This window comes from Gasterosteus aculeatus, chromosome 15, assembly GCF_964276395.1.
Source record: "Gasterosteus aculeatus chromosome 15, fGasAcu3.hap1.1, whole genome shotgun sequence".
Classification (NCBI taxonomy): domain Eukaryota; kingdom Metazoa; phylum Chordata; class Actinopteri; order Perciformes; family Gasterosteidae; genus Gasterosteus; species Gasterosteus aculeatus.
Genome location: NC_135703.1, coordinates 18179649 through 18251737, shown reverse-complemented (window position 1 = coordinate 18251737; position 72089 = coordinate 18179649). Strand labels below are relative to the sequence as shown.

The 72089-nt window shown below is 42.0% G+C and overlaps 1 protein-coding gene across 1 annotated transcript; it reads right to left on the bottom strand.

The window, feature by feature from the left end:
- Window positions 1–31538: 31538 nt before the first annotated feature.
- On the bottom strand, window positions 31539–67233 carry gabrr2a (gamma-aminobutyric acid type A receptor subunit rho2a). The gene is made up of 9 exons (XM_040200342.2): window positions 66942–67233; window positions 61288–61394; window positions 49982–50049; window positions 47531–47754; window positions 44870–44952; window positions 41796–41936; window positions 41497–41649; window positions 38485–38693; window positions 31539–35028 (listed from the first exon to the last, which is right to left on the bottom strand). Exons 1-9 carry the CDS (start codon window positions 67109–67111, stop codon window positions 34693–34695), a joined length of 1491 nt encoding a protein of 496 aa, XP_040056276.1. The 5' UTR covers window positions 67112–67233; the 3' UTR covers window positions 31539–34692.
- Window positions 67234–72089: the final 4856 nt, after the last annotated feature.

Genomic DNA, 72089 nt, shown 5'->3' with positions numbered 1-72089 from the left:
ACACACTAACATGTAGATGTACAAACAGACACACTAACATGTAGATGTACAAACAGACACACTAACATGTAGATGTACACACGGACACACTAACATGTAGATGTACACAAAGAAACACTAACATGTAGATGTACACACGGACACACTATCATGAAGATGTACACAAAGACACACTCACAAGTAGATGTGCACACGGACACACTCACAAGTAGATGTGCACACGGACACACTAACAAGTAGATGTACACACGGACACACTAACATGTAGATGTGCACACAAAGACATTAACTTGCCGATGTACACAAAGACACACTAACTTGATGTACACACGGACACACTAACATGTAGATGTACACACGGACACACTAACTTGCCGATGTACACAAAGACACACTAACTTGCAGATGTACACAAAGACACACTAACTTGCAGATGTACACAAAGACACACTAACATGCAGATGTACACAAAGACACACTAACATGCAGATGTACACAAAGACACTAAAAAGTAGATGTACACAAAGACACATTAACTTGCCGATGTACACAAAGACACACTAACTTGCCGATGTACACAAAGACACACTAACTTGCCGATGTACACAAAGACACACTAACATGCAGATGTACACAAAGACACACTAACATGTAGATGTGCACAGGGACACACTAACATGTCGATGTACACACGGACACACCAACATGAAGATGTACACAAAGACACACTAACAAGTAGATGTACACAAAGACACACTAACATGAAGATGTACACAAAGACACACTAAAATGTAGATGTACACACGGACACACTAACATGTATATGTACACAAAGACACACTAACTTGTCGATGTACACACGGACACACTAACATGTAGATATACACACGGACACACTAACAAGTAGATGTACACAAAGACACACTAACATGCCGATGTACACAAAGACACACTAACTTGCCGATGTACACAAAGACACACTAACTTGCCGATGTACACAAAGACACACTAACTTACAGATGTACACAAAGACACACAAACATGCAGATGTACACAAAGACACACTCACATGTAGATGTGGACACAGACACACTAACAAGTCGATGTACACAAAGACACACTAACATGAAGATGTACACAAAGACACACTAACATGAAGATGTACACACGGACACACTAACATGAAGATGTACACACGGACACACTAACATGAAGATGTACACAAAGACACACTAACATGAAGATGTACAAAAAAACACACTAACATGAAGATGTACACAAAGACACACAAACAAGTACATGTACACAAAGACACACTAACATGTAGATGTGCACAGGGACACACTAACATTTAGATGTGCACACCGACACACTAACAAGTCGATGTACACAAAGACACACTAACATGAAGATGTACACACGGACACACTAACATGAAGATGTACACACGGACACACTATCATGAAGATGTACACAAAGACACACTAACATGAAGATATAACACGGACACACTAACATGCAGATGTACACAAAGAAACAATAACAAGTAGATGTACACACGGACACACTAACATGTAGATGTGCACACAAAGACACACTAACATGTATATGTACACAAAGACACATTAACTTGCCGATGTACACAAAGACACACTAACTTGCCGATGTACACAAAGACACATTAACTTGCCGATGTACACACAGACACACTAACTTGCCGATGTACACAAAGACACACTAACTTACAGATGTACACAAAGACACACTAACTTGCAGATGTACACAAAGACACACTAACTTGCCGATGTACACAAAGACACACTAACTTGCCGATGTACACAAAGACACACTAACTTGCCGATGTACACAAAGACACATTAACTTACAGATGTACACAAAGACACACAAACATGCAGATGTACACAAAGACACACTAACATGTAGATGTGCACACAAAGACACACTAACATGAAGATGTACAGAAAGACACACTAACATGTAGATGTACACAAAGACACACTAACTTGTCAATGTACACAAAGACACACTAACTTGTCAATGTACACAAAGACACACTAACATGTAGATGTACACACGGACACACTAACATGTAGATTTACACAAAGACACACTAACAAGTAGATGTACACACGGACACATTAACATGAAGATGTACACAAAGACACTCTAACTTGCCGATGTACACAAAGACACACTAACTTGCAGATGTACACAAAGACACACTAACTTGCAGATGTACACAAAGACACCTTAACGAGCAGATGTACACAAAGACACCTTAACGTGCAGATGTACACAAAGACACACTAAAATGTAGATGTACACAAAGACACACTAAAATGTAGATGTACACAAAGACACACTAACATGAAGATGTACACAAAGACACACTAACAAGTAGATGTACACACGGACACACTAACATGAAGATGTACACAAAGACACACTAACAAGTAGATGTACACAAAGACACACTAACATGTAGATGTGCACAGGGACACACTCACATGTAGATGTGGACACAGACACACTAACAAGTCGATGTACACAAAGACACACTAACATGAAGATGTACACACGGACACACTAACATGAAGATGTACACACGGACACACTAACATGAAGATGTACACAAAGACACACTAACATGAAGATGTACAAAAAGACACACTAACAAGTAGATGTACACACGGACACACTAAAATGTAGATGTACAAACAGACACACTAACATGTAGATGTACACAAAGACACACTAACAAGTAGATGTACACACGGACACACTAACATGTAGATGTACAAACAGACACACTAACATGAAGATGTACACAAAGACACACTAACAAGTAGATGTACACACGGACACACTAACATGTAGATGTACAAACAGACACACTAACATGTAGATGTACACACGGACACACTAACATGTAGATGTACACAAAGAAACACTAACATGTAGATGTACACAAAGACACACTAACTTGTCAATGTACACAAAGACACACTAACAAGTCGATGTACACAAAAACACACTAACAAGTAGATGTACACACGGACACATTAACATGAAGATGTACACAAAGACACACTAACTTGCCGATGTACACAAAGACACACTAACTTGTCGATGTACACAAAAACACACTAACAAGTAGATGTACACACGGACACACTAACATGTAGATGTACACAAAGACACACTAACAAGTAGATGTACACACGGACACACTAACATGTAGATGTACACAAAGACACACTAACAAGTAGATGTACACACGGACACATTAACATGAAGATGTACACAATGACACACTAACTTGCCGATGTACACAATGACACACTAACTTGCCGATGTACACAAAGACACACTAACTTGCCGATGTACACAAAGACACACTAACTTGCCGATGTACACAAAGACACACTAACTTGCAGATGTACACAAAGACACTAACATGCAGATGTACACAAAGACACACTAACATGCAGATGCGCACACAGACACACTAACATGTAGATGTGCACAAAGACACACTAACATGTAGATGTGCACAAAGACACACTAACATGAAGATGTACACACGGACACACTAACATGAAGATGTACACACGGACACACTATCATGAAGATGTACACAAAGACACACTAACATGAAGATATAACACGGACACACTAACATGCAGATGTACACAAAGAAACACTAACAAGTAGATGTACACACGGACACACTAACATGTAGATGTGCACACAAAGACACATTAACTTGCCGATGTACACAAAGACACACTAACTTGCCGATGTACACAAAGACACATTAACTTGCCGATGTACACACAGACACACTAACTTGCCGATGTACACAAAGACACACTAACTCACAGATGTACACAAAGACACACTAACTTGCCGATGTACACAAAGACACACTAACTTGCCGATGTACACAAAGACACACTAACTTGCCGATGTACACAAAGACACATTAACTTACAGATGTACACAAAGACACACAAACATGCAGATGTACACAAAGACACACTAACATGTAGATGTGCACACAAAGACACACTAACAAGTAGATGTACACACGGACACACTAACATGAAGATGTACAAACGGACACACTAACATGAAGATGTACAGAAAGACACACTAACATGTAGATGTACACAAAGACACACTAACTTGTCAATGTACACAAAGACACACTAACTTGTCAATGTACACAAAGACACACTAACATGTAGATGTACACACGGACACACTAACATGTAGATTTACACAAAGACACCTTAACGAGCAGATGTACACAAAGACACTCTAACTTGCAGATGTACACAAAGACACACTAACTTGCAGATGTACACAAAAACACACTAACAAGTAGATGTACACACGGACACATTAACATGAAGATGTACACAAAGACACACTAACTTGCCGATGTACACAAAGACACACTAACTTGTCGATGTACACAAAAACACACTAACAAGTAGATGTACACACGGACACACTAACATGTAGATGTACACAAAGACACACTAACAAGTAGATGTACACACGGACACACTAACATGTAGATGTACACAAAGACACACTAACAAGTAGATGTACACACGGACACATTAACATGAAGATGTACACAATGACACACTAACTTGCCGATGTACACAATGACACACTAACTTGCCGATGTACACAAAGACACACTAACTTGCCGATGTACACAAAGACACACTAACTTGCCGATGTACACAAAGACACACTAACTTGCAGATGTACACAAAGACACTAACATGCAGATGTACACAAAGACACACTAACATGCAGATGCGCACACAGACACACTAACATGTAGATGTGCACAAAGACACACTAACATGTAGATGTGCACAAAGACACACTAACATGAAGATGTACACACGGACATACTAACATGAAGATGTACACACGGACACACTAACATGAAGATGTACACACGGACACACTATCATGAAGATGTACACAAAGACACACTAACATGAAGATATAACACGGACACACTAACATGCAGATGTACACAAAGAAACACTAACAAGTAGATGTACACACGGACACACTAACATGTAGATGTGCACACAAAGACACATTAACTTGCCGATGTACACAAAGACACACTAACTTGCCGATGTACACAAAGACACATTAACTTGCCGATGTACACACAGACACACTAACTTGCCGATGTACACAAAGACACACTAACTCACAGATGTACACAAAGACACACTAACTTGCCGATGTACACAAAGACACACTAACTTGCCGATGTACACAAAGACACACTAACTTGCCGATGTACACAAAGACACATTAACTTACAGATGTACACAAAGACACACAAACATGCAGATGTACACAAAGACACACTAACATGTAGATGTGCACACAAAGACACACTAACAAGTAGATGTACACACGGACACACTAACATGAAGATGTACAAACGGACACACTAACATGAAGATGTACAGAAAGACACACTAACATGTAGATGTACACAAAGACACACTAACTTGTCAATGTACACAAAGACACACTAACTTGTCAATGTACACAAAGACACACTAACATGTAGATGTACACACGGACACACTAACATGTAGATTTACACAAAGACACCTTAACGAGCAGATGTACACAAAGACACTCTAACTTGCAGATGTACACAAAGACACACTAACTTGCAGATGTACACAAAGACACCTTAACGAGCAGATGTACACAAAGACACCTTAACGTGCAGATGTACACAAAGACACACTAAAATGTAGATGTACACAAAGACACACTAAAATGTAGATGTACACAAAGACACACTAACATGAAGATGTACACAAAGACACACTAACAAGTAGATGTACACACGGACACACTAACATGAAGATGTACACAAAGACACACTAACAAGTAGATGTACACAGGGACACACTCACATGTAGATGTGGACACAGACACACTAACAAGTCGATGTACACAAAGACACACTAACATGAAGATGTACACAAAGACACACTAACATGAAGATGTACACACGGACACATTAACATGAAGATGTACACAAAGACACACTAACAAGTAGATGTACACAAAGACACACTAACATGTAGATGTGCACAGGGACACACTCACATGTAGATGTGGACACAGACACACTAACAAGTCGATGTACACAAAGACACACTAACATGAAGATGTACACACGGACACACTAACATGAAGATGTACACAAAGACACACTAACATGAAGATGTACAAAAAGACACACTAACAAGTAGATGTACACACGGACACACTAACATGTAGATGTACAAACAGACACACTAACATGTAGATGTACACAAAGACACACTAACAAGTAGATGTACACACGGACACACTAACATGTAGATGTACAAACAGACACACTAACATGAAGATGTACACAAAGACACACTAACAAGTAGATGTACACACGGACACACTAACATGTAGATGTACAAACAGACACACTAACATGTAGATGTACACACGGACACACTAACATGTAGATGTACACAAAGAAACACTAACATGTAGATGTACACAAAGACACACTAACTTGTCAATGTACACAAAGACACACTAACTTGTCGATGTACACAAAAACACACTAACAAGTAGATGTACACACGGACACACTAACATGTAGATGTACACAAAGACACACTAACAAGTAGATGTACACACGGACACACTAACATGTAGATGTACACAAAGACACACTAACAAGTAGATGTACACACGGACACATTAACATGAAGATGTACACAAAGACACACTAACTTGCCGATGTACACAAAGACACGCTAACTTGCCGATGTACACAAAGACACACTAACTTGCCGATGTACACAATGACACACTAACTTGCCGATGTACACAATGACACACTAACTTGCCGATGTACACAAAGACACACTAACTTGCCGATGTACACAAAGACACACTAACATGCAGATGTACACAAAGACACACTAACATGTAGATGTACACAAAGACACACTAACTTGCAGATGTGCACAAAGACACACTAACATGAAGATGTACACACGGACATACTAACATGAAGATGTACACACGGACACACTATCATGAAGATGTACACAAAGACACACTAACATGAAGATATAACACGGACACACTAACATGCAGATGTACACAAAGAAACACTAACAAGTAGATGTACACACGGACACACTAACATGTAGATGTGCACACAAAGACACATTAACTTGCCGATGTACACAAAGACACACTAACTTGCCGATGTACACAAAGACACATTAACTTGCCGATGTACACACAGACACACTAACTTGCCGATGTACACAAAGACACACTAACTCACAGATGTACACAAAGACACACTAACTTGCCGATGTACACAAAGACACACTAACTTGCCGATGTACACAAAGACACACTAACTTGCCGATGTACACAAAGACACATTAACTTACAGATGTACACAAAGACACACAAACATGCAGATGTACACAAAGACACACTAACATGTAGATGTGCACACAAAGACACACTAACAAGTAGATGTACACACGGACACACTAACATGAAGATGTACAAACGGACACACTAACATGAAGATGTACAGAAAGACACACTAACATGTAGATGTACACAAAGACACACTAACTTGTCAATGTACACAAAGACACACTAACTTGTCAATGTACACAAAGACACACTAACATGTAGATGTACACACGGACACACTAACATGTAGATTTACACAAAGACACCTTAACGAGCAGATGTACACAAAGACACTCTAACTTGCAGATGTACACAAAGACACACTAACTTGCAGATGTACACAAAGACACCTTAACGAGCAGATGTACACAAAGACACCTTAACGTGCAGATGTACACAAAGACACACTAAAATGTAGATGTACACAAAGACACACTAAAATGTAGATGTACACAAAGACACACTAACATGAAGATGTACACAAAGACACACTAACAAGTAGATGTACACACGGACACACTAACATGAAGATGTACACAAAGACACACTAACAAGTAGATGTACACAGGGACACACTCACATGTAGATGTGGACACAGACACACTAACAAGTCGATGTACACAAAGACACACTAACATGAAGATGTACACAAAGACACACTAACATGAAGATGTACACACGGACACATTAACATGAAGATGTACACAAAGACACACTAACAAGTAGATGTACACAAAGACACACTAACATGTAGATGTGCACAGGGACACACTCACATGTAGATGTGGACACAGACACACTAACAAGTCGATGTACACAAAGACACACTAACATGAAGATGTACACACGGACACACTAACATGAAGATGTACACAAAGACACACTAACATGAAGATGTACAAAAAGACACACTAACAAGTAGATGTACACACGGACACACTAACATGTAGATGTACAAACAGACACACTAACATGTAGATGTACACAAAGACACACTAACAAGTAGATGTACACACGGACACACTAACATGTAGATGTACAAACAGACACACTAACATGAAGATGTACACAAAGACACACTAACAAGTAGATGTACACACGGACACACTAACATGTAGATGTACAAACAGACACACTAACATGTAGATGTACACACGGACACACTAACATGTAGATGTACACAAAGAAACACTAACATGTAGATGTACACAAAGACACACTAACTTGTCAATGTACACAAAGACACACTAACTTGTCGATGTACACAAAAACACACTAACAAGTAGATGTACACACGGACACACTAACATGTAGATGTACACAAAGACACACTAACAAGTAGATGTACACACGGACACACTAACATGTAGATGTACACAAAGACACACTAACAAGTAGATGTACACACGGACACATTAACATGAAGATGTACACAAAGACACACTAACTTGCCGATGTACACAAAGACACGCTAACTTGCCGATGTACACAAAGACACACTAACTTGCCGATGTACACAATGACACACTAACTTGCCGATGTACACAATGACACACTAACTTGCCGATGTACACAAAGACACACTAACTTGCCGATGTACACAAAGACACACTAACATGCAGATGTACACAAAGACACACTAACATGTAGATATACACAAAGACACACTAACTTGCAGATGTGCACACAGACACACTAACAAGTAGATGTACACACGGACACACTAACATGAAGATGTACACACGGACACACTAACATGAAGATGTACACAAAGACACACTAACAAGTAGATGTACACACGGACACACTAACATGAAGATGTACACAAAGACACACTAACATGAAGATGTACACAAAGACACACTAATTTGCAGATATGCACAGGGACACACTAACATGTAGATGTGCACACAGACACACTGACAAGTAGATGTACACACGGACACATTAACATGAAGATGTACACAAAGACACACTAACATGAAGATGTACACACGGACACATTAACATGAAGATGTACACAAAGACACACTAACAAGTAGATGTACACAAAGACACACTAACATGTAGATGTGCACAGGGACACACTCACATGTAGATGTGGACACAGACACACTAACAAGTCGATGTACACAAAGACACACTAACATGAAGATGTACACACGGACACACTAACATGAAGATGTACACACGGACACACTAACATGAAGATGTACACAAAGACACACTAACAAGTAGATGTACACACGGACACACTAACATGTAGATGTACACACGGACACACTAACATGTAGATGTGGACACAGACACACTAACAAGTCGATGTACACAAAGACACACTAACATGAAGATGTACACACGGACACACTAACATGAAGATGTACACACGGACACACTAACATGAAGATGTACACAAAGACACACTAACAAGTAGATGTACACACGGACACACTAACATGTAGATGTACACACGGACACACTAACATGTAGATGTACACAAAGAAACACTAACATGTAGATGTACACACGGACACACTATCATGAAGATGTACACAAAGACACACTCACAAGTAGATGTACACACGGACACACTCACAAGTAGATGTGCACACGGACACACTAACAAGTAGATGTACACACGGACACACTAACATGTAGATGTGCACACAAAGACATTAACTTGCCGATGTACACAAAGACACACTAACTTGATGTACACACGGACACACTAACATGTAGATGTACACACGGACACACTAACTTGCCGATGTACACAAAGACACACTAACTTGCAGATGTACACAAAGACACACTAACTTACAGATGTACACAAAGACACACTAACATGCAGATGTACACAAAGACACACTAACATGCAGATGTACACAAAGACACACTAACATGCAGATGTACACAAAGACACACTAACATGTAGATGTGCACAGGGACACACTAACATGTCGATGTACACACGGACACACCAACATGAAGATGTACACAAAGACACACTAACAAGTAGATGTACACAAAGACACACTAACATGAAGATGTACACAAAGACACACTAAAATGTAGATGTACACACGGACACACTAACATGTATATGTACACAAAGACACACTAACTTGTCGATGTACACACGGACACACTAACATGTAGATATACACACGGACACACTAACAAGTAGATGTACACAAAGACACACTAACATGCCGATGTACACAAAGACACACTAACTTGCCGATGTACACAAAGACACACTAACTTGCCGATGTACACAAAGACACACTAACTTACAGATGTACACAAAGACACACAAACATGCAGATGTACACAAAGACACACTCACATGTAGATGTGGACACAGACACACTAACAAGTCGATGTACACAAAGACACACTAACATGAAGATGTACACAAAGACACACTAACATGAAGATGTACACACGGACACACTAACATGAAGATGTACACACGGACACACTAACATGAAGATGTACAAAAAGACACACTAACATGAAGATGTACAAAAAGACACACTAACATGAAGATGTACACAAAGACACACAAACAAGTACATGTACACAAAGACACACTAACATGTAGATGTGCACAGGGACACACTAACATTTAGATGTACACAAAGACACACTAACAAGTCGATGTACACAAAGACACACTAACATGAAGATGTACACACGGACACACTAACATGAAGATGTACACACGGACACACTATCATGAAGATGTACACAAAGACACACTAACATGAAGATATAACACGGACACACTAACATGCAGATGTACACAAAGAAACAATAACAAGTAGATGTACACACGGACACACTAACATGTAGATGTGCACACAAAGACACACTAACATGTATATGTACACAAAGACACATTAACTTGCCGATGTACACAAAGACACACTAACTTGCCGATGTACACAAAGACACATTAACTTGCCGATGTACACACAGACACACTAACTTGCCGATGTACACAAAGACACACTAACTTACAGATGTACACAAAGACACACTAACTTGCAGATGTACACAAAGACACACTAACTTGCCGATGTACACAAAGACACACTAACTTGCCGATGTACACAAAGACACACTAACTTGCCGATGTACACAAAGACACACTAACTTGCCGATGTACACAAAGACACACAAACATGCAGATGTACACAAAGACACACTAACATGTAGATGTGCACACAAAGACACACTAACATGAAGATGTACAGAAAGACACACTAACATGTAGATGTACACAAAGACACACTAACTTGTCAATGTACACAAAGACACACTAACTTGTCAATGTACACAAAGACACACTAACATGTAGATGTACACACGGACACACTAACATGTAGATTTACACAAAGACACACTAACAAGTAGATGTACACACGGACACATTAACATGAAGATGTACACAAAGACACTCTAACTTGCCGATGTACACAAAGACACACTAACTTGCAGATGTACACAAAGACACACTAACTTGCAGATGTACACAAAGACACCTTAACGAGCAGATGTACACAAAGACACCTTAACGTGCAGATGTACACAAAGACACACTAAAATGTAGATGTACACAAAGACACACTAAAATGTAGATGTACACAAAGACACACTAACATGAAGATGTACACAAAGACACACTAACAAGTAGATGTACACACGGACACACTAACATGAAGATGTACACAAAGACACACTAACAAGTAGATGTACACAAAGACACACTAACATGTAGATGTGCACAGGGACACACTCACATGTAGATGTGGACACAGACACACTAACAAGTCGATGTACACAAAGACACACTAACATGAAGATGTACACACGGACACACTAACATGAAGATGTACACACGGACACACTAACATGAAGATGTACACAAAGACACACTAACAAGTAGATGTACACACGGACACACTAACATGTAGATGTACAAACAGACACACTAACATGAAGATGTACACAAAGACACACTAACAAGTAGATGTACACACGGACACACTAACATGTAGATGTACAAACAGACACACTAACATGAAGATGTACACAAAGACACACTAACAAGTAGATGTACACACGGACACACTAACATGTAGATGTACAAACAGACACACTAACATGTAGATGTACACACGGACACACTAACATGTAGATGTACACAAAGAAACACTAACATGTAGATGTACACAAAGACACACTAACTTGTCAATGTACACAAAGACACACTAACTTGTCGATGTACACAAAAACACACTAACAAGTAGATGTACACACGGACACATTAACATGAAGATGTACACAAAGACACACTAACTTGCCGATGTACACAAAGACACACTAACTTGTCGATGTACACAAAAACACACTAACAAGTAGATGTACACACGGACACACTAACATGTAGATGTACACAAAGACACACTAACAAGTAGATGTACACACGGACACACTAACATGTAGATGTACACAAAGACACACTAACAAGTAGATGTACACACGGACACATTAACATGAAGATGTACACAATGACACACTAACTTGCCGATGTACACAATGACACACTAACTTGCCGATGTACACAAAGACACACTAACTTGCCGATGTACACAAAGACACACTAACTTGCCGATGTACACAAAGACACACTAACTTGCCGATGTACACAAAGACACACTAACTTGCAGATGTACACAAAGACACACTAACTTGCAGATGTACACGCGGACACACTATCATGAAGATGTACACAAAGACACACTAACAAGTACATGTACACAAAGACACACTAACATGTAGATGTGCACACAGACACACTAACAAGTCGATGTACACAAAGACACACTAACATGAAGATGTACACAAAGACACACAAACAAGTACATGTACACAAAGACACACTAACATGTAGATGTGCACAGGGACACACTAACATGTAGATGTGCACACAGACACACTAACAAGTCAATGTACACAAAGACACACTAACATGAAGATGTACACAAAGAAACACTAACATGAAGATGTACACACGGACACACTAACATGAAGATGTACACAAAGAAACACTAACATGTAGATGTACACACGGACACACTAACATGTAGATGTGCACACAGACACACTAACAAGTCGATGTACACAAAGACACACTAACATGAAGATGTACACAAAGAAACACTAACATGAAGATGTACACACGGACACACTAACATGAAGATGTACACACGGACACACTAACATGAAGATGTACACACGGACACACTATCATGAAGATGTACACAAAGACACACTAACATGAAGATATAACACGGACACACTAACATGCAGATGTACACAAAGAAACACTAACAAGTAGATGTACACACGGACACACTAACATGTAGATGTGCACACAAAGACACACTAACATGTATATGTACACAAAGACACATTAACTTGCCGATTTACACAAAGACACACTAACTTGCCGATGTACACAAAGACACATTAACTTGCCGATGTACACACAGACACACTAACTTGCCGATGTACACAAAGACACACTAACTTACAGATGTACACAAAGACACACTAACTTGCAGATGTACACAAAGACACACTAACTTGCCGATGTACACAAAGACACACTAACTTGCCGATGTACACAAAGACACACTAACTTGCCGATGTACACAAAGACACATTAACTTACAGATGTACACAAAGACACACAAACATGTAGATGTGCACACAAAGACACACTAACATGTAGATGTGCACACAAAGACACACTAACAAGTAGATGTACACACGGACACACTAACATGAAGATGTACAAACGGACACACTAACATGAAGATGTACAGAAAGACACACTAACATGTAGATGTACACAAAGACACACTAACTTGTCAATGTACACAAAGACACACTAACTTGTCAATGTACACAAAGACACACTAACAAGTAGATGTACACACGGACACACTAACATGTAGATGTACAAACAGACACACTAACATGTAGATGTACACAAAGACACACTAACAAGTAGATGTACACACGGACACACTAACATGTAGATGTACAAACAGACACACTAACATGAAGATGTACACAAAGACACACTAACAAGTAGATGTACACACGGACACACTAACATGTAGATGTACAAACAGACACACTAACATGTAGATGTACACACGGACACACTAACATGTAGATGTACACAAAGAAACACTAACATGTAGATGTACACAAAGACACACTAACTTGTCAATGTACACAAAGACACACTAACTTGTCGATGTACACAAAAACACACTAACAAGTAGATGTACACACGGACACATTAACATGAAGATGTACACAAAGACACACTAACAAGTACATGTACACAAAGACACACTAACATGTAGATGTGCACAGGGACACACTAACATGAAGATGTACACACGGACACACTAACAAGTACATGTACACAAAGACACACTAACATGTAGATGTGCACAGGGACACACTAACATGAAGATGTACACAAAGACACACTAACAAGTACATGTACACAAAGACACACTAACATGTAGATGTGCACAGGGACACACTAACAAGTAGATGTACACACGGACACACTAACATGTAGATGTACAAACAGACACACTAACATGTAGATGTACACACGGACACACTAACATGTAGATGTACACAAAGAAACACTAACATGTAGATGTACACAAAGACACACTAACAAGTAGATGTACACACGGACACACTAACATGTAGATGTACAAACAGACACACTAACATGTAGATGTACACACGGACACACTAACATGTAGATGTACACAAAGAAACACTAACATGTAGATGTACACAAAGACACACTAACTTGTCAATGTACACAAAGACACACTAACTTGTCGATGTACACAAAAACACACTAACAAGTAGATGTACACACGGACACATTAACATGAAGATGTACACAAAGACACACTAACTTGCCGATGTACACAAAGACACACTAACTTGTCGATGTACACAATGACACACTAACTTGTCGATGTACACAAAAACACACTAACAAGTAGATGTACACACGGACACACTAACATGTAGATGTACACAAAGACACACTAACAAGTAGATGTACACACGGACACACTAACTTGCCGATGTACACAATGACACACTAACTTGCCGATGTACACAAAGACACACTAACTTGCCGATGTACACAAAGACACACTAACTTGCCGATGTACACAAAGACACACTAACTTGCCGATGTACACAAAGACACACTAACTTGCAGATGTACACAAAGACACACTAACTTGCAGATGTACACGCGGACACACTATCATGAAGATGTACACAAAGACACACTAACAAGTACATGTACACACAGACACACTAACAAGTCGATGTGCACACAGACACACTAACAAGTCGATGTACACAAAGACACACTAACATGAAGATGTACACAAAGACACACAAACAAGTACATGTACACAAAGACACACTAACATGTAGATGTGCACAGGGACACACTAACATGTAGATGTGCACACAGACACACTAACAAGTCGATGTACACAAAGAAACACTAACATGAAGATGTACACACGGACACACTAACATGAAGATGTACACAAAGAAACACTAACAAGTCGATGTACACAAAGACACACTAACATGAAGATGTACACAAAGAAACACTAACATGAAGATGTACACACGGACACACAAACAAGTACATGTACACAAAGACACACTAACATGTAGATGTACACACGGACACACTAACATGTAGATGTGCACACAGACACACTAACAAGTCGATGTACACAAAGACACACTAACATGTAGATGTACACACGGACACACTAACATGTAGATGTGCACACAGACACACTAACAAGTCGATGTACACAAAGACACACTAACATGAAGATGTACACAAAGACACACTAACATGAAGATGTACACATGGACACACTAACATGAAGATGTACACAAAGACACACTAACATGAAGATGTACACAAAGAAACACTAACATGTAGATGTGCACACAGACACTCTAACAAGTCGATGTACACAAAGACACACTAACATGAAGATGTACACAAAGACACACTAACATGAAGATGTACACACGGACACACTAACATGTAGATGTACACACGGACACACTAACTTGCCGATGTACACAAAGACACACTAACTTGCAGATGTACACAAAGACACACTAACTTGCAGATGTACACAAAGACACCTTAACGTGCAGATGTACACAAAGACACCTTAACGTGCAGATGTACACAAAGACACACTGACTTGCAGATGTACAAAGACACACTAACAAGTAGATGTACACAAAGACACACTAACTTGTAGATTTGCACAGGGACACACTAACATGTAGATGTGCACACAGACACACTAACAAGTCGATGTACACAAAGACACACTAACATGAAGATGTACACAAAGACACACAAACAAGTACATGTACACAAAGACACACTAACATGTAGATGTGCACAGGGACACACTAACATGTAGATGTACACAAAGACACACTAACATGAAGATGTACACACGGACACACTAACATGTAGATGTGCACACAGACACACTAACAAGTCGATGTACACAAAGACACACTAACATGAAGATGTACACACGGACACACTAACATGTAGATGTGCACACAGACACACTAACAAGTCGATGTACACAAAGACACACTAACATGAAGATGTACACAAAGACACACTAACATGAAGATGTACACACGGACACACTAACATGAAGATGTACACACGGACACACTAACATGAAGATGTACACACGGACACACTAACATGAAGATGTACACAAAGAAACACTAACATGTACCCTCCTCCCCTCCTCCTCCCCCTCCTCCTCTCCCCCTCCTCTCCTCCCCCCCTCCTCCCCTCCTCCTCCCCCCCGCCGCCAGACTCTTAAACCGAGGGCGCAGCGACGTTCCTCATTAAGCATTAAGTTTGTCATTAAGCTGCATACATGTGTCACGCAACTGACAGGAGATCCTTTGATTCCTTTCGTTGTGTCTTTGTTTTACGCCACAGAGCGTTAACTAAATATACAATTAATACATTGTGTCCCACGATAGAAAACGTGCTCTCGTGCCTCATGCAGCTCTCCTGTGTTGCGTCAACACGTCGAGACAAACAAGGAGCGTCAATCTAACGTAAATGCTTTTCAATATATGTTACATATCTTTAGTTCCTGCACAATGTGCGTGAATCTAAAATTAAAAGATTAATATTCCCCGCGTGCCAATTAACTACATTTCCGGCTGTTACAGAGGGAAAACACTGTAATCATACTGTAAACTTTAAACAGTTCATAGTCTGAAGTTAAAAAGTTCGAAGCTGTCGTTTGAAGCCAAGTGATTTTTATTTATCTTTATATAAAGGGATGTTTAAAAATCCGGATTCAAGAGTTTACACATTTCCGACTGGATAAAACAATGGACAAAAATCTAAAATCGTTCTTAATTTATTCTTTAAAGTGTTTACAAGATAAAGATGAACGGGTCATAGAAAAAAACAGGTATAGCATAGTGTTTAATGCACCATGTAAAGTGGATGAGCTCCATCAATACAAATAAACATCCACACTCATTTACTTTAAAGGCTCATTTCCATATTCTAGATACCTTCACTGTAACCATAGAGACGTGACATCATGATAGAACATTTCTCCATGTTCCACGCTCCATGTTCTATGTTCTATGCTCCGTTCACAGCATAAGAAACACAGTCTGAGGCACATTCAGTCAGTTAGTTTCAAACCTCACATCTACACACGATGAAGTGTTCTAGACAGAAACCTGCAGGAAGCAATCGTAACGCCTCAGGAGTCTGAAGAGGGGATGAAGACGCGTTCTGCTGCACTTAACAGAACTCAAGGTAAGTGATGAATCCAGACAGACTGCAGCCGTACTACTGTGAACGATGTGTTAGTACCTTGAGATGAACCTCTGATTCCTGCTGTTATCATGTACATGTACACAGAGACGCTAACTTATAAAAGTACTTACACGGAGACGCTAACTTATAAAAGTACTTACACGGAGACGCTAACTTATAAAAGTACTTACACGGAGACGCTAACTTATAAAAGTACTTACACGGAGACGCTAACTTATAAAAGTACTTACACGGAGACGCTAACTTATAAAAGTACTTACACAGAGACGCTAACTTATAAAAGTACTTACACAGAGACGCTAACTTATAAAAGTACTTACACAGAGACGCTAACTTATAAAAGTACTTACACAGAGACGCTAACTTATAAAAGTACTTACACAGAGACGCGCTAATGTATAAAAGTACTTACACAGAGACGCACTAATGAATAAAAGTACTTACACAGAGACGCTAACGTATAAAAGTACTTACACAGAGGCGCTAACGTATAAAAGTACTTACACAGAGACGCTAATGTATAAAAGTACTTACACAGAGACACTAATGTATAAAAGTACTTACACAGAGACGCTAACGTATAAAAGTACTTACACAGAGACGCGCACGTATAAAAGTACTTACACAGAGACGTGCTAGCTTACACAGAGACGCTAACTTATAAAAGTACTTACACAGAGACACTAATGTATAAAAGTACTTACACAGAGACACTAATGTATAAAAGTACTTACACAGAGACACTAATGTATAAAAGTACTTACACAGAGACACTAATGTATAAAAGTACTTACACAGAGACACTAATGTATAAAAGTACTTACACAGAGACACTAATGTATAAAAGTACTTACACAGAGACACTAATGTATAAAAGTACTTACACAGAGACACTAATGTATAAAAGTACTACCACAGAGACGCACTAACGTGTTTGTATGCACATAGACTAGCTAAACATGAAAAGCAGACACAAAAATACAACTTAACAACCACAAATATAAAATGTACATTTACACATCGATACAATCAAGAAATATGTAAACAAAGATGCATCAAATTAAAATAATTGCATCTATGAATGTTGTCTCACATCGTGATGATCCTCCTCACGTCTCTTCTCCTTGTCTCTGCAGACCACCAGGACGCCATCAGGATGCCACCAGGACGCCACCAGGACGCAAACAGGACGCAAACAGGACGCCACCAGGACGCCACCAGGACGCCACCAGGACGCCACCAGGACGCCACCAGGACGCCACCAGGACGCCACCAGGACGCCACCAGGACGCGCTGAAAGCGTCGAACTCTCAGGAGCAGCTCCAGATCTACACATGACTCAGATAAACGCACAACACACACACACATACACAAACTGATGTAATCAGAGACAAACTAGACATACTAATATGTAGATGTACGCACAGACACACTAACATGTAGATGTACGGACAGACACACTAACATGTAGATGTACACTAAGAAACACTAATATGTAGATGTACACGGACACACTAACATGTAGACGTACACGGACACACTAACATGTAGACGTGAACACGGACACACTAACATGTAGACGTGAACACGGACACACTAACATGTAGACGTGAACACGGACACACTAACAAGTAGATGTACACAAAGACACACTAACATGCCGATGTACACAAAGACACACTAACATGCCGATGTACACAAAGACACACTAACTTGCCGATGTACACAAAGACACACTAACTTGCAGATGTACACAAAGACACACTAACATGCAGATGCACACAAAGACACACTAACATGCAGATGCGCACACAGACACACTAACATGCAGATGCGCACACAGACACACTAACATGTATATGTGTACGCAAAGACACACTAACATGTATATGTGTACGCAAAGACACACTAACATGTATATGTGTACGCAAAGACACACTAACATGTATATGTGCACACAAAGACACACTAACTTGCCGATGTACACAAAGACACACTAACTTGCCGATGTACACAAAGACACACTAACTTGCCGATGTACACAAAGACACACTAACTTACAGATGTACACAAAGACACACTAACATGAAGATGTACACAAAGACACACTAACATGAAGATGTACACACGGACACACTAACATGAAGATGTACACACGGACACACTAACATGAAGATGTACACAAAGACACAAAAACAAGTACATGTGCACAAAGACACACTAACATGAAGATATAACACGGACACACTAACATGCAGATGTACACAAAGAAACACTAACAAGTAGATGTACACAAAGAAACACTAACAAGTAGATGTACACACGGACACACTAACATGTAGATGTGCACACAAAGACACATTAACTTGCCGATGTACACAAAGACACACTAACTTGCCGATGTACACAAAGACACATTAACTTGCCGATGTACACACAGACACACTAACTTGCAGATGTACACAAAGACACCTTAACGTGCAGATGTACACAAAGACACCTTAACGTGCAGATGTACACAAAGACACACTAACATGTAGATGTGCACACAAAGACACACTAACATGTATATGTGCACACAAAGACACACTAACATGTATATGTGCACACAAAGACACACTAACATGTATATGTGCACACAAAGACACACTAACATGAAGATGTGCACACGGACACACTAACATGAAGATGTACACAAAGACACACTAACATGAAGATGTACACACGGACACACTAACATGAAGATGTACACACGGACACACTAACAAGTAAATATACAAACGGACACACTAACATGAAGATGTACACACAGACACACTAACATGAAGATGTACACAAAGGCACACTAACATGAAGATGTACACAAAGACACACTAACAAGTAGATGTGCGCACGGACACACTAACTTGTCGATGTACACACGGACACACTAACTTGCCGATGTACACACGGACACACTAACTTGCCGATGTATACAAAGACACACTAACTTGTCGATGTACACACGGACACACTAACATGTATATGTGCACACAAAGACACACTAACATGAATATATGTGCACACAAAGACACACTGACATGTATATATGTGCACACAAAGACACACTGACATGTATATGTACACAAAGACACACTGACATGTCGATGTACACAAAGACACACTAACATGTCGATGTACACAAAGACACACTAACATGTCGATGTACACAAAGACACACTAACTTGCCGATGTACACAATGACACACTAACTTGCAGATGTACACAAAGACACACTAACTTGCCGATGTACACAAAGACACTCTAACCTGCCGATGTACACAAAGACACACTAACATGTAGATGTACACAAAGACACACTAACATGTAGATGTACACACAGACACACTAACAAGTAGATGTACACACGGACACACTAACATGAAGATGTACACAAAGACACACTAACAAGTAAATATACAAACGGACACACTAACATGCCGATGTACACAAAGACACACTAACTTACAGATGTACACAAAGACACTAACATGTAGATGTACACACGGACACACTAACAAGTAAATATACAAACGGACACACTAACATGAAGATGTACACACAGACACACTAACATGAAGATGTACACAAAGGCACACTAACATGAAGATGTACACAAAGACACACTAACAAGTAGATGTGCGCACGGACACACTAACTTGTCGATGTACACACGGACACACTAACTTGCCGATGTATACAAAGACACACTAACTTGTCGATGTACACACGGACACACTAACATGTATATGTGCACACAAAGACACACTAACATGAATATATGTGCACACAAAGACACACTAACATGAATATATGTGCACACAAAGACACACTGACATGTATATATGTGCACACAAAGACACACTGACATGTCGATGTACACAAAGACACACTAACATGTCGATGTACACAAAGACACACTAACATGTCGATGTACACAAAGACACACTAACATGTCGATGTACACAAAGACACACTAACATGTCGATGTACACAAAGACACACTAACATGTCGATGTACACAAAGACACACTAACATGTCGATGTACACAAAGACACACTAACTTGTCGATGTACACACGGACACACTAACTTGTCGATGTACACACGGACACACTAACTTGTCGATGTGCACACAAAGACACACCAACATGTCGATGTACACAAAGACACACTAACTTGTCGACGTACACACGGACACACTAACTTGTCGATGTACACACGGACACACTAACATGCCGATGTACACACGGACACACTAACATGCCGATGTACACAAAGACACACTAACTTGTCGATGTACACACGGACACACTAACATGCCGATGTACACAAAGACACACCAACTTGCCGATGTATACAAAGACACACTAACTTGCCAATGTACACACGGACACACTAACTTGTCGATGTACACACGGACACACTAACATGTATATGTGCACACAAAGACACACTAACATGTATATGTGCACACAAAGACACACTTATATGAATATATGTGCACACAAAGACACATTGACATGTATACGTACACAAAGACACACTAACATGGAGAGAAACCAGTCAGATTTCAAGGCAGGACACTCGACAGAGACTGCTCTCCTTGCTGTCTCAGAGCAACTCTACACTGCTAGAGCCGCCTCTCTCTCCTCTGTCCTCGTCCTTCTGGACCTCTCTGCTGCATTTGACACGGTCAACCACCAGACCCTTATTTCCTCCCTTCAGGAACATTGTGTCACAGGTTCTGCTCTCTCCCTTCTCTCGTCCTACCTCGACGGCTGCACCTACCGGGTCCAGCTTTCATCCAGGATATGGTCAAACCCTACATCCCAAACCGCATTCTCCGCTCTGCATCTGCAAAACTACTCGTTCCTCCCTCACTGAGAGAAAAAAACACTCGACTAGATCTCGACTCTTTGCTGTCCTTGTCCGGAGTGTGGGTGGAGGAGGGACTCTGACGCAGACTTCTCAGAAAACAAAAAGTCTTTAATAGTCAAAAGGCAAAATCAAAAGGCCAAGGGGCAAAAACAGCAGGCATGAAACTATGAACATCCACGACGATAGACAATGACGCGACAAGTGACACACTGCTTAAATACACAAGGGAGGTGCAGGTGATTGGACACAGGTGGAAACTATTAGACGATCACAGGGGATGACGGGACAAGGCAGGAAGTGAAGTTACCCGGGGACACGAGTGGCAGAAAACTACAAAATACAACAGGAAGTGAACCACACCGTGACAGTCCTTGCGCCGAAATGGTGAAATGCGCTCTCTAAAGACACCAGGACCACAGAGAGCCCTCACATCTTCCGCCGCAAACTAAAGACACACCTCTTCAGACTCTACCTCGACTAAAGACTAACAAATTGTAGCACTTAAATTGTACTTGTAACATCACTCATCTATAGCAAAATGTAAATTGGCTTATTTGATGAAATTGCACTTTCTTGTTTCTTGTTCTCCTGAGTTTGTACCCTATGGTTGAATGCACTTATTGTACGTCGCTTTGGATAAAAGCGTCCGCTAAATGACAAGAAATGTAATGTAATGTAGATGTACACAAAGACACACTAACAACATTAACATCTTAATAACTTTGTCTTCTTATCTTTCTTCTCAGGAACTCCAATTATTGTGTTATTATTGTCATTATTGCTATTTTTAATAATGTTATTATTATAATTGTTATTATTATTAAACGTTTCATCTGAACAATAAAAATGAAACCAAATGAATCCGTCTACTTTTCCTCAGAGCAAAGAGAATCACATGTTCTTTATTAGTTGTTGACGTGAATAAAGTGAAACAACAATGATGTTAAGTTAATGAGCGTTTGTGTATTTAATGACACACAAAGGTTTGAGTCGATTTCAATCGATAACTCACTTCCTCCTGTAATCAGACATCTCGTCTCAGAATAACAGCGGAAGAAGAGAATATTTAAAGTAGATGAACAGGTTTCCTATATGGAACATTTGGATTAAAACATGAATGTTGCTAAAAAATGGAAGTCAGGCAACTCAAAGCACAAACAAATTAAATTCTCTACAAATAAAACTAATTCAAACCCAGAGTTCAACTAATGTACTCGCTCCAATGTTAATGTAACTTGATCTCAACCATCTCTAGTCACTAAAATCAGCCAACGAATAAGAGGGTTCGTTCTGGATGAATCATTGAACCTGTAACACATCTTTGTTATTATGCTGTAATAGTGTAACGATCAGGCTGCAGGCAGAAGCACCACCCAAACGCAGAGTTTTGAAAACAAAAGGTAGTTTTAATGAATCCAAAATATCCAAAATCAAAAAACACAAGGAGGGAAAAAACCCAGACATAAAGACATGGAACTCACAGGCAAGATGAGGACAGACGAGCGATGAGAGGACCGTCCAAGAAAGCGCTTTTATTTCGCTATTTGGAGGTGTATGCAGGAAGTCTTATTCTGAAAGGACACAATTGGGTTTCCCGAAATGCGGATGTATTGTTGGTGATATTGGCGACTTTTTAACCAATAGTGTGTGAATCACATTTTTTTTTTGCCTGTGCAATTATTGAGACTGATCGGACTCGAAAATAGTAAAAACGCTAATACATTAATAGAGGTGTTTCAATCAGCACACTGTAGTTTCATGGTGTAAACTAGTTCCAACGACAATGTCGTACTAATCCTGTGTATGTGGCCCACCTGCGATTTGGGAGCGTTTTTCTCATCATGAATGAAATTCAGGCACGTGCACAGACATTTTGGGGGGCAGGTGCTCAAACCAAAATAAAAGGGCACAGATTGCCCAAATTATTTATGAAATTAAAATAATATTAATGAATAAATAAAAATCACAATATTTTCAACCTGTTAAAACTAACTCAATGTATCTAACTGAATAAATACATGTATAACAGGCAACAACTGACAAAACAAGGCCATATTGGACCTAAGCAATAAGGTACTTGAGCAGAGGCAGTACTTTATCGTTATATACACATCGTTATATTTTACACTCATAAAGTACCCCAATATACCTCACCAGACTGCCATGTAGCTCAACTTAAGACTTAAATTAAGCAAAACTAGTGAACCAGTGAACTTGTCTAATTTGTAAAATGAATGAAAAGTATCTGCCTGCCTGTATCTCTTCTCTCTCTCTCTTCATTGAACGTCAGTAAACAGCTGGATAAGGCTTTGAAATCACGGATTTTCAAGTTTTTTGTTTGTTTATTTTTTTGGAAACGTCGGACCAGTTGCGATTAATGTTTTCATAATGTTTTTTGGAGGTTTGCACAAACACCTTCATCACCTGTGTGTCGAATGCTGCAGCCGCTTGGCGCTCAGCGCTGCACGAGCACCAAGGAGGAGGAGGAGGAGGAGGACAAACCGTGTAGCTGTGTACAAAAAGGGAAACCATCATTGGTTGTGTTTGAGGGAACTGTCACACATTGACATACCATGAATGGATGGTATCTTCTCCTTTGGTGTCATGGTACGGTCACCTCTTGTTAAAGCACAGGAACACTCTGGTCCAGCAGGCTGATTGGTGAGTCCATAACACATCTGGCTCCATTGTAAAACCTTTGCACAATGGATTTCAGCTCGAGTCCAGACGGACGTATATGGTCCCGTGGTGCAGAACAAAGCGCTGAAAGAACTCAAGTGAATAGCAACAGAGCAGAGGATGTTTTTAGGACTGCTACTGACAGTCTGGATGAGTTCACAGAGGCTGTAACTTACTACATCGGCTTCTGTGAGGACAGCTGTGTACCATCATGCACCAGGGTGAGTTTCAACAACGACAAACCCTGGTTCACAGCGGAACTCAGAACACTACGTCTGCAGAAGGATCAGGCATTTAGGAGCGGAGACAAAGACTTGTACACAGAGGCAAAATACAAGTTTAGCAAGGCGGTGAGAGACGCTAAACGACTGTACTCTGTGAAACTCCAACAACAGTTCTCAGCAAGTGACTCTGCTTCGGTTTGGAGAGGCCTCAAACACCTCACCAACTACAAGCCAAAAACCCCCCACTCCATGAATGACCTCCGCCTGGCAGACAAGCTCAATGAGTTCTACTGCAGATTTGAAAGACAATGTCCTGATCCCATCCCCCACAGCTCCACCAACCTGCTGCAGTCCCCCTCCCCTCCCTCCCCCAGCCCATCAGGTGCTCACGCCTCTTCATCTATATCACCTTCCCCTCCCCCACCAGCAACGACCCTCTCTATTCTGGAGAGAGACGTTAACCGGCTCTTTAGAAGACTTAATCCCCGTAAAGCAGCCGGTCCGGACTCCGTTTCCCCTCACTCCCTGAAGCATTGTGCTGACCAGCTGTCTCCGGTGTTCGCTGACATCTTCAACACCTCCCTGGAGACATGCCACGTACCAGCCTGCTTCAAGGCCTCCACCATCATCCCTGTCCCCAAGAAGCCCAGGATCACAGGACTCAATGACTACAGGCCCGTCGCCCTGACCTCTGTAGTCATGAAGTCTTTTGAACGGCCCATCCTGACCCACCTGAAGTCCCTCACCGACCCCCTCCTGGACCCCCTGCAGTTCGCCTACAGAGCCAACAGGTCTGTGGACGATGCTGTCAACATGGCCCTCCACTACATCCTCCAGCATCTGGACTCCCCAGGAACCTACGCCAGGATCCTGTTTGTGGACTTCAGCTCTGCTTTCAACACTATCATCCCGTCTCTGCTGCAGGACAAACTCTCCCAGCTGCACGTGCCCGACTCCACCTGCAAGTAGATCACAGACTTGCTGTCTGACAGGAAGCAGCACGTGAAGCTGGGGAAACATGTCTCAGCCTCTCGGACCATCAGCACCGGTTCCCCCCAAGGCTGCGTTCTCTCCCCTCTGCTCTTCTCCCTGTACACCAACAGCTGCACCTCCAGTCACCAGTCCGTCAAGCTCCTGAAGTTTGCGGATGACACCACCCTCATTGGACTGATCTCTGGTGGGGACGAGTCCGCCTACAGGTGGGAGTCTGACCATCTGGTGTCGTGGTGCAGTCAGAACAACCTGGAGCTTAACGCTCTAAAGACAGTGGAGATGGTTGTGGATTTCCGGCGGAACAGAGCCCCACCCTCCCCCATCACCCTGTGTGACTCCCCCGTCACTATTGTGGATTCCTTCCGTTTCCTGGGCTCCATCATCACCCAGGACCTCAAGTTGGAGCTGAACATCAGCTCCATCACCAAGAAGGCTCAGCAGAGGTTGCTCTTCCTGAGGCAGCTGAAGAAATTCAACCTGCCAAAGACGATGATGGTCCACTTCTACACGGCCATCATGGAGTCCATCCTCTGCTCCTCCATCACCGTCTGGTACGCTGCAGCCACAGCCAAGGACAAGGGCAGGCTTCAGCGGGTCATCCGCTCTGCATAGAGGGTGATCGGCTGCAATCTGCCGTCCCTGCAGGGACGGCAGATTGCATTTTTTGCTTTTTAGCCCCCTGAAGCGAGCTAAAAAGATCGCGGCCGACCCCTCCCACTGTTAGGGATTTAAGCCAGAAGTGCACCCCTAGTCAGGAAATTATAGTACGTGTAATAATGTTTAGTGTTAGAATTATAGTTTGTGTGATGTTAGATATTAGTTTTTACATTAACATGTTAGATGAAGTGAATGCAATTTCAATCAAACACAATTCATAGTCATTTAAATCATATAAACACTGTACACATTAACATTCTGTCACAATGTGATGTTAAAACCTGGGGACGGATGCCAATTGCCGTTCTTTATGGATTTCTTCCAATTTTATCCCCAAAGAGGGTTTTTCGGGAGTTTTTTCTCCTGTCAGGTAATAAATGAACAACTTAATGTAAGGCAGCCGACTGAGGCAAATGTCTTGAGAATTGGACCACATGAACTGTCTTAGATCTTATAATGAAGTGTGATGAACGGTGATCATTAATGATGGGTTGTTGTAATGAAAGTGTACTAGTTATAAGATGAAGACTTAAACGATGTATGCTTTGTTAAATTCACTCATTGGGGCATAAAGCCGAATGTATCTACATTGAGTGCATTGGAATGTGAGGGACAGATAGTACAGTGAGGTTTCAGGTTACAGCTGCAGCATCACACCTCGACGTGAAGGGGACAGTCCAGGAGGTGGCCCTTTTGAGAAGAAGCCAATGACATTCAAATGCACCAAGGAAGACACACCTCAAGAGTTTTCAAAGGACCATGGCGGGGGAAAGGACTGGGAGAATCTGACCTGCAGCCGCCTTGAAAAGTCACTTTAGACTTGCTCAGAGGATTCTCTATTTCGCGAAATATTCCACTGTTCGCTTAGTATTTCACTTTGTAATTGCATTCCTTATAACGTTGTTTAGTTATTAAATACTTTTTGATTTTTGAATTTAAACGAATTGACTCATTCGTGTCCTCGTTTCCGGCCGGGACGAGAACAAAGGATTGAGGCCTCCCTCGAGAGCTTTCCGAAACCCTAACACCACCCCGACAAAAACTGTTTATGCCCCTTCCATCTGGGAGGAGGCTGAGGTCCATCAGGACTAAGACCTCCCGCCACACCAACAGTTTCTTCCCGTCGGCAGTCGGGCTCATCAACAGAGCCGGTCCCCCACTGCCTGACTATAACACTCCACCGGTCACTCCCCCCCCATACTGCACATGTCACTTTAACTGCAATTCATCACTTTGTCACTTGTCACTTTGTCTCTTGTCTGTTACTTGTTTGTTCGTGCACTTTATGCTTAATATTTTTCTTTAACTTTTTAATATTTAAATTTTTTTAACTTTATTCCCTTGTTTTATACTAACCCATAGCCTTATTCTACTAACACATTGCATTAGCATTTCATTCCACTTTATTCTATTACTTGTGCACTGTTGTCTTGTCTGTCTACTGTCGCGCACTAACCGCCAAGACAAATTCCTTGTATGTTTGACATATTTTGGCTAATAAATGTTTCCTGATTCCTGATCCTGATTCCTGATGTTACAACGCAAAGGTGAGGCTGTTAAAATGCACTCTGCTCCTGCGATCTTCCTCAGACAGGTTGATGAGGAATGCGAGGAGCTTCTGCGTTGTTGAGTCGCAGCTGCGCTCCAACGGGTTTATTTCATGAGATCAGAAATCCACAAGTTTCTGTAAGAGAAGCTGAGTGACCAACTCTTGTTGGCAGGTCTGCCATGTTTAGTTGATCTTACTGATCTTCTTAAGACCGGCTCGAGCATTCTGTGTGAAGCTCAGTCTCTTTGAGAAACTACTCAACTTCTATGTTGATCACTTCCGCAGGCTATCTGAAGTCAAATGTGTTTTCCAGAGGGGAAGTGTGTGTGTGTGTGTGTGTGTGATCACGTAATTCAGACAGACTTCCGTCAGCGCTTCCAAGATTTTTCTATCATTGGGAAAGAGATGAAGCTGTTCGAAGAAGAGAAATCCATTGTGACCGAATCAACATCAGCTCCTAAAACAGCTGGTAGTTTCCCATTAAAGGTGACTTCAAAATATAGTAATCATATATGAATAGTCACAATCACTAAACTAATTTAATGAATTAAAGTTGGTAACATTTTATAACAAATATTAGTTAATGTGCTAAAGCTTTAAATTGACCTAACCCTTTTACACTTCCTTGTCTTCCTTTAAATAGTTCTTTTTTCTTTTAGACGATTCAATTATCAGGCATAATTGACCTAAATTTGATAGATTTTTCTTACTTAATTACGTTCGATGTGAGTTGTCTGTTATTTAGTTTCTCTCCTAGTGTGTCTAAATTTGAACTGCAATCTGTTGTCGTTTTTGCCCGTCTGTGCCACCATGTCTCTGTGTACAGTGTTCTTGCGTGTGGACAGTTTTACAAGTTGAGACATTCTGTCCATTAATAACACGAGTATGTGCGTTTCTTTAGAACTTTGAGGATTGAGTAACCTGTTAGCATTCAGATTCTTTGTTAGAATGAGATCACGATCAGATACACATGGACAGAAATATCCAGTAAGTATAATTGTAGAATGTGAAAATTCCGTATGTCAGACTACAGTTCATATGCACATACTTCCTCAGGTCGCATTGTTTCAGTTTCTGTTGGTTCTAATAATGAAAAAAAATTGGTTAGAAATAAAAGCTTGTATCAACAACCATCTACTCCTAAATTTAAGTAAGTCCTCCAGAATATTCTTCATAGAAGTTGAGCGGAAATCGGGTGGGCTTCATGCAAGGAAAACTCCTACAAATCGATTATTAAGTTGTTTGTTTGAGTGATTTTGGAGAATGTGCTTTTATCCATGCACACAAATATCCGTATCAATATCCCAAGCTGCAAGACGAGAGACGCGTTTATTCATAATTCCATGACAGTCACCCATCGTACGAAAAAGGGAAGAGAGTCAGGATGAGATTAACCAGGAGATGGAATGTTCTGCTTGGTGTGGTGTGGAAAAGAATTTCCCAAATACTGGACTAGAGAAATCAGTTAATCAGTTAATCTGAAATGATATTGATTGATTGGCTGCATTGAACAAAGGATCCATTTTATTAAGCCAGTTTTTATTCATTCTGTTTGCTCACAACGACAAGTGACTACAGTGACCCGAGGAGAAAATGTCCCACTTTCAAATAAACCTGTTAGACATTATAACACATGTACCACCACCGTCATCTGCATTAGTTGTATATGTCACATGCTATGGCCATTAGCAATAAAGTAACCAGGGCATGTGAAAATTGCCTGGATACAAAAGTTTACCAAAAGGCCAGTTCATCAAAAAGCCATCGTCTCCATAGTCCATAGCCATAGTCTCATCATCCGCATCAAATCTGAACAGCAACACAAAATCCAGGAAACATATATGATGAATGAATTTTAACTGTAGGCCTCTTATTTCAAGAACATTACTTGAATATTAATCAATTCAAAGATGTATTTTTCTTTTTTTGTTATATGATATAGCTACAATTCACTCAGAGCAACGGGCACAGCGTGCAGTACCCTGGAGGCGTGTAGGTCGGATGGTGGAAGCCAAACAAATGGCTTCAGTCATTGAAGTGTTCAGTAGGATTGATCCCTTAGGTCACCTCAGTCGAGCCATATGAGTAATTGTTTTCATGAGCCATGTGGGTCGCTAGTTATGTAAGTTGTGTGCTTAACCAGTCAAAGTCTTGCTGTGGGTCTGAGGGAAAAAAATAAATAGTTAATCAAAAAACGCACGACTCAAACTTGAAAGTGCATTCGCATTTGTTCGTTCCTACTGAACCTGCCGGCATCAAAAGAAGCGGGCAGTGGTAAACTAGAACAACCCGCCTTCTGCTTTCTTTAATTGGCTTCCAGGGAGTGGAATGACTCCGCCCCCCGCTTTCATCCTCATAATATAAAAACTGCCAAAAAAACGTGACCCGACCCAAGAAAGCAGGCAGGCGCCGCGTTCTGCCCGTAAGAACGATGAAGCTGTTGCTGTTGGGAGTCACCTGAGTTGTTATTCCCTCCGTAGTCACGTGAGTCATAAGTCAGACACATAATGTCAACCTCCTTTTTGTCCCTAAACTTTTCTTTTGTCTAAACCCAACTTCGGCTGGAGGGATCCGGACAGCATTGCGCAGCTTAAGGCCACCGACCAAACCGCCGTATTTGACCATCTGGATGTGAGAATGTGTTTATTAACAATGCCTTTCTGGGAATTCATTTGAAATGTGGGTTGCTTTATGATGTACATACTGTAGCTTAAGAGGCGGAGAGAAAAGAGGGATTGATGAAATCCTCTGTCAGGTACTTTGGTCCAGCTTGACATATTTTGGAAAATACTAGACGGACTGTCTTGCAAATCTTCAAATGGTAAATCCAGCTGGCATTGGTGATGGTCTGACCAGCGCCACCATGAGGTTGACACTTTTGGTTTTGAGTCAACCATCGTGTGACTGATTACCATAAACTATGTTAAAGACATTCATGTTCGCACCAGATCGAATTATAATACCTTTGGTTGTCCAGACGTTTCATCTGGCACCATCATCATCCAGGTTCACTTATCACACACGAGGCAAACTGACCTCCATCTCTAATACTACGTAGCTATGTTTGCATGCAGAACCAGGATGGTGGATATAGTGAATGTTACCAGCTACACATTGTCATACTGTTAACACGAGCAGGTTAGCTTGTTGGCATTAGCATTAAGCTAAAAGCACCACTACAGCCGGCTTTCTAGATAACAGGGCCCCGTTCCTGTACGTGGATAACTGAGTTAGCCGGATCATCTTCAGGATGAGAGGACGTAGTTCAGGCTTTTCGGTTCCCCAAAGCAGCTTTGTCTAAATCACCACAGCAACACAATGAAAAACTTGAAGCTGCTCCGGTTCATCTGAGCTGCTGGATCAGTTCATCAGTCCTCATTGATGAAGGAGCGACATGAGTTAGATGAACGTTTTATAGGGAGAGACTTCTCCCAGATCAGAGACCCGTTTAGCCGCCATGACGTCCTGTACGAGCGCTACAGATGCTGAGGACCAGAATCATTTATTCACAAGAAGATTTCCCCGTTACGTGATGAACACCACACGCTGCAGCCGAGCGTCCACTGTCCCGCAGACTGTCTCACTTACTGTCCCGCAGACTGTCTCACTTACTGTCCCGCAGACTGTCTCTCATACTGTGCCTCAGACTGTCTCACCTACTGTCCCACAGACTGTCTCACTTACTGTCCCACAGGCTGTCTCTCATACTGTGCCTCAGACTGTCTCACACACTGTCTCTCACACTCTCTCATGTCTCACACAGTGTCTCTCACACTGTCTCTCACACAGTCTCTCTCACACTGTCTCTCATACTGTCTCACACAGTCTCACACACTCTCTCATGTCTCACACACTGTCTCTCACACTGTCTCACACAGTGTCTCACACTGTCTCTCACACTGTCCATGTCTGTACGGTGCTGCGATGCAGAGAACATCTGGAAAGCAGCTGCATGTCGTGCTCTTGGTAAAGTTCTGTTGGTTTATTTGTCTCTTAATAAACTTCTGGATGTTCCACATTTCACTGCTTCAATTGATCAAATGTCTGATGATGAACGATGGATTTATAATGATTCTCACACACATGTAATAAACTAGTTCTATGTGGTCGTCTACATACATATGATACATACGCTGATACATAGATCCTGTTCATTCGTATCAATCTGATGCTTTGGGCTTGTTTTCATCTACATACTCTGAAGGATTTGAGATCTTTATTCTCATTGGATGATGATCATCATTTAAATAGATATAATGTGATTGATGAGCCGTTACATTTTACCAACACGCATAACGTTAACTTGTGTGTGATACTTTGTGTACAGAAAGAACAACGTGAAATATGTATAATACGTTAAATTCATCTGACAGAAATGATTCAAATGAACATGTTATCTCCTCATATGCCTTCATGATCATCTCCTGCTCTTCCTTTAACTTTATTTGCCGTTATACTGTTAACAAATCCTGGTTTCTGTGATCGACTCTTCCGCCTTCTGACGTGAGACGGTTATCCTGATGACTGAAGTCTGGTTCAAACTAACGAGACGTTTGAGCGCCGATCCGCCTTCAGGGAACCGAGATAGCCTGATGCCAATCATCTGGTTATCTGAGCTGGATAATCGGACATTTGATTGGTTTAGTTGAACCAAACGAGGTACGAGGAACAGGGTCCTGGCTCAAAGACTATTGTGTTAACTTGATTCAGGTGTTATTAGTGTTTAAAATGAAGTCATGACTGACGCACGATGGAATAATAATCATGATTTACTGCTTTACAAGCTTTTTAAATAAATACATGTTAAGAGACTTGTCAATTGAGTATCTCACAACAATTTAACTTTCAACAGCACTCGACAGTTATAGAAGCTGAGACTCAAGGCATTAGCATCAGTAGTTTCTTTGTTTATAGTTTACAGCGGTAATTAACATTCAGATTGCTGCACGAGAAAACAAAAAAATCCTGTTGTATGTAGAACCGGGCATCCAGCACAACATCGCCTGTAGGATTATTGTCCCACTCGGATGTAGTGTTGGTTCTCTGTGGGTTGAGTTGATAACTGCAGTTCAGCAGTAGACGGACCAGTAGATAATGTTGAAAAAGATGTAGGAACCAGGGAAAATCATCCGGGAGTATTTGTCGATCGCGTGCGTGTTCTGGATTATGTTGAGGGTGCGGAGGCTCTTCTTCTTCTTGGTGGTGGTCGACTCGCTGCTCATCGACATGTGGACCACCATGCGTTCGGGTTTCTCCAGAACCTCGTGCAGCTCCTCCTGCTCCTCCTCTGGCACCATTGGTTCCTGAGTGTAGCCGGCCAGGCTGTTGGTGTCGGCCTCGCTGTAGGTGCCGTCCAACATGGTCATGGTTCGCGTCTGGGAGATGCCGCAGGTGCAGGGCAGCGACTGGCAGGGAGCGAGGGAATCATTGTGTTAGAATAAGTCAAAGCAAAGCCACCAGGGTCTTATTTATTCTTACATAGCATTGTTTGTTGATGTAGTATGAAGATAGCTTTTTGTATTTGCTTTAATCATTTGGTCACTAGTATGGCACAAGTATGTGTAGTTATGGTTAATTGTTTGGGTAATAATGAATTGTGTTATTTAAGGGCATAGCCAGGTGTAGGACCAGCATGCACCTGGGTGACATAGTTTTCTACCAGCGAGCCAGAGCGCTGCATAAGAAGGCAGCCAAGCCAATTGTATGTGTTTGTTGACGTGTTTGTTGACGAACTGAAAGGTGAAGAAAAGGAGTCGATTGCCTGGACAACACGCTCTCTGGCTGCGTGACTAAAACAAGCAGTAGGTTTAAGTTTAAAGACGTGTAGGACAAATGGCCACGACCGTGTATTTGGTAGATGGTTTCTTTTCGTGGTCCATGCAGAAAAACGTCAGGCTATTTGTGGGTGATTATTCATTTGTTAAGGCCGGCGCATGTTTCTGTTTCTGCGTCTGTGTCGACGCCCTCGTCTCACTTCCTGGTTGTAAAGTCCTGCGTGTGTTGCAGAGCGATTCACCTCCAGAACAACAGGCGGAGTGACGTGTTTTTGTTGAAGACGACCTAGAGAGTCACGTCTATTTATTTATTTGTTTATTTATTGATCATAGACTTTATTGCCCCGTGCATCCACACTGCTGCTTTTCATCGCGGACACATTTGTCCCGTATTTTCCTCCACAACTTGTGCACCTCTCGACTGGCAAACCGGCGTTTGCGGCGATCTCCCTCCGTGAATCCAACCCGCTTATACAACCCGCCAATGACGGCTTGTATAAGTGGTCATATTTACGCATTTCTTCAGACAAAAGTTCTTCAATCTGCTCCGTTCTCTCGGAAACATTCTTCGTTTTAATAATGGTGCTATCGGGCTTTAAGCGGAAATGTGAGACTCCGTAAAGGACGTAGTTAGCGGACCAATCGCAGCCTGGTGCGCTGCGGGAGCCTTGCGTCGAAAGCGACGCAAGGCTAGAAAAATGGGTCGACACATATAGCGTTATATTTGTGCCACAATCCTGAGCGCGTAATTGTAAGTTTTGAGCACAGAGAACTATATTTTAGCAAAGAAAAACATCCCGTGCGCGCAGTTTACTTAGGTGCCCTCTCCACAAACTGGTTTTCTGCGCGCAGGCAGCCGTTGCTGCGCTCGCTCCACCTCTTCACGCTGCGCTCGCTTGACGTTTCACTCACGCGCTCGCTCGACTTGCAGCAGCGTTACATTTGTGCCACAAAACCAACCAATCAGAGAATTAAAGAAGGTCAATTGTGATTGGCTGTTGGTCTCCAATCACAACGCTTCCTAAAGAAGACAAAAACGAGTGATATTAGAAGTCCGACTAGCCACCATCAGACATGACCGAAGCAAATGATGAGAACAGCACGTGTTTTAATCCAGGCCGTTAGCATTTAGCACAAATGCTGCAAACTTCAACAACTCGCTGAGCTTCCGCGATGCTGTAGGTAGTTCTACTAGCGTTGTGATTGGAGACCAACAGCCAATCGCAATTGACCTTCTTTAATTCTCTGATTGGTTGGTTTTGTGGCACAAATGTAACGCTGCTGCAAGTCGAGCGAGCGCGTGAGTGAACCGTCGAGCGAGCGCAGCGTGAAGAGGTGGAGAGAGCGCAGCAACCGCTGCCTGCGCCCAGAAAACCAGTTTGTGGAGACGGCACCTGAGTAAACTGCGCGCACGGAATGTGTTTTTCTTTGGTAAAATCTAGTTCTCTGTGCTCAAAACTTAAAATTACGCGCTCAGGATTGTGGCACAAATATAACGCCATAGACACACGCAAGGAGGTGGGAAAAGACACGCAAGGGACACGCAAGGGGGGCTTGCGTCTGCGTCGCTCTGAAAACACAAGCATAAACTAGGCTTTAGTCGCTCCAACACTTCAGAAGGGGTTCAGAAGGAGAAGTCTCAACGAGTGGGCAATAATATGAGATTATGAATATGGACGCTGCTCAGAGGATAATCTGATTGGTCTGAATTTCCTCCTGACTGACAGCTCTCCCACATCTTGGGGCAGAGTGAGGATTCAGCTAAAGGCGTGAACCCCAGCAATGTGGGTATTTCTTTCACTTCCACCAGAGGACAATCCCACCTGGCTCACCTGTGAGCGCCGTCAGAACAAACAGGGGGAAATGGTGTCGGATGAATCCATATTAAATGTGGTATTGAATGTTGATGTGAGATTGAGACTAAATGAACGCCATTGTGTGTTGCTAGGAGACATTCCTTTTTGGTTTGGCTCTGTTTATGTAATTTGTTGGTAATAAGATAAATATAGAACACCTTAACCTTTCAGATGGTTCACAATGGTTTACTTTAGTTTTAATACCTCAGTCAGGTGTGTTCACTCATCACAAAACGCACTGTATAAACTCATGTATAAAAGTACTGCAGTTTCTGGCACACCGAGAATCAAAAAGCATGATTTATTAGAGTTACTTGATCAAGTAATATGAATAATTAACAGGACGAGGCGTTTGAGGACCGTTAAATGTGCAGTAAAGGAGTCTTCTGGTTGCCTGAGGTGAGTCCAGACATCAATCACTGTGGAAACAGACGTCCCGCTGCGTAGAACTCAGCAGCCTGCACCCGGAAAATCAAGTTGCCCAGATAATTCACGCCCGTTCAGTTAGAGGAAGATTTGAAATGATAACCTATTAAAATCCAGCAGCATTTTATTAAACAAAGATGGCATATGCGAAGTATGTTTGCTATTTTTAAATCTTGCTGTGAGCCAAAAACACAAAGAAGCTTTTCAAGTACAACAAACCCCTCTAAAATGGTATCATGATAACAGGATGTGATATAAAATGTGGATGAAAATAATACTGAAATATAACTAAATCCATACAAAAAAACACAGACACAGAAAGTGGTGCCTTATGTGTCTCTTATTGTTCAGGTTGTCTTGATGTTTTAGGGGTTTTGGTTTCACTATCTTGCTTCATTGTGTTTGTGTTGACAATGTTTTCATATGTGAGTGACTTTATTGAGAGGAAGCCAGATTCAGTTATTGTAGCTCACCAGGCTAAATAGACCGAGCAGAAGCGTTGACTATGGACAACTTAACCAACTAGTGTAGAATGCAAACACTCGGTTTACTTAAAGGACGTTTATCTTACGTGCAGAGACCCCCGGCTTCCCCTCCGTCCTCTCCTCATTTGTGTAGCTCAGAAAGGTGACTGCGGATGCTTCAAGTTGAATAAGAAAGTGGATTTTTCCCTGTTTCTCTCGTTGCTCTGGCGGCTCTTGTTTTTTGGAGCGTGACCATCAGCTGGACGGATGCTCATGTGGTGGAGTCCGTTCTCTGAGCAGCTAAACAGTAGATTATTCAGCATCAAGCAGGAGAAACAAACCTGAGAACGTGCACGCTCTCGCATCTTGCGCTCCCGGCGGTCCTGGACGGTGGACAGGTAGTTAACAGCGGCGTACTCCAACACGGACAAGAAGACGAAGACAAAGCTGACCCAAAGGTAGATGTCCACCGCCTTGATGTAGGACACCCGGGGCATGGAGGCGTTCACTCCGGTGATGATGGTGGACATGGTTAGCACTGTGGTGATGCCTGGAAACCAGATACACACAGAAGTGCACCTTAAATACGTGTCTGGATGTGAGCTTTCTCTACTTTACTCTCACAGTTTAATGATCATGTGTTGGGCGGCTGGAGCAACAACAGAACCACTTTTCACAGTGATGCAATGTGCTCCAACATTCTGCAATGGACACTATGTGATGGAGACAAGTGAGAAGGAGCAGGAGGAGCTTTATGTACATACGGTTGAAACCACCGTGTAGAAACACTTATTTACGAGTAACTGTCACGTCATTTTCAGAAAACAACAACACGTCTCTTTCTGACTTCCACACGTGTGTGTGGCTCTCAGCTCTTAACCTATTGGTTCCTTTTGAAAACGGTAAAATGAAAAACTTCACAGAGCACACAGAGCACTATTTTCAGACTAATTCACGCTTTTTGCTGCAGTGGTTTGTGGTAGCAGGGCGGCGTACGTAGGCTTGTGATCTGGTTGGATACAATTATGTATTGCTAATATAAATACATAATTATATAATAACTATAATACAAACTGCGGTACAGAAATACAAACAGGGTAAAAATATCTCGTTCTATCAGCTGAATTTAAAAAGAACAGAGACACGAACCATGAGAGGGTCTCAGCGAGGGGTAAAAAGACCCAGACGTCTGCACGAAATACACAGCAACAGTAACTCAGAAAATAACTCAAAGGGAAGTGGGAGTGGGAGGATTGCGTGTGCATGTTTCGGACTGGTGGAGCCAGCTTTCATCTTTTCCCAGACAGACTTTCCTCAGACTCGCACAACCAAACTCCTTCAAATGGTCCAAGAACACATTTCTCTTCTTTAACGCAGATTTAATCTCATTTGCATTTTAAGGAAATCATCCCGGGATTGTCTTTCACTAGATGTCTGTCCCTTAAGTTGTCCCACACGTCGGATGTGGAGACAAATCAAAGCTGTTCCGTCTCAGAATTGACTTATTCGCTCTACAGCATCGTAGCGCCCTGCACTGCTCTGAAAAGCAATCCAAATTGTATCAGCAAAGCTCCCTTGATCAAATAGTTTTTTAGGAGTCGGACTGCGTTTTATCAACTCGTTTTTTGGCCTCGCTTGTTTTAGTTGTCTGATGAACCTTTTTCCCAGCTCGGTGTTTGCTGAACCGCTGTTTACCACAGTCTAAACAACCCTTGGGGGTTTTGGCAAACCATAAATTCTCTATCCAAAAGATACATTTGATCTTTTACACATTTCTCTCTTGGGCACGTTTGAGAGATCTTGAGGTCCCAACAACTTCCCTACTACCTTCTTACAACTGGCTGCAGGTACTAAAACTAGACTAGCGCACAGGTTGGTAATCTCTCCATAAAAAGGAATTCCCTTCTTGATGTGTGCATCTCTTCTACCGAGCCTTCAGAAATCCAGACGACCTGAAATCGTCTTTTCTTTAAACCAAGCTAGTCTGCTAAATGTGCTGTTTTAAGTTCATGTGATTGCTAGTTTGCTTTAGCTCTTGTTGTTTTCTTGTGACTGGGCTGCCAGTTGTCCCTGTAGATTCTGCTATCTTGGGTTAAATTGACTGCTCCTATGTTCTATGATCTAACGCTCTGAAGCAAAGCAGATTGAATCATTGAAACTCTCAGACTTTCAATGTTCACTGACTAAGGTGACAAAGTGGTTGTTGTTTTGCATTTTGAGGAATTTCGGGGAAATGAACCTTTTGTTTCCCCACGACGGGGAGTGGTCAACGCAGCCGACTTCTACTGACGAGGGCGTATTTAACTAGAGGTTGGGTGTTTATGAGCAGGACAAAGACGAGGACGTCATCCGTGGGCGGCTGAGTGCGGCGCCTTTGACTCCTAATTACTAATAAGGTGTTTGCTTCTGTACCTGTTCGAATCTCTTCCCGCAGACACTACAGCCCTCAGTTAGATCTGCTCTCTATCGTAACCTCTCCTCTCTCACCCGTCCCACCTGCTCCACACACGTCCAACAACACCTCGTCTCCTAAACCTTTGTAGCACTTATGGTGGTTCTTATCTACAGCAAGTTGTAAATCGACTTATTTGATGAAATTGTTCTTTTGAGTTTGTATCGTTATGGTTGAAATGATAAGTCGCTTTGGATAAAAGCGTCAGCTAAATGACATGTAATGTTTTGTGATGATGTAATATAATGATGTCTGGAAAACTATCGGTCATTCATTCCGTTTCCGAGCTCTAGATTTTAGTTCAGGTCTGTGAAAAGCTGCAGAATGACAAACTAACGGGTGCATGAGTTCTTTTTTCTCAGTAGTCTGGGTTTAATTGGAAGTACAGAACAATATGTGCTGCTTTGGAATTAGTAAACAACGAGAACACTTTCATTCGTTATGCCAGAGATGCCTGTCAGATCGGTTCTCAAATCTCAAGTAATGTGCACAGTTCAGTGGTTTCTCTTTCCTAATTTCCCCAAAAGTGTCCCACAAAGCTCCGTTTTAGGTCCAGCTGACCGAAGTGCTTCAAAACATGTGTCCAAATCTTGATTCCAATGACACTTAAGTAAAGGCTATGCATTACCCCAAAAATGCCATGAATGATATAACAGCCCTACATTATTCATTTTACACGAACATGAATAAATATAAGTGGTTCTAACTTATGTCCTCATTTTTGTACTCAATTAGAGACAAAATAAGTTGGTAATGAGTGAAAGTTTGAGAAAAGTTTAAAGCTGTATTTCATTTCTTCTTATTTGTCTATTTGTTGTTGTTATTTGTATGCATTTCTAGTCTTTAGATGAGTCTCATATTGCTGCTGTGTCCTAACTAGGTCGCTCTTGACATTTCTCACCCAGGGACACTCTGGCCGGCACTGCGCGGCGGTCGATCCAGAACGACACCCACGAAAGCATGACCATGAGCGTGGCAGGAAAGTATGTCTGCAGCAGGAAGAAGAAGATGTGGCGTCGGAGCGTGAAGTTGATGTAGAGACGATTGTACCAGCCTGAAATCACAGCAGGTGAGACACTCAGACAACATGTAGAGACAGGTCAATGCCAAACGTTTCACTATTCAGTCACAGCCTGGGTGTGTGTGTGTGTGTGTGTGTGTGTGTGTGTGTGTGTGTGTGTGTGTGTGTGTGTGTGTGACCTGTGCTGCTGTAGAAGGCCAAGCGAGACGTGGTGTGGAACTTCTGGATGAGGAACTGTGACAAGGAGATACGATCATCAGTGCTAAGAGACTCATCTCCATTTTTCCAGTAGAGCATCAGGTCTTCATCAGTGTAGGCATCTGCAAAACACATCGTCCAATCAAATGGAGTTGATATATCTAAAGATAGAATAACTATTAGTAAACTAACTACTAATTAGGCAGGGGGGTCGTACGCACACCGGCCATTTCAGTAATCTGGTTGGCATCGCCCTCAATTGAAGTGAGACATTCACACACGACAGAGACAGGGACAGAGATCCAATAGTCAGAGGCTTAACTGAGCAATATAATATATAGTATAAAACCCCCAACAGCCCAAATGTGGCTGAAAACTGTCACATTTTACATCATCTTATAATTACTTTTGGGAAACAATTCCAATTTTTAATTGCGATTAATCGCATGAATCTTTGTGATTATTATGCAAAATTCAACAACAAATTGAAAAGTAATGTATTGTGCACTTTTGTTTGTGCAAACACTTTGAACAAATATTATAGTATTCCTTTTACAGAGTATCAGTTTAAACACATATATATACTTAAACTATTTTAGAAATACAAAGAATGTAATCAAATCAGATAGCTTTGGTATAAAAGCCGGAATTTACTGTGCAGGAACGTTTTAGTGTGTGAGGTCATACTGGATTTCCTCTTGAGAATCTCAGTCAGAAAAAGAAGACAATTACACTTTAGTGATGCAGGTTATTGGTTCTGTCAATTCCGCTGTCTGGAAGACATTTAAAATCAAAGTGTTCCCATAAGAGTTTGCTGCCTTTCTCCTTTTTCCTGTCGCTGCCAGTCAAAAATAAACACACTAAAAGAAGAACCCTCCTCAAGACCCTGATTCCAGCTTCTCAAAAGTTCTGACAGACGTGGACACTGAACAAACAGATCTTCTGAACAGATTTTCAGTCTTGAAACAAATCACACACCCGTCCCCCAAGCTGTAGGATCAAGCTGTAGGATCAAGCTGCAGGGTCAAGCTGCAGGGTCAAGCTGTGCTCTGAACGGCTGGTGTTGCATTGCCCCGTGCCACGTCCATTTATGTTGTCACCACTTTCATCAGATGGCACAGCTTGGTGCAGCCCAACCGTCCCGCTCTCCTCAGCAACACTTAAGCAGTTTCCAGCCAGCTTGGACCACGGTTAAAAAGCAGTCTGAGTTCTCTGAAGTCAAAAGGAGTCATTTTTGGACTGGATGCCAGACCAGGAAAAGTCTATGATGGCTCTCTGATTGTCCTCTATCAGGTCTTACAATGGCGTGATGTTATTGGTAACTTCAATTCTCCCCCTGTCAGGGATGTGGGGAGGCGGCAGGACTCAGACGCAGACTTCTTGGAAAACAAAAGACTTTAATAGTCAAAAGGCCAAAAACACATAGGTACCACCTCCTTTCCATCTACTTTGTTAGGCATCTGGGAAAGATGGCGGTCTCCTGTTCTGAAACAGTACAACAATTTACTGTATAAATCAGATTACAGATTGGTTCATCAAATTCGGCAGAGAGACCCAGAAATTGATCTCATGCACTCCTTTGTGCCGGATACTCCTTCCGATTGGACAGACACATGGACCTCTGATGTGTGTTATAGCTTATCCTCACACCGAGAAGCTTTGTCAGACCTTCTCAGCTGAACTGTAGTTACCGAGTTTGATGATTTGTGTATTCTTCACTATTTTCCTCTATATTAATCTGTGACAAACAACCGTAAAATACTTTTGATTTCGCACAAGGACACCATCCACTAAGTTCCACCAAAAGACCACTGTAGAAAGAGTTTGTGGCATCAATATCTTTCAGCAGGAGGAAACAAGACCTGACCAGAGGGCCCTTCACCCTTGGAGGATTTTAACCCTCCTCTTGGAGCAGTTGACCAATAGAATGATCTGAGTATTGCGCCTCCCCGATATCCCTACTGTTGGCCTCCAGCTCCTGGACTGCTGCATTGATCGCAGCAGTGGTGATCTCTTCCACCAGTAATGCCAATGCTTAAAAAAAATGACTTAATCAGACAAAAATTTACTAGCAGAGAAGAAAACTGTCAGATAAATTATCATTTACTTTCTTTGTCTTCCTAACTATTTTAACTCGCTGTGTTTTTTAAGGTGGAAACGCTTCCTCTCATTCGAAAGACTGAAGCCAGGCAGTTTCTTTATTACGTCTACTGATTTGACGAATTTAGGGTGTTACTGAAGTAATCACTCACTCATTTCTCCCTCTAACAGCGTAGGAAGCTGCTTCCTCTGCTGGTTGGGGTTGTGCTTCAGATTCTGCAGCCTGAGAGCTGAGAAGCCTGCTGATTGGCTCTGCCCTTCCTCATCCTTTCCCTTATTCTCTGACTGCGCTGGTATGTGATTATTTCTCTTTCGGAAACTAGCCTTTATTCATTTTCTCTTTAAAATACAACTTGATTTTATAAAAACCCGGATAGGGTTATTCAGCGATGTTGAATCACATTGCAATTATAATCTCAAAATGCTAGTGGTATTTTCATTTCTCAACTGTTTGCAGCCCGAACTGTGTATGACTATGCGTCTGCTTTGCTTTTTTTGACTGATCATTGTTTGCTTCATTATGTATTATTATCATCTTAAAATCTAGTGCATACCACCTTTCTTAATATCGGTTTAAAACTTATAATAAAATTCATCTTCCATGACTGAACCTTGCAACTGAAATTTACCTGAACTGTCACTTTTCTACAGGTTCATTTTGTTGTGGCAGACTTTGGCCTGCGATGCGCAGCAGTCCGGAACCGGCAGCTGTTCATCGAGCTCACCAATGTTTTGCCGTTGATTTTGCAGCCATACTTAATTTTGGGTTAGTTCAAATTTTGCAACAAATTACTACAGCCCTCAGGAGGCCTTGTGGCTCCTGTTGATCTGGGTTACAAAAATAGCTTCCTGCCTGAAACACATGAACACGCCTCATGGCGTTTATAATAATAATAGCAGCCTTTCATTCTGCTGTTGCCTGATGGAGGAGAGATGAACCAGAAAATTTACTCACAGCTCTCCAATTCCAGTGAGCAGGTCTGCGAATCCAGAGGAAAGCGGCTGAAGTCCATGTTACAGGCTGCCGTCACTGTTACTCTGTTCCACCACGGACACAAACACAGAAGGTGAGATCAGTGATGTAGTTGCATGGGGAGGTATGACCTCTTTATAAAACATGGATACAGTGACTAAACTTGGTTCAAGAAATCACATGGAGTCACATGCCATGAAGACATCTGCCATTGTGAGCACTACCAGTTACCCCCATTGATTTTCGTAGTTCAGACAGGCAGTCAAGCTCACAGGTCTGCAAAACGTCCATGACAGTTTGATTTAACTTTCAACTGGTGTGCTTACGTAATGATAAGTTGAATGATGAGTTTATGGTCTCAGTCTCTCAGTGTTCTTCAATACAGCATGGTGTTTATTAAGTAAATAGTGGTGCAGTTTGAGTTTAAAACAACATTAACAAGGGTGTGTTTGAGGGAGGCTTATTGTGCTTGGTCGATAGCACGCTGTTGTTCAGCGTTCAGTTGTTCAGAAAGTGTCTGTGGTTCTTTTTTCATCATAAATAAGCCTTTTTCTCTGAGAATGAGAAAGACAGATTGTATTAATTATCAAATGTCAGTCAGCCTTATTATTTTCTGCTTATTCTCTTTACAGAGGGAATGAATCAGTCCCAGCCAACATCAGGTGAGAGACCAGCGTGATCTCCAAAACCTGTGTGTAAAAATGTATATGAAAATCTTGAACATACAAATTCGTAACAATACATAGGAACTGGCGGTGGTTAACCACGCCCCTTGAGTGAACAACATTCTTGAGTGAATGTCTCTCCGCCATGTTGGATTTTTTGAGGGGGTTAGGGTTAGTATTCTATTCTTACAAGTTACAATTTCTCGTTATTTTACATGGTTAGACTTCACAAAGTGTGTTTACGGGGTGCAGGTCCCCGTTCACTTTGAATAGGGTGACGTCATCAGTTGCAGTCCGTATTTATTTCTTATGTATCACTACGAATTTGTATGTTCAAGAGACAAACAACCATTCACACTCATTCACACACCTACGGGCAATTTAAAGTCCCCAATTAACCTGATCCCCAGAGCATGTCTTTGGACTGTGGGAGGAAGCCGGAGAACCCGGAGAGAACCCACGCAGACACAGGGAGAACATGCAGACTCCACACAGAAAGGCCACTGGGCGGAGTGGAACCCAGGACCTTCTTGCTCTGAGGCGACAGTGCTGACAACCACACCACTGTGCTGCCATTTTTGACCAAAATGTGCAGCTTAGTGTTACCTAAAGTGTGTCATGGCTAAATATTTTAACGTTACTGGTTTATGGTTTTTATGGCTTATAGTAAATACAATGACATATATAATCCCATTAAATGTATGTATATTGTCGGTCTTAGCTCCATCAAGGGGCGGTAACCCTCGAACCCCGTGGTGGACACCAGTGGTCCGTCTGAAGAAGGAGACCTTCCGGGTTATGATATTCGGTGGGACTCTGGAGGCAGTTGTATTGCCTGGTGGGGGTCACTGAGGTGGTCAAACAACTCCGCAGTGGCAAAGCCCCGGGGATTGATGAGATCCGTCCAGAGATGCTAAAAGCAATGGGTGTTGGGGGGCTGTCTTGGATGACACGCCTCTTCAACATTGCGTGGAAGTCTGGGACAGTGCCAAAAGAATGGCAGACCGGGGTGGTGGTACCCCTCTTCAAAAAGGGGGACCAGAGAGTGTGTGCCAATTACAGGGGTATCACACCACTCAGCCTCCCTGGTAAAGTCTACTCCAAGGTGCTGGAAAGGAGGGTTTAGCCGATAGTCGAACCTCTTGGGATTGAAGAGGAACAATGCGGTTTTCGTCTCTTTACTCTTTCCAGGATCATGGAGGGGACTTGTGAGTATGCTCATCCAGTCTAAATGTGTTTTGTGGACTTGGAGAAGGTGTATGATTGGGTCCCGTGAGAGATAATGTGGGAGGTGCCGCTGGAGTATGTGGAGAGGGGGTCAGCTAATTGATTAATTGAGATACATGTGATTATTGCCTAGCTGTTGTTTCACAATATAGTGAATTGTGTGTGTGTGTAGGTACAGCGCATTCCAAGGTACTGATACGGCTGAGGGGATGGATAGACGGACAGAACATTACCCTGCTTGATTTTCTTGGCTGTGAACAGAACTTTTTAGCATGAATTCCTTTTTTACCCCATTAGCAACCCTCAGACTGGAGAGAGAGAGACATTCATCAAAGTATAATGCTCTGATTATTAACCAAGATGGGCTTGATAGTCGAACCGAATATACAGCAACTTTATTACTCACCGACACAATGAAGATTATTTTCACATTCATATTAACAGTAATATTAATATGCTGACATTCATTCAGAGGAACTCAAATAACACATTCAACGCCCTCCATATAGCCCGAATAGAATGATCCTTTTTTTCATTAATATATTTCCCCCCACTGAAGGCTCCACCCTGAGCTGGGCACGGCTTACTCTAGTTGGAACTGAGACCTGTGAATGTGCTTCCCCTGTAAAGACACATTATCAGGTCTGCTGTGGAATAGAGGTCAATCCAAATTACTTCTCCTGCAAAACAATAGATCCAGTGAGCAGATCGACATGCGGTTTAACGAGGCAGATGGTGAAATGCTTCAGACCTCAGGCTGTAGAGGACATGTCCGTCAGGAAAGACACGCAGCATGATGTTATCGGTGGTGGTGTCATGGATGAAGGACCTCTTTGAGTGGACAAAGAAGACATCGGGGACCCAGATCTTCTTCACCAGGCGCCCATCGAACGTCATGCTTTTATTGGTGCTGCTGGTAAACGACAGGCGCTCGTCCTTCCAGTAGTGCCTCAAGTACAGAGTCATGGTGAAGTCCTGGTGGAGTCCAAGGAGAGAAGGAAGATGGTCATCAGTCTACACCCTCAACAACAGTATGATTGCAATATTTTGAGTCTGTAGGCATCTGGTCAAGAGGCATTTCCATTTTCACTGAAATCAGCTTGGTAGGATTTAGTCAATAAAGCCATGTATGTTGATGATTCAAATATATACTGTATGTTAAGTGGGAGATCACTTTGAGTAAATAAGTTAAATCACTGGAGGACTCTTGTCTTGATTAATACACATTTCCTTTACTTGTATTTCACTTGTCACCTTATGAAAGCTGAGTCTTTAAAGTTACATTATGTAACTTTTGCTCCACTAATTTGACCACAAAGGTCAGTTGGGCAAGACAAAAAAGGGGATCATTGTCAATTTGCCTGGTGGAGGTCGCTGAGGTATTTCAGTTCATTTCCCAGATACTGTGTGCGTGAGTTGCTTCAATCTTCTCCTCAGAGATCAACAAGTATTATATTAAACCGTATATATGTATATACATATATCTTGATTTGCCGTGTAAAGCATCAAATAGCCCATCAGTTGGGAAAGACTGGCAACTGTAATTAGAAATCCTCCCTCTCCTGTCTCTCCTTACGCGTCTACTAACAGGTTCCCAAGAGAAGAACTGAATCCAACTCTTCGAAGCCTCACAGGCCTGTACATCTAGGTTCAAATACTATAGTGAACCATTTCCATTAGTTACATGAAATTGAAGTCACTAGTCTGCCTGATTATAAGCGTGACGTCCACACAGCACACTCACTAGAACATGAGTTTCAGTCCTCCAAGACCAATGTGTTCAGGATTAGCACTTAAGAGGTCATCATTTGGCAGCATTTAAAGCCAAACACACAGTCACTGTGCTTATGTAAAACATGCAAATGTGTGTGGGTACACACTCACCGGCCACTTTATTAGGTACACCTTGTTAGTGAGGTTGGAGCCCATTTTGAATTCAGAACTGCCTAAATTCTTGTCGGCATACTTTCAACAAGGTGTTTTAAACATTCCTCACAGACTTTGGTCCATATTGACATGATATTTGCTGCAGATTTGTAGTTTGTACATCTATGATGAATCTCCTGTTCCGCCACATTCAAAAGGTGTTCCATTAAATTACATTGTGTAATTTATTTGACACTTCTTTCATTGCATTTTTAACTCATCCAACACAGTGGGATCAGTGTGTTGCCATACGGCCAAGGAGGAGGAGGAGGAGGAGGTTAGGTGTCTTGCTCAGGGACACTTCGACATGGGACATGGAGCAGCCAGGTTTTGAACCAACCCGACGGTTCCCGGTGCTCCCTCTCTACTCCATGTGCCACAGTCGCCACAGATTGAGACGTGGTGACTGTGGAGGCCTTTGGAGTACAGAGAGCTCATTGTAATGTTCAAGAAACCAGTTTGAGATGATATGGGCTTTGTGACATGGTGCATCATCCTGCTGGAGGCAGCCATCACAAGATGGTGCACTGTGGTCATAAAGTTATGGACATGGTCAGCAACGATACTCTATAGGTAGGCTGCAGCATTTGAACCATGCTCAATTGTTACTAAAGCGTGGCCCAAAGTGTGCCAAGAAAATGCTGACAGCACTGGTGTGGTCTTCAGCTGCTGTAGCCCATCTTCATCAAGGTTCCACGTGTTCCGCATTCATTGGTTGTAACCAGCGCTTATTTAAGTTAATGTTGCCTTTCTATCATCTGGAACCAGTCTGTCCCCTCTGACCTCTCACATCAACAAGGCATTTTCGTCCACACAACTGCCGCATACTGGATATTTTCTCTGTGAATCCTAGAGATGGTTGTGGGTGTAAATCCCAGTGGATCAGCAGTTTGTGATGTACTCAGAGCATCCCGTCTGGTACCAACAACCATCCCTCGTTCAAAGTCACTTAAATCCCCTTTTTTCCCCCTTCTGGTGGTCGGTTTGAACTTCAGCATGTTGATGCATTGAGTCATCACATTGATCCCTAAGTCCAATGGATGGATAGTCTCCTTTCATTACTGTGCTTTGTTAATGCTCAATTGATTTCTCATCTTCTGTCTCATCTCTGTTTTGCTTTCTGTTGTAACAATTTCAATATTTATTTATTTTCATACATGTTTGGCATATTTACTTATAGCCGCCCTGTTATTACAATACCACAAATAAACTTTCTCTACTTTCAGAATAATCTGTCACGTGATAAGAAGGTGTGGATGAATGCAGGTTTTCTTACCATATCAACCTCTGAGATGCTGTCCAAGCTTTCCACCTGAACATCCACTCCAACCGGGATGGCAGGCCCTGCCAAACCAAAATATAACGTGAGCAAAAAGTGAAAGTAACCCACAGGTGGTGCTGCCCAGCAGCTTTATAACACAATTATAACACAACTATTCTGAGTTGTTCATGCTGGCTGACTTCCTCTGCCGAGGAAGCCGAGTTTCAAACATTCAGGTTCCGTCTGCCTGAACTGACCGGATGGAACCCTATTCTGAAATACTAATAATAAAAACTAACAATGTTACTTAAAGGTAAGCACATGGCATAGGATGGAGGCCCCTTTCACCACACCTAAATAACTTTTTACACACAGATTTGCAATGAAATTAGACAAAGAGACATAACAACATATTAAATCACAACTAGTCTTAAATATGTAATTTTGTTGGATTAGTAACTTCTTTTCCCGTATTGAAATCTTATCTCACCAGGCTCACAACTAATTGAATTCTGAAGTAAGATGTGAACCATCACTGTGCAAATAATTGTTCTTAATGGAAAACTGTTCAAACAGTGTTTTCCTTAAATCCAACAGCTCTAAGCTTAATGTGTTACAATGCAGTATTTTCATTATTGGTTGAGACAGCCGTCTATTCATTTCTAACCATTTCAAATCACTTTATACGACCTCTGACCTCTACAGAAGTAAAACAACATTATGTGTGACCATCTCTCAAATCACCAGGCAGCATGTTCACACTTCATACATGCACAAAAGGGAAGGGGACATTAGCAGGTGATTTGAAGCCGTTTGCATCACTTATCTATACAGTCTGTAATCCCAAAAGATTACCAGAGATGCTAAATGCCGGATTAAAGTCATCTGAGCTCTCCAGATGAGTGGGCGGATCGCTGTGCTCGGGATTATTCTTCACTTAATGGGACAACGAAATCAAGTCTTGTGACATCAGGCATAAAGGTCTTCTGGTGGTCCGGTTAACCGATGTTCATCTCAATATTAAGTAAATCATTAATAGAGCTAAGAGAGGGTCTGGAGTTTGGTGTGGTTGGTATTTCTCAAAGAGCTTTTCCTCAGTCTGTGTTTGTATCCTTCTAACCTATTCCGGGGTTGTGGAAGAAAGGCTCCAAGGGCCGCTTGTCGAATCTCACATCCAGGTGGAGCAATACAGAGTCCATTATAGCTGTGGGCAGTGGATCCGGTCAGAAAGCTGCTGGGGTGAATGCGGGTTAACCGATCCAGTCTACATGTGTTTTGTGGTCATGAAACAGGCTTGCAGAGCGGTGTTTTCTCAGCACCACGTCATTCACATTATTAGTGGGTGATGGCATCTGCCAGTGTATTCTGTTTCTGATGAACATGGGGAGGAGCCCAAGGAGCAGTCAGGAGCAGAGAGAGTGTCCTGCTCGGGGACAGAAATGCATTTCTGCTCTTTGAGGATTATGTTGGCTTCATCAGAGCATGACCTTCAACACCCACTGGTTCGGTTTGCAGTTGAGTGGGAAACCTTTGGGATGTAAGTGTCATGTGAATATTATTAAGCAGTTAATGTAGAAGTTACTGAATGTTCTCAACATATTTGTTACATTATAGACTTTGCACATCTTCTCTAAAGCACAAATTACCCACATCAATCCCGTTAACAATGTTCAGAAACATTTGAAGTGTTTCAAATAAACAGGTGAATTGTTTTTAATTACATTAACATTCAGTGAGTAAAGAGACTCTTGATCATCCAACATCCCACATAATCTTTAGTCCGTGGACATGCATCTCAAAATATACACTACAGCTGCTTTCAATATTGATTTCATTAAAACCGCTGGCTACCATTGAATTTGTGACCTTTGTGGTTCATTTCCCTGCTGTTTAAGAATAACACATGGGTATAAATGGTGCACTAGGTGGTTAATTTGTGTTACATTCATATTGTATGGTCAAAATCAAGACGCATAAAGCTCATACTGTGCTAGATGAGGGCCTGGAGACAAGGACAGAGAATCAGCTAAGCAATACAAATGAACAACTAGACTGCCCCCATGGCAGAGTTGGTCTAGATGTTGTGCAAACATCTCTGCCACAACAGAAATATACTCTGCAAAAAAATAAAAGGAGGCAATGCAAACTAGATTTAGCATTTATATTTAAAACCAGCATTATCACAACTACTGACTGAAATGTGTTGTTGGCTGTAGCTGGGATAGAGTTACCCGACGGGTTCTTGGACAGAGACACTGACACACGGTACTTCTGCTTGCCAGTTTGTTTGTTATTTCGCGAGCACAGGTCTTTCTACTCTCCAGATCGCCACCTCCTCCTCCTCTTCCTCCTCCTGAGTGTCTGGACGATTCCTGCTCACTGCTTATCAAGGGGAGACCACCAGTCCGGATTGTGATCAGCTGTGCTCATTAACTACTTACTGCCACTGTTCCCTGGACCACCCCCCCACTCTCTCCCCTCTGCAGCTGAGCTAACCACACCCGCCACCACATCGACCATTTGGCAGAAGTTAAGTTTTGTATTGTAAAAAAAAAAAAAGCCTAAGACAATTTCCCCACAGGAGCAGAGAGAGGCAACACTACTAGCCAAAAATCAGCTGGAATCTAGTTTGATTGGTAATTGGTTATGTTATATTAGATAAAACTGAGGTATTAAGATAGTGGGCTTTTACTTTACTGTATTTAGGGAGTCATTCTGTTTACCCTGCAACGTCGTGATATTATTACGGTTATGTATTAAGACATCACCAACACATTTTTATAAGGTTTTATAAGAGGTTTCCAATTACTGAGCCTGCATAATGAGGAAGGTATTAGCTAAACCCTCTATGCTCGCATTACAAACCGATAAAGCTTCAGAAAATGAGAACTTCAAAAAAACACTTTTGCTGTGATTGCCAAACCAAGCAGTTTTCCTCTGGTTGGACGAATCTGAAATAATAAAAAATGAGGACAAAGTATTCAGTGGATTGTATAAAATAGCAGAATTATTTTGAAAGGCTTTGAACATCATAAAAAATGTTGTTCACTTTGATTTTGGAGGCCGAGTCAATGAAAGATATCTCAAAAATCCTAAACAAATGAATCAGTAAATATCTGCAAGAAGACATACCGCAGGAGAAAATGAAATTAGAAAATTTCTATCGACATAATTTGTGTGAGCCAACCCTTTTGTACTACAAGTACTTTCATTCTTGCTAACAACTACATTTGCAATGTACCTTTTTTTATACTGCAATTGCTGCATTGAAATATTCTGGTGGGATAAATACAGTTCTGTCTTGTCTTGTTTTGCCGGATCTTATGAATCTCTCTGAGCATTCCTCAGAGTACTGTGATGGGATGTGGAACAAGTCAAACTGTCCTCCAACATGTTTCCGATAACCATGACAGCAGAGACAGAACTAGCCAGTGAGACTTTGTTGCAGCACAGACACCTCACCAAACCAAACACCGGCTCACACAGTAGTTCTTTGGCACACTTGGATGCAACTATATCTGACACTCTGCCCCTTTTAATGATTAATAATAATTGTTTTGGACACGTAAGAGTGTTTTAGTTTGAGGAATAAATTAAGCATTTTTGTGCTTTAATCGTTCATTATGGAGATTATGGGGCCTTCTTTACACAGTTACTAACTTAAATTGTGTAAAGAAGCCATATGCTGTAGCAGAGGACAGTGATAACTGGAGACCAATTACAAATAGAGAGTGACCAGCATAGCGTAGTGTAAAACTCAACAAATACTGGTTCCTTCAGGTGGGTACGTAAAAGGAGGAACATAGAGGTTAATAGTTTGACTCGTAGGGCCACTGACAAAGTGTCAGACAAGGCAAGGCAATTTCATTTGTGTAGCACATTCCAACAAGGCAATTCAAAGTGCTTCAAATAAAACCATTGAAAACAACCAAACATAAAGCAAGGGGATTTATAAACAGTTAAGAACATTGATACATTGAAACATGAAATAAAAAGTCATTAAAAGGATGAAAAAAGATGTCAAAAAATGTGAAAATGTGAAAAATGTAAAAGATTGCAGTGTAATTGTCTTTAAGAAATCCGACTTGCAAAAAAGGCAGCAGCAAACAGAAAAGTCTTTAATCTGGATTTAAAGGAGCTGAGGGACTCTGCAGACCTGCAGCTTTCTGGGACTTTGTTCTAGATATGTGAAGTAGAAAAACTGAACACTGCTTCTCCATGTTTAGCTCTGACTCTGGGAACAGAAAGTAGACCCGTCCCAGACGACCTGAGGGTTCGTGGCGGTTCATAAGATATCAGCAAATCAGATATGTACTTTGGCCCTAAACCATTCATTGCTTTATAAACGAGCAGCAGGATTTTGAAGTGTGAAGACCTGAGAACTGGAGTGATGTGATCCACTTTCCTGGTCCTAGTGAAGACTCGAGCTGCTACAGAAACTTTTTCCAAATCTCGTTGAGACATAAGTCCTCTAGTCCTTGATATATTCTTTAGGTGATGGTAGGCTGATTTTGTAACTGTCTTGATATGACTGTTCAGGTTGAGGTCCGATTCCATAATTACACTCAGATTTCTAGCTTGGTTTGTGGTTTTTAACGTCAGTGATTGAAGCTCAGCGCTGACTTTCAATCGTTTATCCTTGTTACCAAAAACAATTACTTCAAGTTTTGACACATCCGGTTGTTGATTTCTTCAATGCATTCACCCAACCCCTGTATTGGATTGTAGTCCCCTGGTGATATTGTTATATATATTTGGCTGTCATTTGCATAGACTTTGTTGTTTTCCAGAATCTGACCCAATGGACGCATGTAGATGTTGAACAGAAGGGGCCCCAGTATTGAACCTTGGGGAACACCAAATGTCATTTTCTTAAAAAGCCTAATGTGTAATTAGCTACAGACACAAAGTATTTTTGGTCTTTAAAGTAAGATTCAAACCAGTTAAGTGCCGTGCCAGAGAGTCCCATCCAGTTGATTAGTCTATCCAGTAGTACTGTATGTCATGGTCGACTGTGTCAAATGCTGCGCTGAGATCCAGTAATACTAAAACTGAAATTCTGCCATTGTCTGGTGCTTAAGTGGATCTCAGGTAGAATGTTCATATATGCTGACATGTCCATTTCTTAAAAGTCACGAACATCATGCACTTTTCAACACCTCAGAGGTCAGAGGTTAATAACTGGTGGACCCGGACCAAAATTGAAAAAAAGACAGTTGTGATCAAAAACCTGACAGTGCACTTTTCTTTGCATTCCAGGCAGGATGATGATATCGTCTCATAACTGCAGACAGACGAGAGAGGTACAAATAAAAAGACGGTAGGAAGAAAAAGAAAAATAGCAAAATTTGAGAAAAAGACGAGTGAGACGGAGAAAGCAAGAGAAAGGGACGGGTGAGAAACATGAGGATCAAATGGCACTCTGCAAAAAGAGAAACATGGACAGCGAAAGTAGAGCATTTAATCCATAATGGACGGACTCGTTTCTGTCCATACTTCCCACTGCAGCACTAAACCATTGTTAAAATGTCGAGTCCAAATCTGAAGCAGAAAATGTGAAATTCAAGCTTTTCTTTCCGTTATTAAATTTTTTCTGAATTGAAGCACTTTATTTGAACACTCTGTCTATTCTGTTATGTTGTTCAACGTAATTTAAAGCTATATTAGTTTATATAAACATGCAGGTATTAAAACATGTTCCTAATACAGAATGTAAAGTTAAGTGTTTATGATGAACGTGTAAAAAGTTTTCCAGTTACAAACTACAATAGACTTTGAAGCAAATGCAGAAGCAACACATTATTTCCACTGCAAAATAATTTAATCTCATTGGTTGTTTGGCAAAATTCCCCAAAAAACTTTAGCACACATTTATCAAATTATGGACTTTTAAAGTTGGTATGTGTTGGAAAACAATTCATACATTCAGCGTTATTATTAATTTGGAGTCACTTTGAGTCAACCTTGTGATTATAAGTCACCCTTCTTTTAGATTTTCCACCACCTCCTAGGACACTGTAAGTCTCTTCAGCGGCTAAGTACTCATCCAAAATGTTCTTATTACCGGTCTGAAAGTCAGTTGACATTGACTTATTGACTGGTTTCACACGAGGAACGTCTTCTGGTCTCTTTGGAAACGTTCTGTGTTTGTTACACCCATCCCACCATATCAATAAGTGAGTACCAAAGTGCCTTGACTAGATGCGCTTTTTTAAGAACCAGTTTTGGGCCCGGTGTCTTTTTTGGTGTATTTTTTCAGTTTGGATAAAGTGTCGTTGCAGGGTAACAGCTGCCTGATGGCGTAACAGATTGGTGCCTGTGCTAATCTAAGCTGTAAACAGGAAGAACCGCTGCCAGTTTAATCCGCTCATCTGTGCTTCAGTGGGGTCCGCTGTGCAACCGTAGGCAGAGCTAGGCTAGGCTAACAGGCCGGAAGAAGCTAGCGGCTAAAGCTCAACTCCAGTCACCTCAAATGAAGCTGATGTCGACAGATGGTCACTGGGTGCTACTGACCCATCCATTAGTGAGCTCTGTGTAAAGCTGATGCTGCAGGAGAAAAAAAAGAAGCAAAAACTGTGGTTATTACTAAGGGGATCATGACCCGTCCCAGTTAACAAAGGGGGGGGGGGAGTAGTAACAATACATTCTTGCCAATATGCACACGTTTAAAAGGGTCCACACTTAACTTGTTGTGGAATGAAAAACGGCAGTGATCCTAACCAACCAAGAATGTTACATTTTCCTTTCATGTACAGTAGCAAGCTTGATACAATCTGCTAATTGAATCTCCATCAAACTATGGTACCAGCCGTCACAGCGCTGATGTTTGGTTGATATCATGCTGTTTAATTTTTAGACTTGCGGGGGAGGAATTTCAGTCTTTACATTCTATTTATTTTCATGGTTTTGAGTGGCGAACCTCGAAATGGAATATATATATTGTCATGACTTTTAGTGGCTTAGGCGATGCCTCAATGCCTCTTGAATCCTCTCATCAAGACCTACAGATTAGTTACTGCTTAGAGGCAAAGCTGCTAGAATAGAGGTTGTGGGAGAGAGTCACCAAAGACCCACAGCTCGGTTGACTTTCCCCAGATAGATAAGAGTGAAAAAATACTTCTCTGTCCTTTACCCCCTTACGATAAGAACCACCTATCATATTCTAAGAAATCATGTTGGACTAAGGAACTCGCACTAGAGTACAGATGTCTGCCAGTGGTATGTTTGCAACAACCCCCTGCTGTATTGTGTGATTGAATGAACTCAACAATTGATGCAAAGTACCGTCAAACCAAGGTCCTTCATTCACAATCCTGCGGCTAAATAACATAATTCAAGTATTTCACAGCTAGTCGTCAGCAGGTTGCAAAACACACATTGATAGCAGAGCAGCAGCCCAAAGGTACTCAGCAGTGTGTAGGGGGAGTTCTGTTAGCTGAAGGCGGTTAGTCAAACACACTGTCCACAACTATAAAAATGAGCAGGAGCAGGTTGTGTTGTGGGATGATTTATCCTCCCATCTTGGCCCTCCAGCCTTTCATGCTGGGGCAGCAGTAATTCGGTGGCCTTGTCCGGCACCATTGTCACAATACCTGATCCAGCTGTTTGAGTTGGGCACTATATATGATAATAATGCATCCCAATATTTCCCTTTGTGGTTATTTCCTTCATTTAGAGCAGTGGTTCTTAACTTGGGTTCGATCGAAGCCCAGGGGTTCGGTGAGTCAGTCTCAGGGGTTCGGCGGAGGTCCAGACACACACCCGACTCATATGATTCGTGATTACACGCCCCGCTTGGCCATCATTGGCTGCAGGTGATCACGCAACATCGCTTGGCCTATCTGTGCTGCAGGGAATTTGGCGCGCTCAGTAGTCAAATTGTGACTGTCGTGATGGTACGTCGTGTGATTTCTTTCTTAATATTTTATTCCCTTCATACTAACTATGTCGAGCAAAAGAAGAAAGTGGTCGGACGAATATGTACAATATGGATTCGCATGTACAACGGAACGTGATGGGAGTCAGCGTCCTAACTGCATGATTTGCAATGCCAAGTTGAGCAATTCTAGTCTAGCACCGGCAAAACTAAGAGAACACTTCCTTAAGCTGCATGGAGATGGACAATACAAGAACACAACGCTCGCTGAATTCAAGGTGAAGAGAGCCAGATTCAATGAAAAGGCTACTCTGCCTGTTCTCGGCTTTGTACCCATCAACAAACCGATCCTCACAGCATCGTACGAAGTTGCTTAACTGATCGCAAAGCAGGGCAAACCACACACCATTGGTGAAACACTGATAAAACCAGCTGTGTTGAAGATGGCGAATATCATGCTGGGAAAAGCGGCTGAAGTTCAGTTATCCCAAATTCCTCTTTCAAATGACACCATTAGCGACAGAATAGAGGACATGAGCAAAGACATCTTGGCTCAAGTAGTTGCAGATCTGATTTCAAGCCCGTCAAAATTCAGCCTTCAACTGGACGAGACCATAGACGTTTCCAATCTAAGCCAGCTTGCTGTATTTGTGCGCTATGTGAAAGACAACGTGATAAAGGAAGATTTTTTATTTTGTAAGCCTCTTCCGACAACAACTAAGGCAGCCGATGTGAAGAAACTTGTGGATGACTTCTTCAAAGACAACAATCTTTCGTAGCATATGGTTTTTGCAGTTTGTTCGGACGGAGCTCCAGTCATGCTAGGCAGAAAGTCTGGTTTTGGTGCGCTAGTGAAAGCCGATGCACCACACATCATTGTTACTCAATGTATTCTGCACAGGCAGGCGTTGGCAACAAAAACCTTGCTTTCAAAACTGGCAGAAGTATTAAAAATTGTTTTAATGGTTTTGTTCTTTGAACACTGATGTTGATGCACGGTTCATTTTGTGCACCAGTAAAATATATACCTATGTTTTGAATTGTATTTTTCCAATTAAGAAGGTTTTCGGTGAATGCGCATATGAAACTGGTGGGGGTCAGTACCTCCAACAAGGTTAAGAACCACTGATTTAGAGACACACACAAACACTGAGAAGTGATGTCAGAATCTAGCTGTCCCACACCAACTGCCACCTCTCCAGCTACCAGTCGACAATCTGTGAAACAAGACTATAATGGACTCAGCAGAACTGTTCTTTATATTTACAACTATGAAATGGTCTATAAAATCTGCTTCTGTGGGAGCAGTTGACTGATTGCAATGGCACCATTTCCCTGTGATCTGTTAGTATGTAAAATGCTACAGCATTTAGGTTGGTTCAGAGGAGGTATTTTCTGGATATTTTAAAACAGTTGACACGTTGCATTTCAACGTACCAAAGCCGCTCTCAGTGAACACAGCAGTGTGCTAGGTGGGGCTACGTTGAAGTAAGTGCGACCTACAGTAAATCTGCCACGCTGGTAAGCCTCCACATTTTCTGAGAAGCACACAGGGGCTTTGGCATACAGTTGACACATTATAACATGAGTCCTTCTGAGCCTATACGTCAAATGATCGGGCCGATGGGCTTTCTCCCTCTTTCCCTTCTGCATGGATTAACAACAAGCTTAATGTGATATTTTACAGAGGATTAAGAGCAATAATACACCACACGCTGTAGCCAAACTCACCCTCCTCTATCCACTGAAAGACCAGCCACATCCGACTTTAAAGCAAACCTTTTAGGTTGTGTATTTGTCCTATGTAAATGTTACAGTGTGGCACTGTTCACAGTATGCACTCATTAGAACCACTAATGGTGAGATCAAGGCGCTGCATTACAAACTGGGAAGGTGAGATTTGAAAGCTACGGGGTCAGGACGGATAAAGAACCATTAGTTGCATCAGAGGAAATGTGGTTTTGAAGTTTGGATAGATTGATTTGAGCATTTCTTCTAGGAAATATATGAATCTTTACACATCAATAGTGTGGAATACTACTAAATACCTTTTGACGCGGCAACATTTGCTATATTAGAACCCTAACAACAAAGAGGCTAAACATTAGTCATTCATAACTGAATTATTTTCTTCTTTTCATCCTGTGGTTCACTGCATGCTTGTTGACTTGTCCTTGTTACAAGGTTAAAGGACAGCGATTTGTTTCAAACAAATTCATTTCATTAAGTGAAACACTGCTGCGTTAAATGGTCCAGTTTGCTCCGTGCTTTCTTTCACATGTGCATTTTGGTAAATCAGTTGTACCTGTGCTATATAAACCGGCACAAGATTCTAAAAAAAAGGATAGTAAAATAAAACTTCAGTAAATAAAAATATAGACAGCATTTGGTTTTACTGGTTATGATAATGTTGTACTAACTAAAAGTATGAAATGAAACGCTGACATTCTGAAAAAGCAGAGCTGTTACTGTTTAGTAAACTAAATCCAGCGAGGCCCAAGTTAACAAGTAAAAATCAAAGTTGCTCCATTATTCCTCATAACTGTATGCAACATCAAGTCTCTGTTGGATAACAACATGTTCTCTCCGAGTTATTGACATGCTCATGTGAAGGAGTAAGGGGGCTAAGGTAGGGGTGTTTTCAATTTTACGCCTCCTTCATTCTGAAGTGGCTAAGCCACTAGTTTAATGATCCTTTTGGTGGAGAAACCATGTTACACCATTATTCAATATAAAACAAAAAGCTAGGGGTACAAACACATCTGGACAGCGCAGGCAAAGGGAAACAGGAGGGAGTGGGACACTCTTTATCCTAATGCTAGTATTACTCCTTAAATTTGGTTCCTGAAAGAATTAGTCTACAAACATATGCAATAAGGAGACAGTTTTCTAATGACCTCAAGCATCTTTAGCATTTCTGTATTGAGATTTCTTGTTACTCATATAAAGCAACATATAGTCGGCGTAAGGCAGAAACCTCCAAAACTGCCCCAGACTTTGTACTCCAGGCCTTTCCTGGTTGCTGAATCTTAAAGGCGATGACCCCATGAGGGGATCCTTCCACACTGGAAAGACACTTGTATTCTGCATGAGATATTGTCCAATAAAATCAAAATGATATCTGTATTTCTATTAGTTGCACAATAAGATGTTTGCATCTGAAAATACTGTAGAGAATTTTAAGTAAATTGTAATCAAACCAGAAAAACATTAACACACCAGACTTAAACAGATACTGTTTTATTGTCAAAACCCAGACTTTAATGTCTCTCTTTTTCTAGAGCTTTTGACCACAACACTGATGGTCGTCATCAGGAGCTACAGAGCTTAGATAAGATGCAATCAAAAGCAAAGTCGTTGCTTTTGTGTCCATGAGTGTTTGTGATGTTGAGTAATGGCCTCCATGGACTGTATAGAATAAATCACCATCATAATCCACACCTACCTGCAAACGCCGGCCTCATGGTGAAGTCGTGATCGTCCACTTTGAGCAGATTTTCTGTCTTTGTTTTGCGAGACTTGGTCACATCTGGAGGTTTCTTTGCCAAGGAGCTAAAGGGGATTACATTCAAGAAAGAAAGATTGGTAAGATTGATCAGAAAAGTAAGAACTCATTTTGAACTGATTTTGTTTTAATGCTGCGTTCACACCAAAAGCGAAGCAGATTTTTGACATGCCGACTAGTTTGACATGCCGACTAGTTGTAGTCATTTTGCTTCATTCGCATCCCGCATTATTCACGTGAATTTCACCGACTCCTCCATGAAGTACGTCTGGATGACGGCCGCTTCCAGCGCTGCTTCAGCAGCCGGTCTGATGACCTGTTGTGTCGGCTCGGTGCGTCTCTCAGTAACACACAAACTAACTTACAGGCATTCAGTCTGTGTGTGTGTGTCTCCGGTGAGCGGCCGGAGACACACACACGCATTACGCATCCCAACACACTACTGAATTAATTTGATTTGTTAGTCCTCTATTGATAACATGTAAATCCCTCCCTCACTCCCTTTATTTAATCACACTAAGTATTCACATTGTGATCTTACAGAACTTTGATTTTAGAAATTTTTATGTAACTGGACCTCTTCACATTTTCGTTTTAGTAAGACCCCTGGAGACAACAGTAAATGTAACAGCTGGAAGCGGCTAAAAGCTCACCCAGGAATAAGGATCTTTTCATGGTAGACTTTTAGGAATGTTCTTATCAACCGTGTGCTCAAGTAAAATAGTCACCCTGACTGCAGAAAATATACAAAACAGTCTGGGTCCTTGGTTGAATGTAGAGCAGTGCTGTGATAATTGTCAGTTCAATCAGGAAAGCCAAGTCTGATAAAGAAAAGTTAATTGTTTATATCAATTAATGATTCGTGTTGATAATGTCTTTGGCGCTCAGACTCTACAGGAAGATTTGTAATCAATTAACGTCTGCCTTGAGCAGCAGCACGAAAAAATCTCCCGTGTGGTGGTGGTGTTGGCTGATGAGCTGCTGGAAGGATGAGTTGATGAAGCTGATGGGGATTGGGTGGAGCTGGGGAATTGGAGGGATGTGTATCGGCTTGATTGTACTGAAGGTAGACAGTCAATCAGATTTAAAGAGACAGCAGCAAGATTATAGGCTAACAATGTCATTGATTCAAGGTGCTCATTGGATAGCTGATATCATGATTGACAGCTCCGAACAATGACCGTGAGGAAGCAATGAGTGAGCATGGTGAGCTGTGATTGGTAGATAGTATGAGAAATAAGTGACAGGTTTGGCATGCAAGAGTACAGTCCTCCTGTCTGCATTTAGAATACAGCTTAAGGGTGTGTTTTATGCTGCGTTTTTGCAGCGCTTTACACGCACAAGTTACTCGCCCGACTAATCACGAATCAGGAAACATTTATTGCGGTTGGTGCGTGAAATAAAATGAAATGCTAATGCAATGGGTTAGTAGAATAAGGCTATGGGTTAGTATAAAACAAGAGAATAAAGTTAAAGTTAAAAATTTAAAATATTTAAAAAGTTTAAAAAAATAATCGAACAAGTGACAAAGTGACGAGTGACGACAAAGTGACGAATGAAAAATTACAGATAAAGTGTTATAGTCAGTCAGTGGGGGACCGGCTCTGTTGATGAGCCCGACTGCCGACGGGAAGAAACTGTTGGTGTGGCGGGAGGTCTTAGTCCTGATGGACCTCAGCCTCCTGCAGATGGAAGGGGCACAAACAGGTTTTGTCCGGGGTGAGAGGGGTCGGCTACCATCTTTTTAGCTCGCTTCAGAAACCTGGAAGCGAACAAGTCCTGCAGGGACGGCAGATTGCAGCCGATCACCCTCTCTGCAGAGCGGAGGACACGCTGCAGCCTGCCCTTGTCCTTGGCTGTGGCTGCAGCGTACCAGGCGGTGATGGAGGAGCAGAGGATGGACTCCATGATGGCCGTGTAGAAGTGCACCATCATCGTCTTTGGCAGGTTGAATTTCTTCAGCTGCCTCAGGAAGAACAACCTCTGCTGAGCCTTCTTGGTGATGGAGCTGATGTTCAGCTCCCACTTGAGGTCCTGCGTGATGATGGAGCCTAGGAAACGGAAGGAATCCACAATAGAGACACACAGGGTGATGGGGGAGGGTGGGGCTCTGTTCCGCTCTGTTCCGCCGGAAATCCACAACCATCTCCACTGTCTTTAGAGCGTTGAGCACCAGGTTGTTCTGGCTGCACCACGACACCAGATGGTCAGACTCCCACCTGTAGGCGGACTCGTCCCCACCAGAGATCAGTCCAATGAGGGTGGTGTCATCCGCAAACTTCAGGAGCTTGACGGACTGGTGACTGGAGGTGCAGCTGTTGGTGTACAGGGAGAAGAGCAGAGGGGAAAGAACGCAGCCTTGGGGGGAACCGGTGCTGATGGTCCGAGAGGCTGAGACATGTTTCCCAGCTTCACGTGCTGCTTCCTGTCAGACAGGAAGTCTGTGATCCACTTGCAGGTGGAGTCGGGCACGTGCAGCTGGGAGAGTTTGTCCTGCAGCAGAGACAGGATTGAAGGCAGAGCTGAAGTCCACAAACAGGATCCTGGCGTAGGTTCCTGGGGAGTCCAGATGCTGGAGAATGTAGTGGAGGACCATGTTGACAGCATCGTCCACAGACCTGTTGGCTCTGTAGGCGAACTGCAGGGGGTCCAGGAGGAGGTCGGTGAGGGTCTTCAGTTAGGTCAGGACTAGCCGTTCAAAAGACTTCATGACTACAGAGGTCAGGGCGACGGGCCTGTAGTCATTGAGTCCTGTGATCCTGGGCTTCTTGGGAACAGGGATGATGGTTGCTAGTTGTAGTTTATTCACCTTCATTCGCTCCTGAAAGGGGGCGTCCTTCGCGCCGCCCGTTGAAAATTTGCTTCCTCCGTAACCATTCACTGTCTGTGCGTTGACTTTGCATGAGATCTACCCGTGGGAATAATTTGTTTCACTTTTGATGCATTACAGTGACGCTACAGAGGACATGGTACGGCCATGGCGAAGCAAGAGCAGACAGATATATGTTTTCTATAGCAGCAAGCAGAAAACAAGAGACATTTTTTAGTAAGGAAGTGCGTCTGGGGGACTGCCGCTTCAAGCGCTACTTCAGGCTGACCAGCAGCCAGTTTGATGGCCTGTTGTGTCGGCTCGATGTCAGCATCTCTCGGTTAGATACAACTAACTTACAGGTATTCAGTCTCAGCTGTGTGTGTGTCTCTGGCAGTTTCATACAGTATATTCACGCTTTGGCAGCAGGACGGTGGTGATGACAAGCGGAGAATCTCAACGCCAATTGGCTTTCGCAAGACAGCATTAAGCAAATTTTTTGCCGAAAGTTCAAATAATTGAACGTTGGCCCCCCACCGCCTGACGCTTGTCCCGGCTCCCTGACGCCTGACCTCGACTCCGGTTCCGACTCCCCGATGCCTGACTCCGACGCCGCCGATTGCCGCCCCCTGACTCTGACGCTGCCGATTGCGGACGCCGACGCCTGATCCCGACTCCAGTTCCGTCCCCGACGCCTGAGCGTGACCTCGACTCCGGTTCCGGCTCCCCGACCCCAGACATTGACTCCAGCTCCGCCCCTTGGCGGACGCCTAACTCAGACACGATTGTGCCCCCCCCCCCCCCGATGCCTGATGCCTGTCCCGGCTCCACTCCGGACATATAGCCTGCCCTCCACTCCGGTTACGCCTCTCCGCTGCCGCTGACTGTGGCCCCCCTAACGCTTGACTATGACGCCGCCGATTGCACCCCCCTGATGCCTGACCCTGACCTCGACTCCGGTTCCGCCTGACTCCGATGCCTGACTCCAACGCCGCCGATTGCGCCCCCCTGTTTGCCGTGTCCCTGATTGTTTCCACCTGTGTCCAATCACCTGTACCTTCCCAGTGTATTTCAGCCATGTGTGTCTCTTCCGCGTCATTGAATGTTATTACATTGAATGTCGTCACCCTGTTTGTGAGTTCCGGATCCCTGTCGGCTTTGCATTAAAGTATTTTGGTTTGGAAATCTGCGATTGAGTTCTGCTTCCGCCACCCCAGTTGTGACAGGTTGCTGTCGGTGCAAAACAGAATAAAGCTCACAATTGGCTTTATGCATGATACACAATATTTTCCTGCTTCTGTTTACTAAAATGACCAACCTCTCAACTCCAGAATCCTAGTCCACCTTAGTCTTAGTCCTGCCTTCCAAGTATTGGCTTTTGCTGAAACAGCGACACACATCAGGAGAACATTCTCTTTGATTTCCATATCAACCAAATACTATGCCAATTTCCCTCAAACTAAGCATAGGAACAACAGATTTTTTTGTGATCTGTTGCCCAATCAGATGGACATTGTTTGTCAGTGTCTCCCAAAGCAAATATTGCTGTTACAACGTACAACAATAGGAATTACAGAAAAAGAAAACCCCTACTCGGTTAAGAGTTCGGTTTAGTGGAAAGATCATGGTCAGAGCTAAAAGTGGACATGTAATTACAAACCAAAGCGGACTATAAGAAGCTAGAGTATATCCAATATTAGAGTGCAACTGCAGCACATTTCCACAAAATGCATTGTCTTCAGGATTACGATTACCGTTTTAAACATGCATAAAGAAACAAGACAAAAGTGCAAGAAAATATAGACTTTGTTAGGTTTAGTAAAAATGTTACTTAAAATATATATGTTTGATACATTTTTTATGTTATGTATGTAAAATGAGCCAATGTTGGCTGAAATGAAAGCTGATGGTTTCAACCATTTTAACTAGTGAATGCTGTCCATTTTTTCTGGGGGAGAGAGAGGTCTTGTACACTATATCAAATTGTCCTTCTGAACCTCCGAGTCCTCCTGTGTAGCAGGTCGGTGTCTCGTATGCAGCCCCTCCCCATCAGTGATTGACCGTTTGGTACAGCACTTACAGTATCCGCAGTCCATTCATTCTGAACTTGACATGATTTCCTCTCATATGTGATGGATAAATAAATTGGACTATAACCAACGATTCTGCCAATGTACACCAAAATGTTGCATGCCCATTACCAAGATGTCATCATTCTGCAATAAACCCAAGGAACCACTACTGACACAGCTTATTTCTGCAGTATTTAAAGTTCTGACGGTTGCTTTTACACCAAATCACAAAAAAAACATGAATGACAAAAAAAAACAACTAAATAATTTAAACAATGTATCAAGAAAGTTGCATTTCAAAACTGGTTTCAGAACATTTTGATGAAATACATTTCAATCAAATAATTTGTCTGTAAGATCTGTAAGTGATCATTTCAGTTCTGTTGCTTTTAATTGTTCTTTTCTATTGCTAATTAGGAAAAGTGTAAATTATTCTAAAAGGATATGCCATGGTACAATAACATGAGCTCACCACTCTCAAGCATCTCACAACCAACACTGCCTTGAGAGTTCAACAATTCCCATTTAACGTTACACACTGACCATTGCACCAACAGTTTTACTGATGATCTTTATTCAACAACTTTTATCTTCCTCTCCTAGGTGTCTGCACATCTGTGCACATCTCAGCTCATCCGTCAGTATGAAAATGTTACAGCTTGTGTCTTTATATTTTATTTTGATAAACGCAAAATGTATATTTTTCCACTTACGGGCCATTCTTCTGGGTCTCTACGGTACCAGTCCATCTGCGCACCCGGTGGCCGTGCCCACGGCATTCGCCAGTGACAGCCAGACACAGAAGTAAAATCAGAGGTTTTGTCAAATGAGGCATTTTGGCGGCGCTAATCCACAGAAGAGTCCCTTGAAAGCTTCTCTCCATCGGTTCATTCCAGCAGAGCTTGGCCGGCAGCGCATGGTGTCTCAGCAGAGGATGGAGGCAGCCTCGGTCATGGCATCAGGCAGAGAGGAGCGCGTCTGAGTGCGCGATGCTGAACGCGATGTGCACTTGTCCTCACCAGAGAGAGAGAGAGAGAGAGAGAGAGAGACTGAATATGTGTAGCCTACAGGCTCCGGTGGGGGAAGCACACACACACACACACACACACACATGGATTATGTGCATGACACAACAAGAGAGGCAGATTATTTCTCCCTCTTGTAAATAAAAACCTCATCATAGGAATCCCGTTTCACTCAACTCAGGGACATGGTGGAGCATTACAAAGACAACTCCCATCTTCACCAGAGCATTTCTGTGGCCCCCGGGCACGATCAGTCACCATTTAGGATGTAGGATTTAAGTACCAACATGATGCTGCTGTTGGTTTGATTGCCAACTATATATAATATATATGACATATATATATTTCATTTCATGAATATCTGCGTCTTTATTGCCAATGCAGGTGCAGCATTAAAAAAGCATTAATATGTTGACAAATGTTAACATTGCTGCAAATTATTTATTGCTTTTTTAGACGTGTAAGATTTCATTCACATAATGAATGAAACTGGTATAATACTTGTATTACCGTCAGCAAACATAGCATGACTGCCCGTCTCTCAATACTTTGGATTCCCAGGAGTTTAGGCTTTGGCGTAGTCCATCATATCTCCATGTAAACATCTGGGTATTTACTTATTTTCTTAATTGAACCAATACCAATGTGGTAAGGTGATAGTTCATTCACCAAACCAAAAATATTTATTCCTCTGTACCACATAGAGTTTCACTTTAGGCAAAAACTATGAAAGCTGTACTAATAACCCTTTTTTTATTCATAACATCCCCCTGAGAAATGTCACATAGTCACAAACCCACAGACAATTAAGAAGTATTGAAAAAAGGTCAGCTATGGAGGAGAAGCTGAGATTACTCAGTTGAGAAGCATAAAAATGGCTGTTGTTGGTGGGTTGTGCCCGAGGTTATTTCAAAGTTAGTAATTAGTAGTTAACATATAGCGGATGATGCGTTCATCAGTTATACAGAATTGATTTGGCGCTGGAACTCAACGAGGGGATTTGAGATTGTGCTGTGTTTGCCCTGAGCGGCAGGCACATAATGTATGAATCCCCCTGAGAAGTGCAGACACTGGTGCTGGTGGATGGAGGTTCTGCTGGAGTTGGTGGAGATGCAGATGGGGTGCTGAATCTGAGAAGGCGGATGGTGTTGGGGAGGCGCAGGGTCGCTTGGGACACCACTAGGCGCTGGTGGCGGGGGTACAGCACATTTAAAGGAGGCGGCAGCAGGTGATGGTGTGACTTTGCCCATATTGGCTGGGAGCGCCCAACTGATGGGTGGTGACAGCCGTATACTGTAGAACATGTGCTGCTGGTGTGGCAGCGGTATGAGCGAGATGTCAAGCCTAGCGTGAGGGGATGGTTTTCCTGTCTGAATTCACGCTTCATTTCCCTCCCCAAGGAGAAACTAAAAGGCTTAAGTCAGGGCAAAATACACCTTGAAGCTAACTATGTTAACTGGGGCACAACAAGGAATTGAGGTGCACGTCAACTTTACAATGAGAAAGTGTAATGTATTAATCTGTCAGTGTGCTCACAAGTCGCGAACGGTTCATCTGATTCTCACCAGAAGGCTATTGCTGGAGACCCAAGGCATTGCTTTGGTTGGTGTTGGTACAATTTAGACACAGAACCGGTTCAAAAGGGACAGACTTTAAAATAAACAGCGCTGTGTTCAGCAGTAAAGGCAGGAGGTTCTGCAGACTGCATTTTACAAAACACACCAATCACTTTCCTTGAGTGAAAAATAAAAACGTGAAACTTGTAAGATGTAATGTAAGAGTGTAAAAATGTAAGACCCAAGGCAACTCGGATTTAAGAACCGTGGTAACCATGGCAACTGTGTTGCCTGTCTTCTCTGTCCATGCTATTGATAAACCGAAAAGGTAACAAAAAATCATTAAAAAATGATTTCCATACCATTTATTTTTCACAACATTGTAGGTATCTCACAAGATAATTAACATGACTTGCATTCGAGAAATTGCTCGGATGAATTAATACATTTTTTGTAGTTTCTAGTACATTTTTCTTTGTGCACTGCTATGCACAAAATTTGCAGACAATTTCAACATATTGATGTTTTTTAACGACAGCATTCCCATTTCTTGTAAATCTCAATTTTAACATCAATATAATCAAATCAAATCAGAACTGAACCAAAGCTGTTTGCCACTGTCAGGGCATTAACATTTTATCTGCACAATCATAACACTTTAAACAGCAAGTTGACATTTATAAATGAGAAAACGTACCGACAGAAACATGTTCTATGTTCAGTAGCAGGTGTCTCTGTTAGAGTGAGCTGAAGTGGTCCAGCTCCAAGGACACAGCTGGGATTTACTGTGGAGGGACTTTTTAATCTGTGAAGTCCTCAATAAAAATGAATAAAAAAACACACTTTATATTTATTTGGGGGACTCAACAGTTATCAACATTCTTGCAAACTTGGAGATAAGATTGTTGGGAAAATGTACTCACTGTAATCACATTATTTATTACTCCCCAAATGAGTGTCTGTCTATTGTTCACCCATGTTGGAGGAATTGTGGAAGTGTCTGCTTAAAAACTTGGAGATAAGATTGTTGGGAAAATGTACTCACTGTAATCACATTATTTATTACTCCCCAAATGAGTGTCTGTCTATTGTTCACCCATGTTGGAGGAATTGTGGAAGTGTCTGCTTAAAATTCAGTTCGCAGCTAGAGGTTAGGAAAACACATTGTTTTCATTATATCTATCTATCTATATATATATGTATATATATATATCTATATATATATACATATATATATTCATATTCATATGAGAGAGAGAGAGAGATAGATTTGTGTTTTGGTTTCATGTGTTTTGGTTTCATGTGGGCGTGGTAGCAGCCATAGTTGGTTGAGAGGCGTGGCGACTGATATACCAAGCCAACTGTCAGCCCCCTGTTGTGACCCATGGTTTGTCTGTATGATTATTCAGAGCAACAGACATTCACAATAATGATAAAAAAAAAACCTGATGTGGAATAAAATAATTGTCAGCGTTAATTTATTATTGCGTTACCGTGGCAATAATGTGCTAACTTGCCCAGCCTTAGGTTTAGAATTGACTAAAAACTAATAGAATTGACAAGTTAGTGTCAGCGGATAATGAATGGAGTGTGTTTTTTTGGCACCATTTTTTGATTATTGTGAAGATTGGGAAAAAAAGGCTGTTCTGACGAATGCACTTGCCAGTGGGTCAAATTTGTGGGGAACCTAATGCTCCCTTCAATTCAATCTAGCGATATCCAGAAAATAACTTGTCCATATACTGTTCTTGAAGTCCTCCTTTTTTTCAGATGTAGTCAATACATTTAGGTCCAGGGTTTGGCTGAGATTGTGACCGGAACTTCAATACCTCCGCAAACCGCACCCCCTAACTGAGGGGTTCCCTACTTCTTCGGCTTGCAAGCTATTTTTCAAGCCACCAAGTCATGGGGACCTACCTACATTTAAAATGCTAGATACTTATTTATTTATATGTATACTGAGCAGGGCTTGACATTAACATTTTTGCTCACCAACCACTGTGGCTGGTGGTTTTCCAACGTTACTGTCACGGCTCCACCGTGACGCCAGCTCTACTCCCAGTTGGTGTGTGTGTGTGTTTGGGCGGGGCTGCAATCAGCTGGCATCTGGGCTCCTCACCTCTGGATCATGGAGCCTCGTCAACGCCAGATGAAATACCCGGGCTTCCAGTGGTCTCATCGCCACATCGTTTCTCCACCAGAGTGGTCGATATACTCTCGGTTCCTTTGGGAATAATCAGGTCATAGGAATTTTGTTAACGCTGAACCAAACCAGTGTGTTTTTTCGTTCCAACCCAGTGGATCTCCAGGCAACATCGCCACCCTGCCAGCGCCTCGCAGTTGCCGACTAGACTGGATACATCTCCCTACAAAAATAAATATCCCCCCCCCCCGCCTATCCTGCCGTCTCGGTGTCTGCATCTGGGTCCATAACAGTTACTAGCCACTCAGCAGCTTAATTAGTCGGGCTCTGGGGACACAGGGGTTCCGGCGACGGGAGACTGGCCGCTATATTCCGGGGGCACCGGCGACGGGTCACGGGGAGCCGTGCACGGGGGCAACACAAGAATCCAAATGTGCATGGGTGGATGTAAACAGGTTTATCTGTGTAATATTTATTTTCACTAGCCATGTAAAGAGTGTTGTGTCTTCGTTGGGTATACTGGTAAAAAAAAGAATATTTGGCAGGTATAGACATAGTGACATGACTTTATATTCTTATGTTGCGCAATTCCAAAGCGGCCTGCACACGTCCCACCCTGACAGCCAACCAATTCACAAACATCCATTCATGCATGTGAAGGGGGAGGAATGTGTGAGTGTGAGATAAGGATCGGAAGACGTGAGTGAGGAAGGGGCTATCTAGAAGCTCAGCTATCGACCACATGGCAGGCTACGTGAGGCTACGCGCTAGCCGAGGTGCTGCTAAGTGGCCGTGTTTGTTTACCTCATAGCTAAACCTTTGTCTGTAGGTAAATTTATATGCGAGGAGGGACAAGTGTACTGGTTAGTGAATAATAAAACAAAAGAAAGAAGAAAAGACTCAAAGCAGAACTTGCCCGCCACAGTGAGACACAATAACTTCATCACCTAGTCACGCAGTTAATAAACATACACAATTGCTCATCAAACAATGCATGTTTGACTTGGCATCCAATTGCTCCTTTATTTCACAAGCTGTATCCAAAGGCATAGCAGAAGTTTTCTTGGTTGTTGAGCTGCTTGGGAAGTCCGGATACCGTAGTCACAAGTCAATTTGGAAAGCTGGTTTGAAGAGACA

Excerpts from the sequence above, each read along its gene's own strand:
- gabrr2a (XM_040200342.2), bottom strand. The coding sequence starts at position 67,111 with ATGGAGAGAAGCTTTCAAGGGACTCTTCTGTGGATTAGCGCCGCCAAA. Across the intron at positions 50,050-61,287 it reads CATGAGGCCGGCGTTTGCAG|GGCCTGCCATCCCGGTTGGA; the intron begins GTAGGTGTGGAT and ends TTGGTTTGGCAG. Across the intron at positions 47,755-49,981 it reads GCATCTCAGAGGTTGATATG|GACTTCACCATGACTCTGTA; the intron begins GTAAGAAAACCT and ends GGACTCCACCAG.